The sequence below is a fragment of the Benincasa hispida genome, chromosome 10 (assembly GCF_027475165.1).
Source record: "Benincasa hispida cultivar pf3 chromosome 10, pf3_genome.v1.1, whole genome shotgun sequence".
Taxonomy (NCBI): Eukaryota; Viridiplantae; Streptophyta; class Magnoliopsida; order Cucurbitales; family Cucurbitaceae; genus Benincasa; species Benincasa hispida.
Window position 1 is genome coordinate 9188241 of NC_143487.1, and position 59498 is coordinate 9247738.

The 59498-nt window shown below is 35.6% G+C and overlaps 4 protein-coding genes across 48 annotated transcripts; 3 read left to right on the plus strand and 1 right to left on the minus strand.

The window, feature by feature from the left end:
* Nucleotides 1-25495: 25495 nt before the first annotated feature.
* Nucleotides 25496-37391, plus strand: CIPK3 (CBL-interacting protein kinase 3). Of its 39 annotated transcripts, XM_090305662.1 has the most exons (19): nucleotides 25699-25958; nucleotides 26294-26417; nucleotides 26630-26712; nucleotides 26907-27024; nucleotides 28748-28959; nucleotides 29981-30043; nucleotides 30271-30342; nucleotides 30509-30616; nucleotides 30714-30794; nucleotides 34622-34675; nucleotides 34758-34883; nucleotides 34979-35068; nucleotides 35435-35557; nucleotides 35651-35761; nucleotides 35941-36054; nucleotides 36169-36225; nucleotides 36304-36378; nucleotides 36653-36764; nucleotides 37026-37391. In XM_090305662.1, exons 5-18 carry the CDS (start codon nucleotides 28774-28776, stop codon nucleotides 36725-36727), a joined length of 1335 nt encoding a protein of 444 aa, XP_090161788.1. In that variant the 5' UTR covers nucleotides 25699-25958; nucleotides 26294-26417; nucleotides 26630-26712; nucleotides 26907-27024; nucleotides 28748-28773; the 3' UTR covers nucleotides 36728-36764; nucleotides 37026-37391. The 39 variants fall into 39 exon arrangements, with proteins under 39 accessions (XP_090161780.1, XP_090161797.1, XP_090161792.1 ...); XM_090305650.1 differs by lacking the exons at nucleotides 26630-26712; nucleotides 37026-37391 and adding an exon at nucleotides 26115-26227 and having other exon boundaries at nucleotides 25569-25958; nucleotides 26334-26417; nucleotides 36653-36956; XM_090305670.1 differs by lacking the exon at nucleotides 26630-26712 and having other exon boundaries at nucleotides 25632-25958; nucleotides 28752-28959.
* Nucleotides 37392-38498: 1107 nt separating this feature from the next.
* Nucleotides 38499-43396, plus strand: LOC120087684 (putative serine/threonine-protein kinase PBL3). 2 transcript variants are annotated; one of them, XM_090305677.1, is made up of 6 exons: nucleotides 38499-39028; nucleotides 39396-39721; nucleotides 39810-39945; nucleotides 41150-41286; nucleotides 41362-41485; nucleotides 42767-43396. In XM_090305677.1, the coding sequence occupies exons 1-6, from the start codon at nucleotides 38968-38970 to the stop codon at nucleotides 42826-42828; spliced, it is 846 nt and encodes a 281-aa protein (XP_090161803.1). In that variant the 5' UTR covers nucleotides 38499-38967; the 3' UTR covers nucleotides 42829-43396. The 2 variants fall into 2 exon arrangements, with proteins under 2 accessions (XP_090161803.1, XP_038900470.2); XM_039044542.2 differs by having other exon boundaries at nucleotides 42842-43396.
* A 354-nt stretch (nucleotides 43397-43750) lies between these two features.
* On the minus strand, nucleotides 43751-51130 carry LOC120087682 (cyclin-dependent kinase C-1-like). Of its 5 annotated transcripts, none has more exons than XM_039044538.2 (13): nucleotides 50675-51130; nucleotides 50386-50535; nucleotides 49336-49417; nucleotides 48940-49030; nucleotides 48827-48856; nucleotides 48565-48674; nucleotides 48403-48475; nucleotides 48198-48318; nucleotides 47898-48015; nucleotides 45536-45675; nucleotides 45384-45441; nucleotides 44696-44766; nucleotides 43751-44617 (listed from the first exon to the last, which is right to left on the minus strand). In XM_039044538.2, exons 2-13 carry the CDS (start codon nucleotides 50493-50495, stop codon nucleotides 44071-44073), a joined length of 1551 nt encoding a protein of 516 aa, XP_038900466.1. In that variant the 5' UTR covers nucleotides 50496-50535; nucleotides 50675-51130; the 3' UTR covers nucleotides 43751-44070. The 5 variants fall into 5 exon arrangements, with proteins under 5 accessions (XP_038900466.1, XP_038900467.1, XP_038900468.1 ...); XM_039044539.2 differs by having other exon boundaries at nucleotides 50386-50538; nucleotides 50675-51115; XM_039044540.2 differs by having other exon boundaries at nucleotides 50386-50526; nucleotides 50675-51020.
* A 3101-nt stretch (nucleotides 51131-54231) lies between these two features.
* On the plus strand, nucleotides 54232-58510 carry EMB1379 (embryo defective 1379). 2 transcript variants are annotated; one of them, XM_039044671.2, is made up of 7 exons: nucleotides 54232-54369; nucleotides 54484-54606; nucleotides 55155-55351; nucleotides 56302-56382; nucleotides 57187-57411; nucleotides 57835-57912; nucleotides 57999-58510. In XM_039044671.2, exons 2-7 carry the CDS (start codon nucleotides 54492-54494, stop codon nucleotides 58236-58238), a joined length of 936 nt encoding a protein of 311 aa, XP_038900599.1. In that variant the 5' UTR covers nucleotides 54232-54369; nucleotides 54484-54491; the 3' UTR covers nucleotides 58239-58510. The 2 variants fall into 2 exon arrangements, with proteins under 2 accessions (XP_038900599.1, XP_038900598.1); XM_039044670.2 differs by lacking the exon at nucleotides 54232-54369 and having other exon boundaries at nucleotides 54376-54606.
* Nucleotides 58511-59498: the final 988 nt, after the last annotated feature.

Below are 59498 nucleotides of genomic sequence, written 5' to 3' on the forward strand. Positions count from 1 at the left end.
AATCCAATTCCTTATTTCAAAACAACAGATGTGATGGGCTCTCTACAAAACAAATCATGCAAAATTAAATATATTAATTATTTGAGCATAATACATGTTAGATATGTACAATAAATAGGTTAGATATGTACAATAAAAAATTCATTTAATTTGTAACGACCCGACCCCCTAGGACTTAGGTTAGACCGTTACCAAAATAAATACATGCATAGAATTTAAAACGACGCTCAGTTATGTTGAAATAAATGCTAATTAAACAAGAGAAGTTCAAAAGACATTTATTAAATGCAATTGTTAAAACAATAATAGGGTACTCAAAATTCGTAAAGACTAATAAAAGTATATAAAAGAAATAATCCTTAGTAATAAATTTCAAACAGTAAAACTAAATATTAAGGAAAAATAAAGACTCTAAATTTCATGATGCGGAAGCGAAAAAAAAAACTAGTCCCAGTGACGCGATCATGAATTCCACTGCACCATCGCCAGTACATCTTTACCTTTACCTAAAACATCAACACAAGAAAGAATGAGTATGAAATACTCAGTAAGTAACCCCACCACTAGGGTCAGGCTAGGCATCTATGTCCTCTAGATACCCACCTATGGCACATAAACACATGAAACAGATAAGACACTGAGTCCTATCCTACTATAGTTAAGTATGCCCACAAAACTGGTGAATCCCGAAAGAAACACAAAACTGGTGAATCCCGAAGGAAACACAAAACTGGTGAGCATCTAACTAATCAGTGAGGATATTCACACAGTCTCAACGTTCAAAAATCAACACCGTACGAATCTATGACATACATGTAATCCTTGATACCATGGCTCTACCACATACACATAATCCTCAACAACATATTCTACAACATTCATGTATACCTTAACATCATAGTTCCACAACATACAAGTGTGCCACAACATCAGCAAACCATATATCAACATATGAAAACACATACCACCTCATACTAACGATCAAGTGCCTAGGTGTATATTTAAACAAAACAGAACTTGTGCCAAAATATACTTGATTCAGCTCATACTATCAGTCAACATGCTAACATTTACCATAACATTGGTACTATAACATTGGTACTCATCACGCTAGCATACAAATAAAGGCTGGCTCGTGGGCAGTTCCAGTGATAAGGTTACTTACCTTAATCGAAATTCCCTAGATAAACTTAGACAACCAAACGATGACCACGGTTTGAAGAAACGACCCTAACATACGAATACAACTATTAAGTTTCAGTCCAAAAACAATTGCGACAACTCAGATTCAAAACCACAATACCTACTAGCTTACCCAAGGGACTCGATTAACAACCACTCCAAAATCTCCTTCCAACATATTTTAACTCCCAATGGATGACAACTTGGAACCTTAAAGATACAAGGGTTAAGTCAAACTTAGTTCAGAAATCAGAAAGTGCCTACAAACCAACAATAAGGACTATATCTCTTACCAAACTCTTGTCGAACGATCTCAAACCCACTGAACAGCCACTCCAACAGTTTCCTCTATTCAAATCGAAGAACAAAAATAATTTGAACAAGCAACCTTCATTCCAAACTTAATGGGGGCCCAATCTTCCACCCAAAACTTCACAAAAGGCTTACCTAAAACTGCCAGATCCGACGAACCCAAAGATGACGGCAGTGGTGGACGGCGAGCAGAGGGCTAGGAGGCGCTGTGAGGGCGATTGGAGTGGCGGTCGGTGTGAAGACAGCAAGGAAGGTGCGGCTTGAGAGTTAGGCGACTGGCGAAAACAGTGCGACCGATGACGCGCAGGTCCCGTGGTCGTGCGGCGAAGGGAGGAAGTGAGGGAAGCGTGGTGGTCGAATGATTATGAAGGGCGGCAGATAAGGCAGAAAAAAAACATGGAGGGGGGGCTCGAACAAGAAAGATGGCGTGAGGGAGAAGGGGGGCACTCCTTTTTATTGTTTTTTTAAAATAATAATAATAATAATAATAAAAGGAAAATAGTATAACTCTAATTAAATCATTTCCTTAATCCACTTTATACCATTTAATTTCTTTCCTTTTCCAAAGAAAATAAATTCTTGCCATAAATTTTCAAATTGAGTTTGAAAATTGAATTATTTGAATAATTTCCATGCCAACACTTAAATCCTCACGCTTATACTTTAAATTTAAAATTCCAAACATGCCCTTCAACTAAGGACAATTACCGAAAAAGAAAAATTACATTATTAATAAAAATAAAAAGGTGCGGGATGTTACATAATTACCTGACTCAATATTTTCACAAGCCTCTAACTCTTCAAGTTTGTGGATAGAGATCTAATAATACTGAGCCGCCACGAATCCAATTTTGTATACATATCAAGGCCTCCACTGTTTTTGGAGTCAAAGAACTTCAAAAGAAATCAATAATCCTCCCTCCTATACTAAATGCAGATTTATCGAAACTGGTAAAACATCTCAAACAATTTTTGATAAAATGGGATATTTGTAGCCATTCATTTTCCATCAGTACAAGATCTCAAAATCATCTTTATCTTCTATAAATAAGAATTCAAATCATTCTCCATTTCCAATCAATTGTCTTCTTCTCTCAATCTCTTAAAATTTATCCACGGATCATCTATTTCTTTGTCCACCCCATGATCATCTTCATTTATAGTGACAATCTTTGGTTGTTGAGAATCATTGGTACTATGACTACCTCGAGGCGAAGTGTTATGTGATTTGTAAAAGTCATATAGACGATACAAATATAATTTTACACTCTCAACCTTATCCTTAACCACATCACTGTTATAGACATTGGAAAGACAATAATTCAAGTACTTTAACTCGTACCGAGGATCAATCATCATAGCCACAGACATAAATTTATTCATTTTTTTCAAGAGAACCTTAATACTTATCAAACTTTGTCTTCGTATTCATAGCCATCATACTTAGAACTGAGTTGGTATTGTTATTCCATTTGTTTAAAGCAAACTGAATTTTATTAATTTTTTTATAACCAACATTAGAAGTCACATACGAAGATCCACTTATCATTGTGTGGTTTCATAAAACTTTTTTAAAAACTTAATAAACATTCCTACAGTTAACCAATCAGATATACTTGGGGGTCCCAATCTTTTATTTCCATGGTCATCTTCCTCGAAGTAATCAACAAAATCTGAGTCCTCTTTCTTCTCCTCTAAAGTTCTAAAAGCTTTCTCAAATTTAATTGCATGTTCAAGAATTAAATAAGTAGAATTCCACCTAGTTGCCACATCTAAACAAACAAGAGTCTTACATTGAATTTTTTCTTGTTTCACACAAGCTTTAAATTTTTCCATTCTCCTAGGTGATGATCGAACATATCTCACAGCATTACGAACACTGGCAATAGAATCATGCATATTTTTCAGTCCATCATTCACAATAAGATTAATAATGTGGGCACAACACCTCATGTGTAATAGTTCACCATCTAAAACAACCGATTTTCAGCTTTTGAGTCTTCTCTTAACATAAGAAATAGCCACATCATTAGAACTTGCATTATCAACGGTGATGGAAAATAAATTTTCAATCCCCCATTCCAACAACAATTCTCAATCACCTTCTCAATAGTCTCCTCCTTATGATTAGCAACTTCACAACTCAAAATATTCTTATGCAAAACCTATTCAGAATCAATAAAATGTGCAGTGATGACCATGTAGTTCATATTTGTAGCGAAGTCCATGTGTCGGTAGTAAGACAAACTCTTTGAGAGCTTTTAACTAGAAATTATTTCAACTTTTTTTTCTCCTCAAGATAAAGTTGATATATGTCTCTAGAGATTGTGACTCTCGATGGAACATCAAACTTAGGACAGAAACACTATAAAAGTGTCTAAAATCCTCTGTCTCAACAAATTTGAACGATAACTCATTCAGAATTATCATCTTAGCGCATGCTAGTCTACACACTTGTTGGCTAAACAATGTTGTCACAAAATTACTAGCATTGACTCCTTTTCCATCATTTGAAGGTACGAGAGTTAGGGTGGTTTGTCCTTTTTCTTCTTCTTTATATGGATACTTTTTACATTGATTTCTTAAATGCTTCCATAAAGTACTAGTTCCACAAGTATTACTATCACATGGCGTAATCATTACCACAATAGTTACACTTGCACCTAGCTCCATCATTATCACTCGCTTCCATTTTTGTGAAATGATCCCACACAGACGAAGTTGGTTTATTAGGTCTCTTTCGATTGGACTTGGGAGGTAAGGGTGGTATATTTTCAGAAGTTTGGCTAACATTAGGAGGGGGAGGAGGCATTTAATTATTACCGATTCCATTTGCATTACCACTAATACTGTCCATCTATAAAATAAATGAAACTAGTAAACAACTAATTTCACCTACCTATACAATTACAAAAAAAAAAACAAAAAAAAAAAAAAAAGAAAAGAAAAAGAAAAACAAACATTAGCTTCTCAATTAACTCAAAACAACTCATGTATAAAGATCAATCATCAATCACACATAAACAGTATATGTACACAATAAAAATTAAATTATTTTACTCACAATGAAGTTTAAAAATTGTGATTTGGCTGTGTCTGATTCCGTGTCCGTTGTGACGACTTTAAAGAATCCAAATGTTCTCTAGACACTGAGAGGTTGAACAAAAATTAATTTATTAATCAATCTACGTTTGAATGGAATAACGATTTGTTCGATTAAAGCAAACTGCTAAAATGCTAACACGTGCGAAATGTTAGTCCCTTAGCAATAGCATGTTCAAAAAAACTTCATAACACCTCAAAAAAAAAAAAAAAAAAAAAAAAAAAAAAAAAAAAAACTTGGACAACAAAAAAAATGAAACCTCAAATAATTTAGAATTTAAAACTCTCAACAGTTTGTGGACAGCACAACACAATGATATGTACAAATGTCTAAGAAAGCAGAAGTTTAACATTGCCAAAAGTTTTCCAAATCTTGTCACAGCATAATAATCTGTACTCCAAATTAAGTGATATTGTGAAGTTAATTTTTTAATTCAAAAGTACCAAAAAGAGAAGAAGTAAATGGAAAGCAAAAACTCCATACCAAGGGGAGGTCGGAAATTTTTTATTTCACGTTTGCATCTAAGCCATAAATTTTTTATTTTACATTTGCGTCTCGTCTAAGCCGAAAGCGTGAGGCATGACTCGTGAGGCCAGATCGACAAGAGGACTAAGGGGAGGCTGGACCAGAAGTGTGAGATATGGGCTAGATCGATGAGGGGACTAAGGAGAGGTCGGACCAGAAGCGTGAGGAGAGGGTTCGGACGACAAGGTTTAGGCGGCGCGTGGGTCGGATCGACGAGGGTTTAGCAGTGGAGGGACGAGTGCGAGGATAGTTTTCGTTCGGAGTCTTGGACGACAGGACGAGCGGCGCTGAGAGTTTCTTTATTTTTTTTAATATATATATATACATACATACATACATATAACTAATTGGATTATAACTAATTATTTTAGGGCTTGAACAATGTGACGCCACACCCTCTCCTCGCCAAAAAGGGGTTCGGTTATAGTTGGATTATAACTAATTATTCATTAGAGGGATCCGTGTTACTTAAGAAGTTAGATGTAACTACAGGGGTTTAGTAATTTGTGAAGGGTCAACACACTATTAATTGGTTATATCCAATAGATACAAAAATACATCTAGTGCCAATAGTGTAGTTGTCAGTCTTTAGTGGAATGACGGATAGTTAATTAAGATTGATTAATTTAATTAAAGAGTTTAATTAATTAATCGAGTATCATTGGAGCTTCAATCTATAGGTCTATAAGGTCCCCTTATTAGTTCAATAAGGATTAATGAGAATCAAATTAATTTTGGACTAATTTGAATTGTTCAAATTATCTAAAGGGAATTAATTCTATAAGATATAATTAATATAATGTATGTGATACAAATATAATATAAAGTTTTTAATGAGAGAAACAAATGTTTGAATATGATTCAAATATTAATTATATTAATGTGATTCATATAAAAACTATAGGTTAAAATTAATATGAATATGATTCATATCCATATTATAGGTTATATTAGAGAGTAATAAACTATGGGTTATATTATACGTGATATAATATATACTATAAGTTATATATGTCATATGTGATATAACATATAGGGGTTGTTTGTGGAGCAGAATTGAGATATGATGTCCAAAATTCATATATCTTTGTTTGGGTGCAGAGTTCATATATTTGGGTATCTTTTGCAGTTTTTTAAAACTTTTTTTATTCAATAATATGTTTTTATGATTACTATTTTTGTTTTGAAACTTTTTTATTCAATAATTCTACCTATCTTTGTTTAAATAAAATATGGATTGCAATTTTTTTAAAAAAAAAATTAAAAATTTTCTTTTTTCTTTCTTTTTTGGGCAATGAACAACAATTAACTCCTTAAATTTCTTCTAGAAATATGTTTAAATAAAATGAGAAACCAAAGCAAAATTAAAATTTTTTATTCTAGCTAATTTTTCTCCATGAATTTCATTATCATCTTCTTCTTTTTCTTCTTCTTCCTATCGTTGCTTTATATTTTTACCATGTCATGATTTTTTTTTTAAAATTAAATCTCCCCCATCATCATAACAATCAATGGAATGTCACCATATTTCTTCAACAATTTTAATTTAATTTCCTCTAAATTTGGAGGATCATCATAGAAAAAATCTCTATTTTTCACTAGTTTTTGCTAGAAAATGTTCCAAGATTTTTTTTTTTCATTTTATGGTTATTTTTGTTATATGTTGCATACTTTTCAACTACATACATACTTTTTGTCTAAATATTCTTCATATTCATTTGATATGTGAATTCAATTAAATAAAAATATTTTTTTACAAATTTTTATGTATAAATATTGCACTTAATGTAGACAAAATAATATCTTTTATATAATCAACAACCCTACAACATACTTTAATAGTCATCAGCCTTATAGTAGCCGGAAGTGGTTGTTGAAGTTGATTATCGAAGATGATTGTTGCTGGAGTTTGTAGTCGGAGGATATTGTTGGAGCCTAAAGTTGGTTGCATGAAGGTGTATTGGAGTTGGTTGTCGAAGTTTGTCATCGGAGGTGGCTTTCAAATCTCAGAGTTGGTCAAGCGAAAGTTGTAACAACCCAAATTTATACGCATACACTACAATAAATTAAATGTCAAATGTTAAGTAGGACGAAATTTTATTTAAAGGGGTGGTAAATGTAATACTCTAACCTTAATTTAGAAAGTAGGAAAACAAATAAAATATATAATCAGGGAGGATTAATTAGAAGTTGGACGCTAGCTAATTCAGGAGACAAAGGGCAGTAGATAACTTTTTGGTTGGGCACTACTCATTGGAAGAATTGGAGGTGAATTAATTGCCCATATACTCTTAAAATTTGAAAGAGATAAAAGGGGTAAGTAGAATCCACAAGCAGTGAAGGCAACCTACGCGTGAAAACTAACGAGATTAGAGAGAGTGAGATTCTCAGCGAGACAGTGGGCGAGAGCGAGAGCGGGAGCAAGAGCGGGAGCGAGAGTCACGAGAGCAAACCAGCGAGAAAGCTGGAGAGAGAGAGATTCTCAGAACAAAAAGAGCGAGATTTGGACAGAAGCATGGATTATGCGTTGAATTTGGCCACGATCTTATAGATTATACATGGAAAAACCCTAAAATTGAATACAAACAAAGAATGATGATGCAAAGGCAAACGTTAGCCAAGATTAGGTGTCTTATTGAGAGGAATCCTTAAATCCTAAGTAATTTTAAAGAAGCCACCTGTAGGATGATTTGTCACACTGAGAAGAGCTGAAAATTACTATAAATAGGACCCTTTGCCTGAAGATTTAACCCATTCTCAAACAAATCTCAGTAACAAAGAATCGTGTGAAAGAGTAAGTGTGAGTGAGGAAGTTCTGTGAGGCTAAAAGAGAAAATCTCGAGTAAGGTGCTGCCCAAATTTCTACCCAAATTTCCTTCTAGTTTAAAAGGGGAAAGCTCTACTGATCAAATCATAAAGAATAATAAGGAAATACTAGATCACAGTAAGTAGTTTATCTCACTCTCTCTTTAAATGTTCTATGGTAGTGTACCTTTATTATGTTGCATGATTATGTTAATTGTTATATTACATTACATGTTTATAACACGTTTCTCTACAAGGAACCCCATGCATTATGTTTGTTCACGACTACGTTAAAATAAAGTTTTAATTAGGTGTAAGTTATGCTTCCAGTCTAATCTTACGTTTATGTTAATGGTTGATGTTGGATGCGACTTTGGCCCTACTGACTGCATGACCCGCTAATCATCAGATGAGTTAGTTTCCGCTTAAGTCCTCATCTTCCTATCAGGGCGGAGGAATTTATGCTTCCAGAGCTGGCAGGGCATGTATGGTTGCACCCCTCCTGGCCTAATCTTACGTTATGTTTACGCTAGGAACTAGCAGGGTATGTATGGTTGCACCCCTCTAGTCCAATATTATGTTTATGCTAATGGTTGATGTTGGATGCGACTCTGACCTTACTGACTGCATGACCCGCTAATCATCAGATGGGTTAGTTTTCGCTTAGGTCCTCATCTTTCTATCAGGGCAGAGACATTTATGTTGGAAGCATAACCGACCACCACATGTTATTATACGTTTTCGGTCCCAACCATATGTTTTCATGACATGTTGCTTGTGATTGTGCATTTGGTCACTACCCTACATGAGAACTACTTACTAGGTATATTATATACTCATCCTATATTTTTACAGACTTTGTAGGTAAAGACACAGCGTAGATGGCAGAATTGGACGTCGCTCAAATGGCCAACCATTAAACTCACTATTATAGGCACATGCATTTTGTACCACCACACTAATGTTTTATGGATCCTGGTGTTTTGATAAATAAACTTTTTATATAGCTTTTCTATCTAATTAATAAAATTTAGATGTGTTCTTTGAAATTTTCACCAAAACTCATCTCATGATAGAAAAATCTAAGTATGCATGTCGTAGCGGTCGGATCATAATGTGTAAGAATCCGGTCGTTACAGTTTGGTATCAGAGAGTTTGGGCCAAATAGGCTCTATTGCATTAGAAGAGTCGTGGTGTTTGATGGTTCGGCCTGTTAAATGATGCCCATAGCTATGCCAAATATGCTGGTAAGTGGAATTTTCGAACAAGTAATTTAGTAAATAATTTAGTAAACATAGGTATGAGTTAAAAAAAATGATATGAGAATACAGGACGTTCCATCCTTCAATATTTGACGAATCATCCGTGCATCCAATTATAACATTGAATTGGATAGACATAGAACTATTTTCCACCACATGAACATCCTAAAAGAACAGAAAGTAAATTGTGTCACCTTCATGTTAAAATACGATATAAAATTCTGGTGGGAAAACTTTAGGTTGTTAGTATCAGGACATAAACTAAGGGTGACCCTTATCATCTTAGACATAAGTGATTTTGATATAATATTAGGTATGGACTGGTTAGCAACAAACTATGCAAGCATAGATTGCCATAATAAAGAGGCCATATTCACCTTTCCAACAGGAACCAAGTTTCAGTTTAAGAGTTCTAATACACCATCGGCCCCAAGAATAATTTCAGCCTTAAAAACTAAACATATGCTCAACCATGGGGCTTGGTCATATTTAGCAAGCGTAGTAGATTTACGAAACCAAAAGGATGAAATTAAGATCATTCTTGTAATAAGAGAATTTAAAGATGTATTCCCACAAGAGCTACGGGTTTACCACCGAATCGAGAAATAGAATTTTGTATAAATCTAATTCCCGGAGCTGAACCAATATCTAAAGCATCATATAGAATGGCATCTGCGGAATTAAAAGAACTCAAAATACAGTTACAAGAATTTCTAGATAAGGGATTTATACGCCCTAGCGTGTCTCCATGGGGAGCACTTATTTTATGTTAGGAAGAAGGATGGATCAATGCGTTTATGTATAGATTATCGGGAGTTGAATAAGTTGACAATAAAGAATAAGTATCCACTCCCACGCATTGATGACCTATTTGATCAATTACAAGAAGCCCCAGTATTCTCCAAAATAGACTTACGATCTGGATATCATCAACTACGAATCAAGGAGTCGGATATACCCAAGACTGCTTTTCGAACAAGATATGGGCATTATCAATTCGTTGTGATGCCCTTTGGATTAACGAATGCCCCAGTAGCCTTCATGGAGTTGATGAATAGAATTTTTAAGGACTATCTTGATAACTTCGTGATCGTATTTATAGATGATATTTTGGTCTATTCCAAGTCTGAGGCAGAACATTAAAAACATCTTAGGGACGTCCTTTCCATATTAAGAAATGAAAAGTTATATGCCAAATTCTCCAAGTGTGAGTTTTGGCCGCGACAAGTCACCTACCTAGGGCATATTGTAAAGCAAGAAGGAATCTCAGTGGATCCTGCTAAGACTGAAATAGTTAGCACGTGGCCTCGCCCAACAACAGTCAGCGAAGTGCGCAGCTTCCTTGGATTAGCAGGATATTATAGACGATTTGTGAAGAATTTCTCAAGTATAGCATTACCCTTAACCAACCTCACCAAGAAGAATAATATAGATGACCTATTATATATATATATATATATATATATATATATATATATATATATATACAAATCCACAAAAATATTCTGAGAAAATCTAAATCTCATCACTTCCTCTCATCTCTTTAGAAACAATCCCACTCTTCCAAAATAGTCAGAACCCACAAAACTCTCGAATTCTCACCTGGAGAATATTGAGGCAATCAAGTGGTGCTGTTTATTGTGGGGTTTCAAGTTCTTTTTTTTTTTTTTTTTTAGAAGAGGATACACAAAAAAGAGCGTTCTTCAAGGGTTAATTCTCTCATCCTAATTCTTTCGTTTCCTTTTTGTTTGCATGCTGTAATTTTTTTATCATGCATAACTTTTGTACTCTATAATTTTGATTCTGTGAAAATAAAATTTGGATCGATCTTCACACTTCCGCTCAAGGACCTTCAAAGGTTCCTTCATTATTTATATTAGTTATTTAACGCATTACCCAATTAAACAACCAATCAATTTAGACAAATTTTAATGTACCCTATGTGACATCTATTTTGCAATGATGCTTTAGTGGGACAGGGTAAAAGCCGACGTAGGATGATCAGTTGCTTCTTCACTGAATTAAGACAATCTCAGTTAATAATTACACCAAAATAACTCTTATTTCCATAATTATTAGTCATCATTGTTTGGTCTAGAAAATGTTATGTTAACTTGCTCAACATTCTTTTTATGAGTGTAATCTCTTATTTTAGATTATAGAGTATCACCCCAATGAGCCAACCGTAGGGAATAACCAATCGAGAAAAATCTAAAGCAATCCTATCCATTTCTTGAGTTTGAGTAAAAATTCGGGCAAATGTCATCCGGGGGATACAAGCAAAGATGTCTTGAGACCGAGCATGAAAGTTTATTTCAAACTAATGAAGGGGATTGTGGGATGTGTTGACACGCTTCCATTTCCCACTTACTATAAACACTCTCTCCATTCACCTTGTTATTGACCTATGCAAGCACCACCCGTAGGGGACACAAGTAAAGGTGTCTCGAGGTTGAGCATAAATCTCACGGTGTGAACTTTTAGGGAGAAATGTGAAAGAAAAAATGAAGTATCGTATACCGCATTTTCCACCCACTGAGTATTTTACCTAGGGTTGATAACTTAGAAAACTTGGCTAATAATTTTACTAAGTGTTCGTTAAATTTTTCCAAAATAACATTCACATTGGATAGTTTAATAATGTTGATTTATGTTCATTAAACATTTTAACAAATATACACTCATTGCATGCTTGTAACAAATCTATCTGATTCACCTTCTAGGTCAGTTCTTAGGTAGCAGTATTTCATTTCTGTCAGCTTAAATACCCCAACCTAGACAGAGTTGTCCTTAGACAAAAGTTCCTTATAGATACATTTGTTACAAATTTATATTTGAAATCAATTTAATCCTATTAAATTGAATTAAAAGATTAAACTTATTTCTAATCAAATTATAAAAATATTAAACATAGGTCTAATATGAAATCAATTTTAAACTATTTTAAAACGACTTAACCTATGTTAGAGTGCAATTCTTTTTTTTGTTACATTACATACATAACAATTATATATAAAAGTAATGAAAAATATATATATATCCATACATCTAAACTATATATTATAACAATTATAATATAAATGATGCATGAACATGCTTAATATATCATGCAATTTTATAATATAATATTTATATTAAAAAATGATGCATGAACATATGTATATCCTATGATGGGATTTTTTTTATATGACATATATTAAAATAAAATAATCATACATCAAATGCATAAAAAAAAAAGCGTCAATTTGGACCAAGATTGGCTTCATAATCCTTTAATTAAATTAATATAACAATTATATTAATTAAATGAAAAATAATTAAAAATTAAATTATTATTAAAAAAAACCAACTACTTGAACCGAACCGTCGAGGAGCCAAACCATCAAACTGGAAGTTGAACAGTTGAAATGTTCATGCCTTTTCAAATTCAGAGCGTCGCAACGCTTTTCACCAGCATTGCGACACTTTCTGCAACGTTATAATTCTGCATGTAACAATCCAACCCCCTAGGACTTAAGTTAGGTCGTTACTAAATACAAGCATGCATGGAACTTAAAATGACACTCTTTTATGATGAAATAAATGCTAAATAAATAAGGTAAGTGCAAAAGGCTTTCATTAAATTCAAATATTAAAAATAACAATAGAGTACCCATAAATCATAAATGATAATAAATAAGTCTGAAAACAAATCTTAATAGTAAGTTTCAAATATCAAAACTGAAAGTTAAGCAAAACATGAAAAGAAATCTAAATCTCATGAGCGGAAGCATAAAACTAGTCCTAGTGGCTCGATCACGAATTCCGTTTGTCCATCGCCGGTGCATCTCTACCCTTACCTGAAACAACAACATGAGAAAGAATGTGTATAAAATACTTAGTAAGTAACCCCACTACTGGGGTCAGGTTAGACATTTATGTTCTCTAGCTGCCTACCTCTGGTGGAACATATAAACTGTCCTAGTCCTCACGGGACACATATATACATGAAAAATTGAGTTCTATCCTACTGTAGCTAAATATGCCCACTACCTCTGGTGAATCCTGAAGGAAACACGATCTGGTGAATCCCGAAGGAAACACAAACTAGTGAATCCCGAAGGAAACACAAATGGTGAATCCCGAAGGAAACAAAATATCTAGTGAATCCCGAATGAAACAAAAACTGGTGAATCCCGAAGGAAATACAATATCTGGTAAATCTCAAAGGAAACACAAACTGGTGAATCCTGAAGGAAACACAATATCTGGTGAATCCCGAAGGAAACACAAACTGGAGGGCATTCAAACTAATCCGTAAAATCACCATCACAATCTCGACACCACGATCTTAACATAGTTCTATAACATACATATACATCTCATCATCATGATTCTACAATATACATATAAATTTCTTCATCATAGCTTTACAACATATGTATGCATCTCATCCTCCTCAGATTCAGCAGGATCTCCAATCAAAATAATATACTCAAATTATACTAGTATTCAAATATCTCTATGCGCAACTAGCCTTTTAAACTCTCATATCAGCAAGGCATACATAAACATCAAACTATCAATATATCTTCAGAAAATCATATTTGTCAATTCCTGACTCCAGTCATTTCAAACTCAGTCAATGAAGGCAGACATAAATATCATGCTAACTTGCAACCTGGGAGCAGTTTAATGAGCGCTTTTATGATAAGTACTTTTCTGCCAACACCCGATACAACAAACAGGCAAAATTCTTGAACTTGAGCAGGGAGTTATGTCGGTGCAAGAGTATGTGTAAGAATTTGATAAGTTGTCTCGCTTTGCTTCTAAACACGTAGCCACCGAGGCAGCAAGGACATAGAGATTCATCCAGGGCCTGAGGAGCGGACTGTGGGGGATGGTGCATGCCTTGAACCTCAAGGCGTATGTTGTGGCACTATGGGTCGCCGTGAGCATTGATGTTGACTCCCAGGTGGGAGAGGAATACAGAAGGTCGCTCGGGATTGGGACCTCCGCAGGTCAGAAAAGGAAGGCTAAGCTTAGGGCTCCTGAGCATCAGCAAAGGAACCAGAACACAGTGAATGCTCCACGTCAGTGGGGACAGCAGGGTTCCCAGGTTGTGACTGGCAGGGAGGATGGGCCGATATGTACCACTTGTGGTAAGCGACACTGGGGGCGTTGTCTAGCTGGCTCTGGGATCTGTTTTCGATGTGGCCAAAAAGGGCATATGTCAGAGAGATGCCCAAGGAAGAACGTGCCTTAATACAGGGGCCAGCTCGTAAGCTTGTTTCAGGAAGGCTCGAGTCGTCAGCAGCAACAGGGTAAGGTGTTCTCTACCACTCGGCGTAAGGCCGAGAAGTCAGGCGCCGTGGTGACAGGTACACCTCCCATTTTGGGGCACTATGCTTTAGTTTTGTTTGACTTTGCCTCTTTGCATTCGTTTATATATGCTGTATTTGTGAGGCATGCCATGTTAGACTCAGAGCCTTTGCCATTTGCATTATCCATTTCCACTTCATCAGGAGAGATCATGTTAGCTACAGAAAAGATAAAAGTATGTTAGGTAGAGATAGCAAATCACACATTAGATGTGCGCGATTTTGATGTGATATTGAGCATGGATTGGTTAGCTACAAATCATGCCAGCATAGATTGCTCCCGTAAGGAGGTCATCTTTAATCCTTCTACGGGAACCAGTTTTAAGTTTAAATGGGTTGGGACTGTAGTCCTACCCAAAGTGGTTTCAACATGGAAGGCCAGTAGACTATTTGACCAAGGAGCCTGGGGCTTTATGGCCAGTGTGGTGGACACTAGACTGAAGTCACCTTGACTTCGGAGTTAGTAGTGAGGGATTTTCCAGACATTTCTCTAGAGGACCTTCCCGGACTGCCCCCGCAGCGGGAGATAGATTTTGCTACTGAGTTTGAGCTAGGCACAACCTCTATTTCGAAGACTCCATATAGGATGGCCCTGATAGAGTTGAAAGAACTGAAGGTCCAATTGCAGGAGTTGTTGGACAAGGGTTTCATACACCCTAGCGTGTCACCATGCGGTGCACCTGTTTTGTTTGTAAAAAAGAATGATGGATCGTTACGTTTATGCATTGATTACAAAGAGCTGAACAAGGTGACCGTCAAGAACAAGTATCCCCTTCCCAGGATTGATGATTTGTTTGACCAGTTGCAGGGAGCTACAGTATTCTCTAAAATTAATCTCCAGTCAGGATACCACCAATTGAGAATAAAGGACAGTGACATACCTAAGACAGCTTTTCGTTCGAGGTATGGACATTATGAGTTCATAGTGATGTCGTTCGGTCTAACGAATGGACCATTAGTGTTCATGGATTTGATGAATAGGGTTTTCAAGGAATTCCTCGACACCTCTGTGATTTTTTTATTGATGACATCTCGGTTTATTCCAAGACAGAGGCTGAGCATGAGGAGCATTTGAAAATTTTTTTGGAGACGTTGAGGGCCAATAAGCTGTATGCTAAGTTTTCTAAATGTGAATTGTCTTTTCTAAGGCATGTAGTATCGAAGGAAGGTGTCTCTGTGGATCCTGCAAAGGTTGAGGCAGTTACGAGTTGGGCTCGTCCAACCACAGTCAGTGAGATGCGCAGTTTCTTGGGGTTAGCAGGCTACTATAGACGATTTGTAAAGAACTTCTCTCGCATAACCGCCCCATTGACTCAGTTGACCCAGAAGGGAGCATCATTTGTTTGGAATAAGACTTGTGAAAACAGTTTCCAAGACTTCAAGCAGGGGTTGGTTTCAGCCTCAGTTCTTATAGTACTGGATGGATCAGGTGGTTTTGTCATTTACAATGATGCGTCCAAGAAAGGGTTGGGATGTGTATTGATGCAGCAGGGCAGAGTAGTTGCTTACACTTCACGTCAGCTAAAGAAGCATAAACAGAATTATCCCACGCACGACTTGGAGCTAGCAACAATGGTTTTTGCTCTCAAGAACTGGAGGCATTACTTATATGGAGAGAAGATACAGATCTTTACCGATCACAAGAGTTTAAATTACTTTTTTCACTCATAAAGAGTTAAACATGAGGCAAAAAATGTGGTTGGAGCTGGTGAAGGATCATGACTGTGAAATTTTGTACCACCTGGGAAAAGCAAATGTAGTGCCAGATGCTTTAAGCAGAAAGGTGGCTCATTATACAGCCCTCATTACCAGACAGACTCACTTGTGCAGGGAACTAGAGAGGGCAGAGATTGTAGTGGCAGTGGGAAAGGTCACGGCATAGTTAGCACAGCAGGTGAAAGCCCCGAGGTAGAAACCAGCAGGCTTGTTACAATCATTGAGTGTACCAGAATGAAAGTGGGAGCATGTGTCTATGGACTTCATCGTGGAATTGCCACAGAAAGTCAAAGGTTTCACTGTGATATGGGTTGTAGTAGACAGACTTACAAAGTTAGCATATTTCATACCTGGAAGTCCATCTTTTCAGTGAATAAATGGGCACAGTTATACTTGAAGGAGGTGGTGAGGTTGCACGGAGTGCCTATGTCCATCGTGTCAGACAGAGACCCTCGTTTCATGTCTAATTTCTGGAAAATCTTCAGGCAGCTTTAGGAACTCGGTTAGATTTCAGTATAGCTTTCCACCCACAGACTGATGGGCAAACAGAGCGCTTGAATCAGATATTGGAAGACATGTTGCATGCCTGTGTCATAGAGTTTTCAGGAAGCTGGGATGCTTATTTACACTTAATGAAGTTTGCTTATAATAATAGCTACCAGTCCACTATTAGGATGTCACCATTTGAGGCCCTATATGAGAAGAGTTGCAGGTCCCATGTGTGTTGAGGAGATTGTTAGAACCTTAATTAGTTCAGGCCACGAATGAGGCAATATAGAAGATCAGAGCTCGTATGCAAATAGCTCAGAGCAAATAGAAGATCTATGTCGATGTAAGACGTAAAGAACTAAAATTTGAGACTGGTGTGAAAATTCTTAAAAGTGGCACCCATAAAAGGTATTCTGAGGTTTGGCAGGAAGGGGAAGTTGAATTCGAGATTCATTGGACCTTTCTAGGTCTTGGAGCGAATTGGCCCTGTAGCTTGCCGTTTGGCACTGGCCCCAGCACTGTCTTTAGTTCATAATGTCTTCCATGTTTCGATGCTAAGGAAGTATGTGACAAACCCATCCCATGTAGTTGACTACGAGCCCTTGCAGTTGAATGACAACTTGAGGAGAAACCTGTAGAGATCCTCGCCAGAGAGGTAAAGACATTGCGCCGCAGAAAGATTGCTTTTGTGAAAGTCCTGTGGCAGAATCACCAATTCAAAGAGGCTACCTGGGAGCGAGAGGATGAGATGAAGGCTCAGTACCCGGAGCTTTTTCAAGAATGAACTTTCGAGGACGAAAGTTCTTTAAGGAGGGAAGGATGTAACACTCCATATTTTTTTTAGTAGTATTAATGTAATTTCAGTAATTTTTTACTAATTGAGGACATTTTTTTTTTGGAATTTTTGGACATTTAAGTGCAATTGTTGGAATTTAAATCATTTAAATGGAAATTAATATCGGAAATTAATTCCAGAGTTTACTGTTGGAAATCAAGGGCAAGAATTGTTGTGGAATATATTTTATTTTATTCCTTTTCTTTTTTCTTTTTCCTTTTTTTCTTTCCCCTTCCCTCTTCTTCCTCATGCAGACCTAGTAGCCGCTCACTCCCGCTGCCAACCTCGACCAGCAGTTCTGATCTCCTCGCTGCTGACCATTCGCACCACCCAGATTTGATTCCAGCTGCCGTCGCGAGCCACCTGAGCGCTGAAGTCGATCGCACTGGATCAGATGCCAAGAGCCTCCATCCAGCCGAACGCTCGTCCAGACTGCCATCACCCCAGCCCAAATCGGTCTCCACCGCCGCTCGCCGTGGAAGCTTCTGCCCTAGCCGACTCCTTTGCCACACGTCCGCCGCTCTCAACCCGACCAGATTCGAGCCGCTAACGTCCTCCTTCACCCAGATCCAAGCCCGAGTCTTCCCTCCCCCTAAACCACTAGACTTGTATTTTGAATAAGCGATTGATTTTTTTTTTTTTTGGCAAGATTTTGGTTGATCTGGTTTGATTACCCATTTGGATTTTGGGTTAAAATTTTTTTATCTCTATATTTGGAATCCAAATCTAAGATTGGAGTACTTTGGAGTGCGCAACATGCTGTTTAGCAGATTCGAGTTTGTTCGGCAAGTATTTTTGGTAAGCGTTGTGACCCTTGTTGTTGATTGTTGAGCACCTTTTGATTGTTGGACTGATGGAGAGTTTGGTTTTAGTATCTCGAAGGTTCCAAGTCGTCGTCCTTTGGGTTGATCAAGTTTCGTTGAGTAAGTTCATTGGTGATCCATAAATTTAATTTATATGTATGAATCTTGGAACTAAATTTAATTTGTATGTATGAATCTTGGTTCCAAGAATTTAAAATTTGTGTTATGTTCTGTATTAGGGACTTAGTTCAGGGGTTTTTGGTTGGAGATCATTAGCTTGGATTAAAATCAGAATTTGATTTCGAGGTAAGTAATCTTACTACTGGAACTGCCCACGGGCTAGACATTAGATGTATGCTAGCATGATAAATGAATGTTATGGCAGAATGACAGCATGATAGACTGATAGTATAATATGACTAAAGTATGTTCTGGTACGAGATCTAAAATATTTAGTTGTGCACATAAACACTTGAATGCTAGTATGATATGGTATGTGATTCCATATGGTTTTATTTGATCTGATGATGTTGAGGTATATGTGTATGTTGTAGAGCCATGATGTTGAGATATATATATATATGTCATAGATTCATATAGTGATAATTATAATGTTGAGACTGTGCAAGTATCCTTACTGATTAGTTAGATGCCCATTAGATTTTGTGTTTCCTTCGGGATTCATCAGTTTGTGTTTCCTTCAGGATTCACCAGCTTGTGTTTCATTCGGGATTCACCAGTTTGTGTTTCTTTCGGGATTCACCAGATTGTGTTTCCTTCGGGATTCACCAGAGATAGTGGGCATACTTAACTACAGTAGGATAGAACTCAGTCTCTTTTTTGTTTCATGTGTATATGTGTACCATGAAAACTAGAGTAGTTTATCTGTTTCATCAGAGGTAGGTATCTAAAGGACATAGATGCCTAGCCTGATCCCAGTAGTGGGGTTACTTACTGAGTATTTTATACTCATTCTTTCTCATGTTGTTGTTTCAGGTAAGGGTAGAGATGCACTGGCGATGGACAAGCAGAATTCGTGATCGAGCCACTAGGACTAGTTTTTACGCTTCCGCTCATGAGATTTAGAGTTCTTTCCATGTTTCTTTTAACTTTTAGTTTTGATGTTTAAAACTTACTTTTAAGAATCGTCTTTCAGACTTATTTATTATCGTTTATGATTTATGGGTACCCTACTATTGTTTTAATATTTGAATTTAATGAAAGTCTTTTGAACTTACCTTATTTAATTAGCATTTATTTTGCCATAATCGAGTGTCGTTTTGAGTTCCATGCATGCATATATTTAGTAACGGCCTAACTTAAGTCCTAGGGGGTCGGGTCATTACACTGCAGATGGAACATTGCGATGCTAAAGCTTCTGCCTTATAGCGTGATGCCAGCGTTACAACGTTGAAGCCCAACGCAGTAGGCAGAATGCTTGCAGTTCTTCGCCCGTTCATCCGTAATTCTCCATTTTTGCTTTGTTTTTCACCAAATTGAAGCCGAAACTTGATCATGATCAATACGGACATCAAATACAGACTCGATAGCAAATAAAATGCCCAAAACAACAAGCTCTTTACATATAGAATCAAAATTAAACTATAGAAATTCTAAAACCAACCCCGAAAGTATCCAAACAAACAAACCACATTCAACATACATCTATGCATAATCAAAATCTCACCATCATTTTGTATTTCATTCAAAAATTAAAATTAGGATGGAAATACTTGCTCTGATACCAATTGAAAGCACGAGTACTCGTAGCGGAAATAATCGTGTCCTAATTCTAATTTTACAGAACATACAAAAATGTAGAGGACGAAAACAAGGTAAACATAATATAATGAGCATGCTTTTGTATAGAAATTAAAGGGGGAAAAAGATCCAAAGATCGCATACCTTTGAAGACTAATCTCTTAACAATTTCTCTCTGAATCTCGAACACAACGAACACTTCGATAGTAAAATCTCAACAAAAAAATTCAAAACAATCAAACACCACTACGGAGACCTCGTTATTCTCGGGGTAGAGAATCATTGAAAGTTTGTGGGTTTAAAAATTAATTTTGAAAAAGAATTAGAAGAATGATTTGAGAGAGTATAGAGCACACCAAGAACCACCAACCCAACACCTTGTGTTTTAATATGTGTTTTTATAAATGCAAGAAGAAGATCCATCTTCGCCATTTTTTGTACTTCCACTTCCACATATTAAAAATGAGAAAATAATAGGAGGACTTATTCAAAATAACTCTCTCCCTAATAGTTGAATAATTAAAAAAACTTATTTCTCAATTTTCAATTTTCAATTAATTAAAATAATATATATATATATATATATATATATATTAAAACCATATATTATATCTAATATAACATATAGCCTATAGTTTATAATAATTCACATATCATAACCTATAGTTTAATATTTTCTCACTTAACTTATAGCAATTAATATGAATCAAATTCAAATAATTATTTTCTCTCAAATAAAACTTTATATTATAATGTATCATTTATATTATATCATAACTAATTCATTTTATTAATTTGAATAATTCAAATTAATCCAAAATTAATTTGATTTTCATTAATCCCAATCGACTAACGAGGGGACCTTATGAACCTATAGATTGAAGCTCTAATGGTACTTGATTAATAAATTGAACTCTTTAATTGAATTAATCAACTTCCATTAACTGTCGGTCACTCCATTAAAGATCGACAGCTGCACTTTTCGCACTATAGATGTATTTTTTAGTCCATTAGATATAACTCGTCAATAGTGCATCGACCCTTCACAATTTTTCGTAAGTACAACTATGTCAAAATTACCATTTTGCCCTTGTAGTTACATCTAACTTCTTAAGTACCACTGATCCCTCTAATGAATAATAAGTTATAGTCAAACTATAACCAAACCCCTCTCGGGCTAGGAGAGGGTATGGCGTCATATTATTCAAGCCTTGGAATCAGCCCTTAAAGAAGCAATTTCTCTACTTTCTCTAACTATAAAGAACAAGTGAATTCCTTATTGTGTAGCTATGTTCCCAACTCCCCAATCAGACGAATCCTCAAAATAGTAGGCATATTAATGAAGGAACTCTTATTCAAGAGTACCTACGAGTGGAAGCGGATATTTTCAATTCATTGTGACAGAATTACCACATATACATTCAACACATACTAATATGCATTCATAATGCTAAAGAGATCAAGAAATCATATCAGTTGAAGACTTCTTCTTCACAGCGAATCTAAAACCCAATCGTCTACCTCAAACAATCACCACACGAAACAAAAGGAAACGAAGATGACACCACCACTCAGAGCCCTCAGTATTATTGGAGTGAGAATCCAAAGTGTGGGCTTTGTTCGGATTTGGTAGAGGGGAGGAGGAAGAGAGACCGTACACAATGATCAAGCAAGTGGGAGATGAGCTCGTCTATTACATAAACAAGATGCTTGATCATTTAGGTGAAGTATACGATCATATAGGAAAAAGTAAGCGGTCATCTAAACGATCGTGTAGGAAAAAGGGTAAGCAATCGTCTAAACGGTCGTGTAGGGAAAAAATGGTAAGAGATCGTTTAAACGATCGTGTAGGAAAAACTAAGCGATCGTTTATTAAATATCGACAACTAAACGATCGCTTAGGAAAAGATAAAGATCGTTCAGTAGAAGCGCACGAGGGTGTAATCAATAAGCGATCGCTTAGCAATATCAAATAGGTAAACGATCATGCAGACACTATCGTATAGGTACTGATTTTCTAAGCGATGACACACTCTTTAACACAATGTCCGCGCATCTCATGCTTAACACACCGTGAGCTATTTATGCGTCTCAAAATGATCTTTCAACTCACTCATCCGTTATTAAAACATAAGAGACATCGTCCCATTTCCCTTTTAACCGTCCAATAAATGTGACCTCATCATATTCATAACATATAAATTAATATCATATATTAATTATAGTACTTTTATCCACTAGATAGAAATCATATTTATATCCAATTTCCTCCAAATTAATGTATTTCATACATAAAGTTAATTATATCATATATAATTAACTAGTTCAATTATATCATATGCAATCGAACTCCCTCTTGTCAATTTGAACATTTCAAACCGACTAAAAACTGACTTTCAACTTATATCCAAGCTACCAAGGAGACTTTATGGACCTAAGGCTCGAAGTTCCAACGGTACGTGAATAGCTGACTAAACTCTTTAGTCACGATATCCATCATCCGTTAACTGTCAGACATTCCACTAAAGACCGACAGTTGAACTCTTCTTGCCATAGATATACGTCTATATCAATCATCAGTATGATGACCCTTCACAGATGCTCGTAATTACAACAGGCCAATTTACCGTTTTGCCCCTATAATTACATCTTCCTCCTTAAGTACCACTGATCCCTCTAATGAACAATACAATATAGTCCTACTATGTATGAACACCTCTCAGGCCATGAGAAGATACATGACGCCACATCGTTCAAGCCCCGGGATCAGTCCTTAAGAGAGCAATCTATCTACTTACCCCTGTTTTGAGGAAGGGGTGAACTCCATCTTGTGAAGCTGAGTTCCCAACTCCCAAATCAGACGAATCCCTAAAATAGTAGGTTTGAGTCGATGCTCAGGCCACTCACACCCATGCAAATCAAAGGATCGCCTTCAATGGTAGGAGTTCCCAACTCACTCAGGATTGAGGTCATTACCTATGGTCATCCTAGTGAAGTGAAATCTCAGTCATGAACGGAGTTATATGACAAGACATTAACACTTTGAGGTCAGATCTTATATAAACTCTTTGTATAGGACACCCTCGCTCAAATGTCCACTACACGAATGATCAGGATCAGACCATCTGTGACAAGTCACAACATTTGTAATAGTTCTACAAAGCGGGTCGCGTCCGTGGTGTTACCAAGATAAGGTTTCCCTCATATATCCATATACTACAAACTATTTTGGTTGTCACGCCACTGGTATGTCACTACATACATGCTTAAGTTACATAAAGACAATAAGGGATATTAAGTTTATTGGTTTGTGGTAAAATAAAAAAAAAAATCTAAATGTGCAAAGTCAATAAGTGAAGTAAATATCATATATATTATACATCACAAGTGTTCTTACAAAGTTGTTTACAAACTACATGACAGGGACTTTAGGCACAAACCCCAACAATTAAACTGGCAAAACAGGTCATCTCACACATGTAGATCAAAGGATTGCTTTCACAAGCAGGAGTTCACAACTCACTCAAGATTCAAGTCAAGTCACTTATGATCATCCTGGTGAAATGTAAGTATCTTCTAGCAACGGTGTTATATAGAGAGACTATTCATTTCGTGGTCTGGTCTTATATAAACTCTTTGTATAAAATACCCCTGCTCACATGTCTCTACATGAAATTATTTGGATCAAGTCATTTGTAGCAGTTTACAACAATTGTAACAACTACAAAGCGGGTCATATTCATAGTGTCACCAGGATAAGGTACTCAACCTTATCTATTTACTACTGATTGTTTAGGATATCATTTAAACACAATCCACCGATATGTCTCTACATACATGTTTAAGTTACAAAAGATAACCCTAGATCTTAGTTTATTGATTTATGTGGGTTAATGCAACTAAATGTCAAATAAAATAAATCTTATTTTATTAGATAAATAAAGTGTTCCTGATAAACAAATAATTGACAATAATTAGGAGTTAAAACATTAAAAGGTTTACTTCCAAGTTAAGCTTGCAAATATGAAGAGTTGCAACCCTTCAAGAATCAAAGCCGCCAAGAGACACAATAAATCTAGAATTTTATATTCATCCACATAATTAATCTTACATGTATTTATTTAATCTTATGTATTTACATTTATGAGAGTATTTGAAAGGGTATCAGATGAATGTAGCTAATATAGGTGAAAGATTGCATCCTTTCATGGTGTCCTTTCAATTAGTTTAAATAGGACTATACAAGTTCAAGGTTGCATCCTTTTATGGTATTTGATAAAAGTACAAGTTCAATAATGTTTATTATAGAAGTTAGGTTGTTTACACTAACTTAATAAGTTGGTGGGCCAAACGGTCCTTTAGTGTCTAAACTGGTGTTCAATTTGATGTAGACTTATAAATGAGATAGGAATACCAATAGCTAAATATCGGTTAATTTAAAGAAAATTTATAATACAATTATAGTGCATAGTCTATAATTTAATATTTGGCACGTCATTAAATAATATATTACATCATTTCATAGACTTTATTTTATTCTTAAATGATCTTTATGACAATCAATAAATGGAAATAATTTTTTTTTCACATTACCATAATACTAAGACAGTTTTATTTGGTCAGCATAACTAGAAAGTATTACAAAAGGCTAAAGTTAGGGTTGGCAACAGGGCCGGGCCGGGGGGGCTGGGGCGGGGGAGGGTCCCCTGTCCCCGGCCCTGTGGGGAAAATTTCCCCCCATCCCCAGGCGAGGGCGGGGGCGGGGATTCCCCGGGGAAACGGGTCCCCATTCCCCATTTTCCCACGGGGATTCCCCTACTAATTCCCCGCAGGGAATCCCCTAATAGATCCCCGCGAAGATTTTCCATTTTTTTCTTTTAATTTTTTAAGTTTGGGCTTAAATTTAGAATTTATATATTCAACATTGGGCTTACAACACTATAAGTCTATAGTATACATCATAAACATACATATAAGTTATTTTATATATTATAAATATATATTTATAAAATATTAAAAATATAACTATATAAAATCAGGGTCGGGATCGAGGTTAGGCCGGGGATACCATCCCCGTCCCTGTCCCGTCCCCGGACGGGGCCCTGAAAAAATTCTCCAGTTTGACCCCATCCCGGTCAAACCGGAGAATCGGGGTGAGCCCCATAGAGAATTTTGCCAACCCTAACTAAAATAGAAGCAAGGATGTTAGCCAAAAGAACCATACAAAATTGCATGGAATGCACAACTTATTTAAAATGTAAACTACAAATATCTAAAGGGGCAACAATGGTAAATAAGTGTTTTGTTTGGATAAAAAATGTAAATTCGATGAAGTCACAAATGAGTAAGGTCAGGTCAGGTCTAAGTCAGAGAGACATGGTGATGTCGCCTTTTGGCTGCTGAGTTTCCCAATTTAAACAGCATGTGGAAAAAGGAAACTCTTCTTCTTATTAATTTATTTTCTACGGTCACGCATATTCTCATCTAATTTCTACTAATTCGCCGTTTCCAATTTTGATTGTGGGAATTTTTATACTTTCAATTCATTCCCCTCGTTTTCCATGCAATTTCTTCCTTATCTCCACTAACTCGAGTTATTTTCAATGGAGAATGTCCAAGCTTAAACAATGGCTATAACTCTTGAGATAGAGACTGAAATAGCATATACCCAATTCAGAGAAATGTGTGTAGCAAGTTAAATCGACGGTGTAGGACCCAATTTTCAGCTAATAAATCTTGTACTAAGAAAAGTTTCTGTAGGAGGAACACCGCCAAGGACGAGTTCCCGAGAGGCATCCCATCCAGGTTCTCTTTTCTCTGTTTTTTTTTTCCTCTTGTACAGTGTTCCTTAGAAGGTGGTCCAATCAAAGGGACCATGTGGTTTGGACGGTTGTTTTTACAGTCTAGAGTGAAATGTGTTATCGTTTTCATTAATTTGATTTGGGTTTCTGAGGAATTAAGGTTTACTTACTGGATGATGATGATGATGATTTGGAGTGGATAGATATGAAGAAATGATGTAAAGGTGAAATGGGTAAAAGGGATAATAACGATCATGTTCATGTTAGGAGAAGGTGCTTTGTCTTCTTCCAATAATCTATCTATCAATCTATTGCCTAATAAGTCCAGTGGTTGAGCAGGTGAGCTCAAGCTTCTCTGTCTTCTGCTTCTGTTCTCCAGAATTTGGCCTTTCAGCAATCTCAGGGGTCGTTAATTTCTTTTCTCAAGCGGCTACATAATTTCTCTTCCTCATCCTCACTGTCTGTATGTTAATCTCTAACTCTCTAAACTCTCTCTGCCTGTCAGCTTGTTGTCTCGCTTTCCTTTCTCTTTCATACCACATATGACGCTCTTAGATTTCTCTCAAAATTCTTTTCTCGATTCCTCTGCTGCTGTACATACATATTTATAACTTGATTCTTTGATAACCCAATTACCCATTTTTTTTCCCTTTGCTTATTCTTTTATTCTTGTAGGCTTTCAAAATTTCCCTGATTCGTTTTAGCTTTTTTGAGGATCTTGAGGTGCTTTGGGGATTTCCTCGGACCTTGCTTTTCTGGTACTGGGGAGTCGTGATTTTAGCATCTTTGGTGAATTTCTAAGTTTTTAGGAAGTGGGTAGATAACTACATGTTTGGTTGTACTAATCATTAGTTTTAACATTTTTTCCCCTCTCTTTGGTGATAGTCTTAGACTTTAGTTGCCAGAAAATAAAATAATCCTTCTCTTTTCATTTTTTTCTCTTTTCTTTCAGGAGAGAGTTTATACTTCAAATTTGTATTCGTTTTTCCAATTTGCTCCACATTTGAACCTGCATAAGCTGTTGGTTCGCAAAGTTTAAGGACTGCTGCGCACTTTTTGTTGAGTTGAAGGTGAGTAGATATTTAGTTTCTATCTTATTTTATTGTTTCTTGACCTCACCGTCTGTGGGAGATATTCCTCATTGCAGAAACTGATCTCGACTATCGGGATTACCATATTTAACTTCGTTAGTTTTTAGTCTGCTTCTCATTCTTACAGCTTCCACTTATGACTAGGAATTGATGCAGGAACTCTGGAATGGGTAGTTGTTTAGTTATTTTAACCGATATGTAGTTGTTTAACTAGTGTGATGATCACAACTGTTGTCAAGAGTAAATTTGTCCATTTAGCTTCCAAGCACTTTATTGAGAAGTTGGATTGGTTAATGTGGTAGTTTTAGCAGTAGTGAAGTATCTGCCTCACATTTAGAATATATTTTCTTCGCCAAGAATGGCAATTTAAATTGTGTTTCTCACTTGCTCTAACAGTGTTCTTTTTATCCGAGGGAATGTACATGCAGACAAGACTAGGAACCTAGACCCTTTTGCCTTCTCGCTAGAATTGTTTTAGGATTAACTGATCTGGCAGAAGTGGTAACAGAGCTTTAGTTAGAATCCTAGGACTGGCTGAAGGATACAGAAGCATCTTCTAACAATCATCGATGAACAAAGTGTGAGGGCCTTATGGTTCTTGGTTGGAACTTTTTATAGAGAATAAATGCTCTATTGTCTAAGATAGACAATAGATGTTGACAATCTTGAAGGCCTTCTCCTTACGAATAAGGAAGTTCTGCTGGCTTCACGTGAAAAGGGATTTGTCAAACTAACGTAAAAATAAGGCATTTGTCAAACCTCCCAGAGGAATGCACAGAACACAGTCTTGTTTGCCCCTTGCCCATTTCTGCTGATATTAGGAGTTTTCTCTTTGGACTTCTTGGAATAGAACATTACAAGAGGGAGATTTCTTTATGGTAGAGATTGATGCACTTTTCTAAAACTGGCTGGCTATCCATTGTAAGAAGACATCAGATGTGTGCAGCTGCAGAACTTTTCCTTGAGGATTTAGTTAGACTTTGTAGTCTTTCCCCAAGTACCATTTTTGACAGGCCCACGGAGTTTCTTAGCCATTTTCAGAGGAAGCTTTGGAATGGATTGCTAGAATATTACTGGGATAGAGTAATAATACTATTAGGATATTGGTAGTGACATAGTGGTAATTAGTTAGTGGCTTATTGGATTATGAATGGTGTGTCATGTTGTTGATTTGAGCATGGTAATATGTGTGCAAATCAAGAACGAGGATCCTCTCCCATGGTGATATATGTGCAAAGCAAAAATGCACAAGTATTCATAGGCCGTTGTACAGCATTTTGTTTTACAATTAATTTTAAACGAATCTTCTTTCCAGTAGAAAGTAAGTTCGGCTCTTTCTGGCCAAGAATTTGTTTACTGCTTATATTTTTGTGCACTGAACACCTTGCATGATGCAACATTTGGCTGAACATCACGGTTTTGAAAAACATTACCTGTAGTTGCTCATATTTTTGTAGTTTGCTAAATTTAGTTGACTTCACACAGCCGTTCCTGTTAGTCTATTTTTCTGCCGTGTCAATCATAGGAATATTAAAGGCATGAGTTCAAATTACACAGCTATATTCTCTTAGCTTCTCTTCATTCATTTATTAGTTAAACAAAGATACATGTTCAAATTATTAGTAAAAATTTGTATACACCTTGAGCAACTTAGTTCTTTTAAGAAATATAGAATACTTATATCCGATATGCATTGACTTAGAAAGAGCATTAGAAGATTTTACATCCATGAGAAGATCAGGTGTAAACCAACCGAAAGTCAAGCGTCTTGTTGGAAAATATGAAATTGGTCGAACAATTGGCGAAGGTACATTTGCAAAAGTGAAATTTGCCAAAAATTCGGAGACTGGGGAACATGTAGCAATAAAGATCCTTGACAAAGAGAAAGTTCTGAAGCACAAGATGGCTGAACAGGTTTTCTTATAATTCTTTACGGTTGTAAATTGTTCTGTATTTTCCTTCTGGGTGTTTATATAATAATTAAAATCCTAATTGTACCTGAAAATTGTTGATGTTAATTAAGAAGATAAAATTAATCAGTTTAGGCTTTCAAGTTCAATGGTAGCTTGTCGATATTGAAGTAGGAGGTGAGCATGGTCTCCTTACGTCATTTTATTCTTAATTTATATTTTTCTAATAAGAAATGGAGTTTTCATTAATAAATATAGAAGAATGTACTAAGACATACGAAAAACAAGCCCACTAAAAGAAGTCTCAACACTTGCTATGAGAACCGACCCCAATCCAAAAGAATGGAACTAAACTAATAATTATCAAAAGCCCGATTAACGGGTGCCTATAAAGAAGAATGAAATCTAACCATCTCCCCTATCTCCTCCCCGATCTCTTTGCCCCTTTAAAGATTATACTGTTCCTCTCAAGTCAAATACTTCACAGAATGGTGAAACAGCAGACTCTAGAAGTAATTTTTTTCCCTAAAAAATTGGCATGAATTTGTTTAAAATGCAATTTTAGCCTGCCACAAAACTCTTCCTTTATCGTAAAAAGGAGTTTATTGCAAAAACGTGAGTTCTGGAGCACTGTTGCCCATTGAACCACAACCTTTGTTGTACCGAGTCCAAAGGAAGATTGAAAATGGACAATTGATATTGACAGTCACTTCTTGTGCTTTGTGCTAATGGCTACCACTGAATCGGTGAGCTCTTAATATGTTGGTTGATTGACCTACAGATCACAAACTTCCTTTCTTCTAATTCTAGATCTTCGGTTTCAACCTCTACTGCCACCCCTAAACCCACCTTCTCCCAACAAAAGGAAAATCCCACATCCAGAAAGGGAAAAAGAGAGTAGAAAAGTAAAGAAGAAAATAAGAAAAAGGGGTGTGGCATCTGATTACTTATCGAAAGTCTCTTTAGATAGAGGAACATGTTTCAATTCTAAACAAAGTTAAAGGTTCTTGTTAATACTTTTACAGATCAAGCGGGAAATTGCCACAATGAAACTAATAAAGCATCCACATGTTGTCCAATTGTTTGAGGTATCTCTCTTTCTCTCTCCTTCAACAAAGTTTCGTTTTATTTCTTGTTTTGCATCTCCTAAAAGGCTATAGTCTAGGAGGTAGTTTTTGCAATTTGAAAATGGAGAGTGCTCTATTTTCTTCCGAAGCCTTTTTCTTATAACAGTTCTCAGAAGTGTTCTCAGCAGTTAATGTCTGATACATATTCTTGTGAAGCTATTTTCCTTAACAGTTCTCTTTATTTTCAGGTGATGGGGAGCAAAACAAAGATATTTATTGTTTTGGAGTTTGTTACTGGAGGAGAACTTTTTGATAAAATTGTTAGTACTCCATTTCTGAAGAAAAAAGTGAGAAAGGAAGAAAAATGTAAAATGTTGTTGTGCAATTTGGAAAACTGATCCAGACGGATTCACCATTCTTTGGGCCTTGGTATTCTGTTGACTTTTATTTAAATTCAATATTGAACCGTCTACGTTATTCTTGAAGGTAAATCATGGACGGATGAGTGAAAATGAGGCACGGAGATATTTCCAGCAACTTATAAATGCTGTTGATTATTGTCATAGCAGAGGTGTTTACCACAGGGATCTTAAGGTATCGTCCATTTCATGTTTTACTTTCTTGAAATTAAATACAGAAAAATGTCAAATACTCTGTATTTTATTACCTCTATGACGGTTCCTATTTGCAGCCAGAAAATCTATTGTTAGATGCCTACGGTAATCTTAAAGTGTCTGATTTTGGATTGAGTGCACTTTCTCAACAAGTGAAGGTAAGATACATTTCGACACTCCATTATTTTGTCATTTAAATTTCATCTCTTTCCTGCTGTTTACTGTGGTGGTCTGGGCATTGATTTAAGACTAAAAAGAAAATGCTGAAAAGAAGTTGGAGCGAGGGAAAAAAGCAATAAATTGATGATGTGGACCTTCCTGCTTTACTGGCAGACATTGTGGTTACAAGTTAGTTCATGGTTAAAGTAGTGATATAATTGAATTTAGCGTTATCTATTAGCTTAAGTTATTGGATTACTGGGTGATTTAACATGGTATTAGGAGGTTCTATATTTGAATTCCTATAATATCATTTCCTCAAGACTAATATTGATTTTTTCCTTGGTGGACCTACAAATTTACAACCCTAAAGTGAGGAATGTTAAAGTATTGATATAATTAAATTAACTGTAACCTATTAACTTAGCTATTGGGTCGATTGGTGATTTCAATTACTGGTCACGTTTCTTTAGGCATCTGCACTGGTACATAACTTGTATTTTAATGATTTTATAGCTCAAAAACTGATCCTATATAAAAATCAATTTGTTTGGTTATCAACAGTGGTTGTAAATAGGTCTCAAATCATATTATTTTCGTCTTTACTGTTTTTCTTATAATGTGGATTAGCAAGTTATCAGATTTATAGATTTATTTGTCTTGTCAATGCTGCTTTAGAAAATAGGCTTGTTGAATGAAACTTCTTTGAATGAAAAGCTCTCTAGTCAATTTGTTGGTCCTAACGCGGTAGTGATGTCAAATTTGTCAATTGGTGTTTTTGATTTGTAGACTTTCTTTACTTTGGGTTGGAATGTCTTATAGCTCCTCTTTTGTGGGTTTTGTCTGGGAGATATATTATTTCAGTTTCTTATATTGACCACATGCGCACACACGATAAAAAAAAGGCACTTGAGTTGTAATTATTGAGTGTGTGCCTAGGTGCAAGAAATGGGGAAGCATGGACAAAATGTCGCTGCCAAGTGAAGCATTTAATTTGCTATTATTGAAAAGAAGGTAGAAGAGAGAAAAGACACAGAGTTACGTGGAAACCCTAGATCAGGGAGAAAAACCACAATGAGAGATTTTATTCTTATTTTTCTGATTCACAGTACTCAACACATGACAGGTATAAATAACCAAACTGAGAGAAACCCTAGACAGTGGACGCTAAGTAAAAGACTAAAATGTCCTTAGGGCTAAATAACAATTTCAACACTCCCCCTCAAGTTGGGGCGTAAATATCAATGAGGCCCAACTTGCTAATACAAATGTCGAACGTCTGTCTAGGTAACCCTTTGGTCAGGACATCCGCAATCTGTTGACTGGACGGGACATAGGGGATGGGTGGACAAAAAAACTGCTCAAACCGAACCGATTTATAAGCAAAACCGAATTTTTCAGTTCGATGCGGTTCGTTGAGCTGTTGAAACCGAATTTAAACGGTTTGGTTCGGTTCAAAGCTTGAAAACCGATTTCTAAATCGAACCGAACCGTTTATATATAAATATATATAAAATTATAAATATACATATATATATATATATATATATATATATATATATAAATTTAATAATAAATAACCTAATTTAAACTCAGCGACTCGAGCGCCGCTCTGCCTCCACCCTCCTCACGCATTCGCATTTCCATTTCGCAATCGCCTTCGCCAATCAGATCTGTACCAACTAGGGTTTCTGCCGCCATTCTTCTTCGTCGACCAGACCGCCGCCGTTCTTCTTCGTTACCAGACCGCCATACGAAATCATATATGTACCTCACAGACGCCATTCACTTCTTCTTTCGTGAACCAAAGTTCTTCTTCGTCGACCAGACCGTCTGGTTCTTCTTCGTCAACCAGGCCGTTCACTTCTTCTTTCGTAGCATTGCCGTGAACACTGAACACGAACAGAGGTAAATAACTAAATAAAACTCAAACCGATTCTTGAAACCGAATTGAACCGGTTCGGTTCGGTTCGATTCGAGCCGCACAAATGGTGCGGTTCGGTTTCATATATAAACAAAAGCGGTTTGGTTCGGTTTGGCCATCAAACCGAACCGATTCCACCCCTAATAGGGGATACAAATGTTATCGTTGTCTTGTTTCTTTTTGATGAAATGTCGGTCTATCTCAACATGTTTGATTTTGTCATGCTGAACAGGGTTATTGGCAATATTAATGGTAGCCTTGTTGTCACAGTAGAGTCTCATCGGGTCATGACTCTCTTGATGAAGATCTACCAATACCTTCTTCAACCAAATTTCCTCATAAATGCCCAAGCTCATAGCTCTGTATTCAGCTTCGGCACTACTTCTAGCCACGACACCCTGTTTCTTACTCCTCTATGTGACTAGATTTCCCCATACGAAGGTACAATACCCCAAGGTTGACTTCCTATCAGTAACGGAACTGGCCCAGTCTGAGTCTGTATAGGCTTCGATGCATCTTTTATCATTCTTCCTGAACACGAAGCCCTTTCCAGGTGTCGACTTTTGATATCTCAGAATCTGGGTCATCCACGTGGCGGAGGATCGGTCCGGCAGAAGGGCTAGGGCTGGCGGCTGATTCGTGAACAGGGGTTGTAGATCGGAGATTGGCAGCTGGGTCGTGAACACGAGCTACGAGGAAACATCCATGGCTGGCAGCTACATCGTGATCGACGGCTCCGTGATGGAGTTTCCCTACGCCGGTTGGATCTAAGGAGAACGGACGCGCGAGGGATCAGCTGGGTCGGCTGAGGATGCTCAACAGCTGGAGCTCGGATCTGACACTGATTGGATGATTTGAGGCAGTGCGGCATGGAGATAATGCTCAACGGCTTCTCGTATGGCTGTGGCAACTTCGGCGTTCATGGCTCCACCCATTCTAACGGAGGTTGCTGTCGGAGTCTCTGGTTCGTTCTCATCGATGACGGCCAAGGTTTTGTTGTCATGCTCTGATACCATATGGAAAAGAAGGTAGAAGAGAGAAAAGACACAAAGTTACGTGGAAACCCTAGATCAGGGAGAAAAACCACAATGAGAGATTTTTATTCTTATTTTTCTGATTCACATTACTCAACACAGGACAGGTATAAATAACCAAACGGAGAGAAACCCTAGACAGTAGACGCTAAATAAAAGACTAAAATGCCCTTGGGGCTAAATAACAATTTCAACAGCTATCATTATTGCTTGCACAGCAGAGTCACTTTTCATTTGCAGATGCTTGGTATCCGTATTGCAGTGTTCACAAAGAATATGGTTCATGGCCCATTAAGTGCAAAAGTAATAGCATTGATTATATATATTACTGCAAAATTTAAAAAAAAAAAAAAAATACAGAATTTAATGCCTCCCATTTGAGGAGACATCTCTCTTACACAATCTAATTCCAGAATTTGCCCACGTCAAAATCTCTTAACCTTCCCTATTATGACATTCCAGCTCACAAGAACGAGTTTACTTTCAAACTAACATATATTGATAACCTTGGTATCTAACAGATAATTATCACAGATTTCAATTTTACCAAATATCCTTCAACTCAGTAAAGGGGTTTACAAAAACTTGTTATGACTTCAGCATCCTGACTCATGTTTCAGTAATTTTTTTTCTTGTTTGCAACTTGGAAACTCTGTAACATAATTCTTCACAACCATTCAGGAATATGTGTATAAGTACGGGACTTCTTATCAAATGATGTCACATATCATTGTTTCCCTTCCCTTTTCATGGAATATTTGTATTCTATGATGAAATGGGAAGAAAAACTCCAATTTTTCTATGTTGAGATGTTTTTGATGCTCTAAAAGAATCTTTTAATTCATTTCTTGAAACATTTGATTGGCAGGATGATGGCCTGCTTCACACTACTTGTGGAACTCCAAACTATGTTGCTCCTGAGGTGCAGATTCTTCATGAACTTTATATATGTACACGGCATTCCTACAAGTGTTATAACTTATAACGAACGTTTTGATATGTAGGTTCTTAATGATAGAGGCTACGACGGTGCAACTGCAGACTTATGGTCTTGTGGAGTTATACTCTTTGTACTGCTTGCAGGTTACTTGCCGTTTGATGATTCTAATCTCATCAACCTTTATAAAAAGGCAAGCATTTCTTTTTTACCTTGTCATCTTTTCTTTTTTTAAATTAAATTCTACTGCTCTTTGCATTTTTCAGTTCTCACTTCTATTATATGCAGATCTCGTCTGCTGAATTTACTTGTCCTCCGTGGCTTTCTTTAGATGCCATGAAATTGATAGCTCGAATTTTGGATCCCAACCCAATGACTGTAAGTACCATGCTATTGGTGTTCTGTTGCCTTTTCTTAAAGCAAACATAACTTTTCATTGGTAAAATGAAAAGAGACTAATGCTCAAAATACAGTCCTTCAAGAAAATATGAAACCGTGAAAAACAAAAGAAGAGGTGTTATGTTGTCATTGTCACTTTCTTTTGTACTGCTCCTGCATGTTCCACCTTAGGAAGGTTAGTGATGAAATTACTGTAGTTGAACATTGTAGTTAAACTGTTCACACTTGGAATAATAAGCAAACTTTACCTGTGTGTGTACATTCAATTGTTTGACTACTATGTTTTTTGTACTTTATCATAGATCATAGTTATTTGGATTACACTTTGATTTTCTTCTACTGCAGCGCATCACTATACCAGAAATTTTGGAAGATGAATGGTTTAAGAAAGATTATAAGCCTCCTGTTTTTGAGGAGCAGAAGATTGCAAACTTGGATGATGTAGAAGCTGTCTTTAAAGATTCGGAAGTATGTCAAATTTGATTTCGTTATGAGCATTTCTGACTTCTGAGTATTGTAATGTCGCTTATAATTTCTCAATGTTTATGAACTTTTTCCCAGGAGCACCATGTGACAGAGAAGAAGGAAGAACACCCAGCAGCTATGAATGCCTTCGAGTTAATTTCAATGTCGAAGGGGCTCAACTTGGCAAATTTGTTTGGTACAGAACAGGTTTGCACTTGCCATAATTGTGAACGTCCCATATTGTTTGTTCAGTTACAACGGTTGTGTCCCCGCGTAAATTGATTATGAACGGACTTTTTCCCATACCCTTGATAGAACCAACAGCATCTTATAGACTGGATTTGTGTATTTTGACCATGAGTTGCACTTGTCTTGTTGTTGGGCAGGAATTCAAGAGAGAAACAAGGTTCACCTCTAAATGCACAGCTAATGAAATTGTAAATAAGATTGAAGAAGCTGCCAAACCTCTTGGTTTTGATGTACAAAAGAAAAATTACAAGGTGAGCTAACTCTACACAATAGACTGACTTCTGAATGGTTTTGAATTACGAGTTGCATATTTTTCTGCTAATTGATATTTTGTATTAAGAATGATCATGCTATTTCTCTATCAGATGAGGCTTGAAAATGTGAAAGCTGGTCGGAAGGGAAATCTTAATGTTGCCACAGAGGTACTGAATGATGAAGCATTGTGTTATAGAGAGGGAATTTTAAACAAAATCTAACACTTTTTTCTCATTCTTGAATAGATTTTGCAAGTAGCACCTTCTGTCCATGTGGTTGAGATGCGAAAAGCAAAGGGAGACACTTTAGAGTTTCACAAGGTACTTCCTCTGCTAGTGTGAAAAATCGTTCTCATCCATATACGATATGGATAATACAGGTAGTATCATAATTTACATAACTTGACGCTACACGCGTGCAAATACTAATCCTTTGGCAAACTTGGTTAAAAGAAGTTATTTTTAAGGTTTTCATTGAAGGGAAAGATTAAATGATACAACTCGTGTGGGTTTTGTTATGGATGAGAAAGAGCTCTATTTCTTATAGTTTTGTGATTCTATACTTGTTCTTTGAAACTGTGTATTATCTTTGCAGTTCTACAAAAACCTCTCCACCTCCTTGGAGGATGTTGTTTGGAAGACTGAGGAAGACATGCAAGAAACAAAGTGAAACTCAACGCAGTTCGAATTACGAAGAACAAATTCTTGTAAATGCTTCATGACTGCTGTTTCCTTAACCCTCAATTCTCATGTGTTCAATCGATTGTTTTCCATTTTATTGTAGGAAAGCATGTAAAAAGCTCCCAGAAAATGAGCTATGATAGATGTTTTTGATCTTACACTTAAAACTTGGATTCTCAGTGATAGCCAGGAATATTTGCAATTCTTTTTAGGTATTATATGCTTCCATTAGTATTTCAAACACAAAATAGCTTTCTTAATGCTCAGTTGTTTTAAAAATGTTGCAGTTTGGAAACTATGGACTGAAAGCAACTTTTGTTCTGCTGTCAACAAAAGAAAGAAGTTTGAAATATGTTGGGACAGTATAGAAGCAAATGGGACTTCCAAAAATGTACTGTTTCTTAACAAAATAATGGTAACATGAAAGCAATGATTTAAGGGTTGGGAAGTTTGACTAATTAAACTGCCCTGGCTTTGATTGAGTGAGTAAAAAATTGTTCTCTTGCTCTTCAGGTGATTGGGAAAGTCAAATGATGATTAAAATAAGTTTGTTAGTCAATTTATGATTGATTAATTGAAAGGCTGGCTGGATTGTATTTTTGAATTGCTTGTTGAGAAAAGTATACATTAGAAAAGAAACTTCATTTTTAAAATCATCTTTTGGGAGTGTGAAAGCAAAAAGACTATTTATTCTGCCCTACTCGGAAGGATTTGCATTAATTCAAACCAAAATAGAAATGATCATAATGATGATTGTTTTCAAAAGGTCAAGAATTTAAGTTAATATTTTAGAAGTTCAAATTTAAAAGTCTGAAAATAAAAAATTAATATTAAAAAAATAAGTTTTTATTAATTCGGGTTGGGTGGGTTGTAAATCCAAAAGATCTAAATAAAGTCTCTAGCCAAACCCTTAAAATTTGGGTTGAGTTAGGTTAGATTGTCAGTTTATAACTCCTTTTTTCTTTTTAATTTAAAATATGTAAATTTATATACAACACGTGGCTAATAATTAAAATTTCGTAAAATTTAATGTTAAATATCAAATATCTATAATATTTATTACAAACTTTAAACAGAAACAAATATCATAACAATTTTAAAAGTTTAAACAAAGATATATATATATATATATATATATATATATATATTATTTGAGTCGGATTGGATCAACCAAAATTTTTTAACCAATCAGTGATCCAATTCAACCCAATAAAAAATAGAAAAAGTTTAATCCAATCCAAAAACAAAACTAACCCAACTTAACTCTTACATTTTGGGTTGGATAGTCAGGGTTCTTCGAGTTATCAAGTCATCTTAATAGTCCTATTTATTATGTTGTTTTTTTACAAAAAAATATTCTCCTTAATTTCTTATTAGGTTATTTTTATGTGAAAAATATTGTCTGGCTTGAATACCATTCTTATTTGGCTACTAAATTTCAAAATGTTGCATTTTTCTCTTAAGTTGAGTTTAATTTTTTATTTAGTCCATAAATTTCAAAGTGTTATTTTTTCCATTGAGTTTTTAGCTTCATTTCCATTTGTTCTTTATTACACTTTTACTACTCACTTTTGGTCTTTGATATTAGTTTTCATCTAATCAAGTAGATTTTTTTAAAATTATTTTAAATAATAAAACTGTTAAAAATATTTATAATTAAGAATAACATATCACTGTAATCTGTAATAGATGGTGATTTATTTTTCAATATTTGAAAACATACGCTTTTATTTATTTTTAAAATATTTCTTTGCTTTTGTAATTCTAGATGATTGCATGAAAATGAGAGGAAGACAGTGAAACAAAATAACATTTGAAACTTTTGGGGAAAAAAAAGAATCAGAAAGAAGAAATCAGCGTGAATATTGTGAAAAGGGATTTGATAAGGGCGGGAGAGTAAGAGTAGAAAAATGGAGAAGTTTGTGCCGTGAGCGAACCGTTGCCGCTATTTCTAGGGTTTGAAATTTCAACGCAGATTTTTTTGTTGGATTTTTTAATGATCATTATCTGACGCAAAAGGAAAGATGGAGTTTATAGCCTTTGAGTGATTCAAACGTTGAATTCTTTCGTTGACTGATAATACCCAATGAAGCAAAGCTGGAGGAGAGAGAGGTTGATGATGGAAGTGGATCACTCTGTTCTTCCTGAAATATTTATTGTGTCAGTTGACCTTCCTGTTTTCCCCCAATTTTTTCTCTTTCGTTCATCTTCCCTGTCCCTATTATCGTCATGGGAATCTGCTGCGCAAAACCTGCCAAGCTTGCTCATGCTTCTTCAAGCATTGTTTCTGGTGAATTGCATCTCTTCTTCTTTTTCTTTTAATTACTTCTACTTTTGTCCGCGATCAGTGGATCATTCTGTTGTTCGTGATTTAATTACTGAATATTAGCTTAAGACAGAAACGATTATTATGAATTACCATAGCAATGCGACTATGCGAAAGGAAAGGAAGCGATTCTCTTGTCAATTTTCTGATCATGGCATTGTGTAATTCGGTCCTCATATTAATTTGTATAGCCTGCTGCTGTTTAGTTACTTCCTGGCTGCGCATACATTGCCATTTCTAACGTTCTAGCATATATTGTGTTATTAGATTGTGAATTTATTGTCTTCTTTGTGTTTGGATTTGCTCCTCAATTGTCTCATTTTCCTGGCAGGAACGGATAAACCAAATAGCAAGCCCAACGTGGAATCAGCCGATTCTAGTTTGAAAACTGTAAGTCTTAACTCTAGTATGCCTGTCATCAAACCGAAATTCGACGTGTCTGGCACCTCGGCTCTCAAATCTTTTAGCTTCATTGATCTCAAGAATGCCACCAAGAACTTCCGTAGTGAAAGTCAAATTGGCGAGGGAGGATTTGGATGTGTCTTTAAAGGATGGATCGATGAGCACTCTTATCTTCCTACCAAACCTGGAACTGGAATTGTAGTGGCTGTCAAGAAACTCAAGCGAGAGAGCCTTCAAGGCTACAAGGAATGGCTTGTACGTAAACTATGAAACCTGCTATTATTAATCATAATATGTTTTCCAACTAATTCACCTTAACTTCATTTGAATCGCATTATTTCAGGCGGAAGTAAATTATCTGGGCCAGCTTCGCCATGAAAACCTTGTCAGGCTCATTGGTTATTGCTCCGAATCCGATAACAGACTCCTGGTTTATGAGTATATGCCAAAGGGAAGTCTGGAAAATCACTTGTTTAGAAGTTAGTATGCAACCCCAACTCTACCTTTGGCTTTTTATTTCAGCATCTTTCTTCTCTTGCTCAATTTTAAAGCTGTTGCCTTTAACTCATATCTAGATTCTAGATTAGTGTTTTCCCCTTCCAATTTTTAGTACTTTCAGTCTAGCTATTAAAAATTTAAAATGGTTCAAGAAATCCATTATAAGGTACCTTCGGTACAGAAGCATTGTTTATACAGAGAGTACAACTGAAGGAAGAAACTTTTTATTGATCCCAAGTGATCAAGTCATGGAGCTAGGCTTTTTATACTGCCAATCAACTAACAAACATCTAGTATCCCTTTAATAAATTACCATACAAAAGCATTGTTTATACAGAGAGTATAACTGAAGGAAGAAACTTTTTATTGATCCCGAGTGATCAAGTCATGGAGCTAGGCTTTTTATAGTGGCAATCAACTAACAAACATCTAGTATCCCTTTAATCAATTACCAGAGTTACTTCTGTGGTATAATAACTGCCACAGCAATAAACTAAATGCTTATATTGATTCTTTTAATTAATTCATTTATTTATTTGTGTGTGGTGGTGCCAATGTGGGAGCGGGGGGGGGGCGCGGTGGGGGTTGTGGGGGGTAGTTCTAAAACTTTTATGTGGCTGCTCCTGTTATAGGACGACAACACTATGCTGTCTTAATGAAATTGAGCTGGCCAAAAGCAAATGGAGTAAATGGGAACTATTCTCCGAGGCCATTGGATAATGAATTGTGTTACTGAATTACGCAGGTGTTTGGGAACCAAAGCATTTGAGAATGGACGCATTAAAAGGAAGATATTTTCAAAATTACTTCTCAAGGAAAGAGCATATGTACTGGGACGTTCTATTTTAATTGCAAGTTCACATTGTTAACCATAGAAAATGGTGATTTGGTCTGATCTTGTAGATTGTTGTTTTCTTCTTTATTTCCTTCTTTGCATTTAAGCATTAACTAATATAAAACTCACACCCAAGAATGGATACAAGCCCGAGGTAGGTTTACTTGTCACGGAGTCAGAATGATGTTTCTCCATGCCTTTAGTTGCCACCTTGTTCCTCTTGATTGTGATTTATTGCTTTGGAGGACAAGCATTTACATGATTTTTAAATTTTTAAAAGGTTTCATGTGTTGTTGGGGTATTTTTCTCTGGGAATTCGTAATGATACCCACCTTTCTCTGCTTCTACAGAAGGTGTTACACCTATTTCTTGGCGTGTGCGAATGAATATTGCAGTTGACGTGGCACGGGGATTAGCATTCTTACACAGTTCTGAACCTAATGTTATATATCGTGATTTGAAGGCTGCCAACATTTTACTTGATTCAGTGAGTAATTTTTTTCTTATCAACGGAAAGAAAATCCCCTCTGAAGATACTTATTTCTCTCTCTTTCCTTTTAAGGAATTCAATGCAAAACTCTCAGATTTTGGCTTAGCAAGGGAAGGCCCTACGGGAGACAAGACTCATGTTTCGACCCGGGTAATGGGAACTCGAGGCTATGCTGCCCCTGAATATGTAGCAACAGGTTGGTAGAATTCATTTATTTCATCCTTTATTATTTCCTTAATTGATGAAGTAAAAGCAGATATTGAATTTTAGAAAGTATTGAATCTATTTCATTCTTCTTAGCTCATGTATGGAATGGTTGAATTTATTGTTTCTTTCTTGGTAAGAGTTAGGATAGGGCTTTCTACACATATAACCTAATTATATTAAAATTGTCTTAAACTTCTTAATCTTTTCATAGCCTAATAGGATGAACTATTACACAAAAATCTAGCTCAAATGTTTATATCACCCTCCACGAATTTCAAATATTTTGAAAAATGATAATAAGAAAAGACACATATGAAAAAAAAAAATACCATATTCACGCTTCACGATCATTAATAACTTGTACATAGAAGTCACGTTGGTTATAGTATACAATACATGTGAGATTTATTTATATATTTTGTTTTAAATTTCAAATATATATGGGTATATTTTAAATAATCGGGGGACGCCATCTATCCTAGTATAATATACATGTATATATATAACAAAGTATATGGAATATATATATCTCAATAGAAACGAGACTGACGTTAAAATATGAGGTATATATTATATAAAATCTTAAATTTGTATTTGTTCTAAATACATTTGGAATAACCCCATACATATTTGAAATAAATATTGTATAAATATATAAATATCATAGAAGTGAGAATAAAATAATATTCATTAAATAATAATCCAAAACGCAAAAAAAGTTAATAAAAAATATTCCTAAATTGAAGGGATAAATACCATATAAATTAAAGAATAATTTAATATTCATTAAATAATACCCCACATTAATTACAAGATATACCGTATTAATTGATAATACGAATTTTTTAATATTTAATTGAATTTTTTATTGAATTTTTAATTAATATTAAATTGTAAGAGTTTTAAAATTTTAATAAGAGAAAATGAGTATTAAGTTATATTTATCCAAAAATTAGGGCAAGATCTAGATATGAAATATATTACAACTTTAAGATATTTGTGAAATTTTGTTTGTAACTAGGTTAAATGTCTAAAACTTTATTTAGTGTATTGAAAATTAAGAGGCAGAAAAGAAACCAAGATCCAAGATGAGAGAAATAGCTTTACGAAAACACTAGAGAACAACGTAAGGAACAAAAAGAAGTTATCCAATGGATGATATTCTATACTGCATTATGATGACCATGGTTTAATACGTTTGAAATGTAGCCATATTGGCAAAAGTTCTATTTTTTCCTTGTTTGTAGAATAAACATATATTCTTATTTAGGAAATGATGCATTAATACAAGGGTATTGCACTCATCTCGTACTCTGCCTGGCGATGGTTTGACCGTCTAAAACAGGTCACTTGACTCCAAAGAGTGATGTATACAGCTTTGGGGTGGTTTTGCTAGAACTGCTCTCAGGCAAGCGAGCACTAGACCAGGAGAAAGTTGGGAGAGTTGAAGAGAGCCTTGTGGATTGGGGGAAACCACTTCTAAGTGACGGTAAGCGCATGTTAAGGATAATGGATACGAGGATGGGCGGTCAATATTCGAGAAAAGAAGCTCAAGCTGCAGCTTCGCTTGCACTGAATTGCCTCCACACAGATCCCAAAAACAGGCCATCCATGAGTGAAGTTCTTGACGAATTGGAACGACTACACGCCACAAAGGATGTTCCAAGGACCCCGGACGTTCATGCCATCAGACGCACTCCACCTGCTAGATTTCAATCATAATTTGTTTCCTCGAATTGTTTCATTGGCCAACAAACGCACCATGTCTTACCTACTACAGAAGATGTGTGCTGTACAAGTTTTGTGGATATTTCCAAGTAGAATATATACACCACACCTTAAGGAAATGTAATCAACACATTTACATTTATAAAAACAGTCGGCAAGTCTTTTCAAATAATCAGGAAGAAAGACTTGTTATAGTATGTTTGAGAGATTTTAAAACGATTAAAATCACTTCAAAACATGTTTTAGTGAGTAAAAATGTACTAAATCAAATATTAGATTGATTGAAATAAATAAGACTAATCAAAACATGACCTAATAATGAGACTACTCAAAAACTATAAACTAAAAGGAAAACAAAACAGTCCATTAAACAAGAAAGAAAGCTCTCAATGCTCTGGATTCGGGTCCTTTTCCCCGTGTTTGGGTCTGTGTTCGACCCTGGCTCATTTTGCACAGTTTGACTTGTACGGTTTTCAGTCGTCCCAAACACCCTCATAACAAGCTGCCAAAACATGAAGACATCTCATTTCCGGGAAGATTTAACTATCAGGAACAAAGAATATTTTGCAAACTATTTGCTTACACTACCTGTTCACAACTGATGATTTAATCTATAGCACAGAACTAAAAGAACCTAATTTCTCATTTGCTATAAAACATCGCAAGGAAAAATTACAGTAAATGCTGCTCCGCTCGTACATACAATAATTTTACGAAATAGCTACTCAAGTTTAAAAGCGCCCACGACGGCTTTTCTCTAATCATTTGTATGCTAATTGGTGCTGACAAATCATATCTGGCGTTAAATTAAGAGGTGGAGAGGCAAATGCAATTACGATCATATCATTATTGTTGCCACCCATATTGTTGGTTGCGGTTTCCGCCCATCACATTGGAGCCACGGCCAGTACCAGAACTACCAGGATATGGACCATTCTGTTGATAATTTGGAGCTCCCACGCCATAACCACCACCAGCTCCAGCTCCACCTCGAGGACCAGCACCAGACATGTTACCAGACCCATAGGGTGCAGCACCTCGTCCTTGAGCATATTGTGTGTTACCATAACCACCTTGACCACCACGACTTGAGTGGTTGTATCCAGAAGGGGGATTTCCACCGGGATACCTACCAGGACCTGGGGGTCCACGAGGCTTTCCAAAATGATGGCTAGGCCCTGCGGCGACTGGTTGTTGAGACCCATGAATTGGTTGGTTAGGTGGAAGGCGTGCATGTGCATGTGCATGTGCTTGGCCCGACTGCTGAATAGGTGGAAGGCGTGCATGCTGTGGGTGTTGCAACTTCTGTCGTTTTGCAGTTTCTTCATGTTGCCGTTGCTGTTGGCGCTTCTTCTTTGTCTGGAACTCGTGTGATGATTCATACTTAGGCAAACTGGATATGAAGAAAACATTTAGATATACACTGAAGATTAAACGAAAATGATATGGCATCCAATAAATAACTACTTACCTTTTAGGATCGCAAGGTAATGGATCTGTCCAAAAATACTCCGCATCTAGGGCATCCTTGGCAGATATTCTCTATATTTATTGTGAATAAAAAAAAGGTATAAGATTCGGAACATATTAAGAAACCCAGAATATGGATCAAATGGTAATAGATGAGAGTATATTGAATAGCTTCTTGTAGTCTCTGGATTCTCACCGAAATATATATTTACATCCCCATGAAAGTAAAAAGTTATTGGGTACATATGTTAAAATATTACCAGTAATATAAACATTGATGTCTTCAGTAAACCGTACCACTAATAAAAGCATTGATAATCATAGTCACTCACGCATCCGTCTTATCGTGCATTCAATCTAAAAATGCATATTCCTACCACGGGGTTCAAGAATTATTCAAATATATACCACCATTTCTTTCTCAGACATCAGCACCACAAAAAAACTCAACTTCTTATCATAGTTTTTCTTTTTTTTCCGTTCTTTCTTAACCAAGGGCCTAAATAGCCCCTACACGAGCATTAGTTCCACCCATGCATGTGACCCACTGGGGGACGGTGCAGGACATGATACTAACTTGTAAGAGCAAGTTTTGCATTTATGATTTGTCCAAAATTACATTGGGCTAGAAGTGGTCAATATCTAGACCAAAAAGATCTGAAAATAAAAAAGATAGACCAAAGTGATACCTGAGAAGGATCAAGCGTAAGCATCTTCTCCAACAGTTCTAAAGCATGACGATCAAAACTACAAACAAAATTATCAAAGCCATAAATGAAAATATTGGGTTGATGATATGAACTGCAATGCACAAAATAGGTAAAGCACCAGCTGAACTTACTGCCGGAAAACTTCTCTAATACGTCTCTTCATCGGCCTTGTGGGCTTGAAATTATTGTACCAAGGGATTTTAGAAACCCCAGGCCAATTGACTTCATCTGGAGCACCACACAGCTCGAAGATCTTATTTAATTGCTCCGGCTGCAATAAACAAAAAGGCATGAGGATGCCTGTTTTAACAAACTCACAAGAACTCAACAATTTGAGGCTTTTTTAACTTTTGAAGCTTTGGGTGCAAAAAAAGGTGTGGGCCCATTTAAAAGGCGCACCATATTTAAAAACATATATATATATATAGATAGATAGATAGATAGATAGATATGTCGATGTATATGCACATAAAAATTAACATTCATGATATTCATGTGAAACTTGTAGGCAAACAAGGTTCAAACTTTCTATACTTGATAGAAACATTGGGGGAGACAGAATGATAAAATGGCAGGAAGCAAGATCTGAATTAGGAATGTGGGGAAATAAAACATCAAACTTATCATAAGGATTTTCCATTTAGGGTTAGTAATTCTTTTAGAAGCCCTAGGAGCACGCCTCAAGGGCATTTAAAAACAACTATAGTATTTGTTTGAGCCGCATTATACTTCTATATGCACTGATAAACAAGTTTAAGTACCAGAAGTTTTTTTCACCCTTTTGGATAAATAATTGGTCACCAGTTCAAATACTCCAAACTGATTTAGAATTCTTATGTTGTATCTTTATTTCTAAACTTTTCACATTTCAAACCTGAGAAAAAAGGATTGCAATGCAAAGTTGCTAGGTATCACGGTCATGCTTGTCCAGGGCCTGTTGCCCATGGTTGCATGCCCATCTCAACCCCTTTTAATCATGCTTTCATCTTATGTATTTCATTCTGTAAGTTAGTTTGCTTTGTTAGCTCATCTTGTTGTAAGTGATTGCTCGCCTACGTCTATATGCAAGGGTGACAGTCACAAAATTGCTTAGAATGCACCGGGGATAAGACTAACTATCATATCCTCATACCCGAAGTGGTATGCTACAAAGCTGTTAGTGTTGCTTATTGCTTTCTAGCTTGCCTACTATAATCTTTCTTCTCTCAACTCATACTTTCAAACACTTGCAAAAACCTTTTCCTCTGAACCCGTTTTCTAAAACTGTTTTCTCCAAAACGGGGGTAAAGATAGTGAGAAGCACCCGGTATGCCATCAGTGATCTGAATTCGAATTGATTGACTTGTTCGTAAGCATGAACAAGCACCGCACAATCGCTAAGTGAAGCTTCCGGAAGTGCGATTGTGACACTAGGCACATTACACACTAGCCCCAAAAACCCGGGGGTGGAGGTAATGCATGGGATGCTGTCCCTTAACTTGAGAATCATATTACACTAATGCTCCTTCAAATGCATAAACCCTATTTTGAGAAGTGGTAAAGACTTCAAGTCTTCAAAAACAGTAGCTTCATAATCATTTCCTCTAAACATGTACTTATTCTCCGGGCCACACAATAACCAAATTTACTCTGCCATTAGAAAACTGCCTTGCTAATTACTAACTCATTCATGTGGCCACAAAAGGTTCCAAACCATTTATAACCTCGAGTAAGGTGGTTCCAACACAACATAACAGTTAACATGCCTCACATCAATCAACGGACACAAAACCAAGAAACAAATTACTTTTGACTATAATAAAATTGAAGGTCCTAAATAATTCTAAATAATTAATTATGTTTGATAATTCAGGTATCCGCAATTTGATTAAACATTACTTGAAGCATACTGGGAATCAAATGCACTAGTAAAAATGAACTCGTAAATATTTTTTTAGTTCAGCAATTGTGGAGTTGGGATTAAACTATTGACCTTTCAGAATGGCAACAAGTGTCTCATTCACTAAATTTTGCTTGGATTGGCAAATGACTTCATAAATATTGTTCAGGTGAGGGGTTGATTAAATTTGAGACATGCAGATTGGAAAAATGGTTCCTACCTTGTTTCAGTTGGAGTCCAACATTCAAGAATAGGAATACAATCATGAGAAAAATACAAATTTATTAGGAAATTGCAACTCAGGGATATGATTCAAACACCACATATATTAATGAAAACAGAGAACCACAAATATATCAAAATTTAAAGAACAGACTAAAATAGATTGCAAATCTAGTCAGTTCAAATTTACTTTCGCCAAAACAAAATGAAAATGGACAATTCAAGACAAGGGACTAGTGCAATATGGCCGTTTGAGCCTGGTCGAAATCATTTCCCTAACAATAAAAATCTATCATTTGCCTAACAATAAAAATAAATGATAAAAATGGCATATTACGACAATATTGAGTTTCTTTTCTTTAACCATAAAAATTGCACAGAAAAGCCCCTACCTCATCCTTCCCAGGGAATATTGGCTTCCCATGTAGAAGTTCTGCAAAGATACAACCAACAGACCACATATCTACAGCTGGACCATATTTGGTCGACCCAAGCAGCAATTCAGGAGGTCTGTAAGTTAATGATAGTCAAAACTACGTGCAACCAACATCCTTTTATTTCAAGGTCATACTTCTGATGATTGAAAGAAGAGTTATGTACATAAGAAAAATGCAGAGAACTGTAGATGATATGACAAGAACAAGTTTTTGCAAAGTAAAGTCAAACTTTTTATGATTAACAGAGCTATATACCTGTACCATAAGGTAATGACACGATTTGTTAAATTTGCATTGTGATCATTAGAAAATGATCGGGCAAGCCCAAAATCTGCAAGCTTCAGATTTCCTTCATTGTCGATAAGAAGATTTGAGCCTGCAGCACAAACATTATAACAATAAACTAGACAGTAAAAAAGAATAAGAAGGGGATATCCATGAATAGTGACTTTTAAATTACCTTTTATATCTCTATGGAGTACTTGATTTACATGACAATAGTGAAGCCCTGTGAGAAGCTGCCTCATGTAACACTGTCCAAAAAAAAAACTCAACCGCCATAATACTCATACCATAATAGCTATTGAACAAGGAAAAGGACATGCATCTTTTTAGCTAATACCTTGATTTGAGGAACTGAAAATCTCATCCCTGGACGATCAGCAAGACCAGTCAAATCATGGTCCATGTACTCAAAGACCATGTAGATTCCACCTTTGTACTTGTTACCATCTGCACATCGAGATAAGCTATACGATAAGAACTCATCCCAAGTATTTTACACTACAATTTAGAGAAGATAGGTTGCACTGATGCAACCAAATTCCATTAAAATGAAACATATGGCACTGAAGGCATGCTGCAAATGATGATGGAGCACGTGCCTGGCTTCCCTTGTTCATCCTTCTCAGGACCTGGAACACATGCCAAAACTTAAAAAATTGTAAAAAGAATGTATATTAAGTCATAACAAAGCAGGTGAAGTGCTAAATGATACCTGGAGATGTCACGATCTCTTTCAACTTGATTACATTTTCATGATGAAGCTTCTTTAAAATTTTGATTTCTCGTATGGCAGTAATGGGGAACTACATGGAGAAATTAACTGAACATTACATGACAGAACAAGCTTCTAGCTTAGATAGAAGTTCAACACTGATGGAATATTTTCCATGGCAGGAAAAGTTATGTCGTAATGGAGCATCTTGAGGCTACAACTTAAACAAGAGTGATCATACATTTTTAGAGTTTCAATTTTCAAGTCTATAATAACCAGCTCTGGAAACTTTAGTATTCTCGTATAATGGTAGGGCTAACAACTATGCTTACTAACAAAATATGAACCACCTACGTAAGCCAGAGGGTAAAGAGATAAAGTGACTAAGAAGCATACCCCCTCCCTTTCATTATCCATCCGTATTTTCTTCAGTGCAACAATTTCACCTGTTTTTAATTCTCTGGCCATGTAAACTTGACTGCAAGCACAGAAGAGTGGCGGCAGTAATTACTCCAAACATTTTTTTTATAGAAACGACTGCTTTAACTACCAACAAAAAATAAATGATCAACTTTGAGCAGAAAAGTTATTAAAGTATTTAATTCAGTGTGAGGGGAAGTTCTCATATTGCCATGGACACTGTAGTCAGAAGCATGCATATAAATCATATCAAAGTGAGGAATCCACCTTGGAGAAAATTGCTGCACGCCCAAAACATGAGCCATGTCTAAAGTAATATGGACGTAGACGTAATTAAAGAACTACAGGAACATTGTTACCCTTGGTTGATAAGTCCATTGATCTCGGTTTGATGGAAAGAAACTTTTATTAAGTAGTCTGACCACACTTTTAGTGATCAATAAAGGTGCAATGCAGTTTGGTGTTTGTTGAAAGATCCTTAATATTCTTAGTCCACTGCCACTTGTCTGTGTTTTAACATGGTATGGTTTTCAATCTAAGAAATAGAGGTCAACAAGACACCAGAATATGTAGACAGAAAGATGTTATAGTATTAGTTCACATTTGTAACGGAGTCTTTTCCAAATTGCATTCTTATCATCTTCTTCGACCAGAAGCATTAATTCAATGAAAATGCAATTCAAAATAATGCCCACATGTGGAAAGCCGACAATTTGACATGAGACACAGGGAAAAAAAAAGAAACAAGTTTGAGTTCGGTTCCATTTTCATTTCATAACTCAAATTCTGGTACACGAATTGTTTCCTAAGCACGAAAAAAACATAGATGAATAGTCAGTAAATACATAAAGAAAAAAAGAACAAGGAAAATAACGAGAAAAGGAAAAAGAAACGATCAATTAGGGATGTTGTATGACATGACACAAAAGTAAGAGCAAATAAAGATTTCCAAATCCCAACAAATAATAACTACCGCAGCGGATAAATAAAATAAGGCGAAGAAGGGTATATGCACGAATAGCAGACCCATAAGTGCCTTCACCAATCTGCTCCAGTTTTTCAAAGCAGTCTACACTTCTAGATCCCCACGAAGGAGACTCGTTAACATTGAGCTGCCCTGGGGCTGTTACAGCCATGGTCTTCCCTTGGACGCGTACTCTCCCCTCCCTGAAGACCCTACTGCCGGATCAAATAATCAGCCATCCGAATGTGGCATTAAGCGTATAAAAAGAACGATAACACGAATATTTTCAACTTGCGATTAGTGGGAGGAACTTCATACCAAAATTTACAAAGAAAGGAAAGTAGAAATCACCTGAACTGGGAATTGAGGTTGGGAGTGAAAGGTGTAGCCGGAGAGAAAGAGATTAAAGACGGTATTGAGCACCTCCGTACGCAGCAGAGGCGAAAATTACAGATGAGCGAGGAGAGTCGAGCCCTATGGCAGCCTTGGCACCAAAGATTCACCCTCTGTTTGGAACCCTCGGAGCGGCGGCGTGAGGATGCGGCAGAGAGGGGTATAGAAAGAGAAGAAAGGAAAATGTCGGAGGAGGCGTGGAGGCGACGGCAGCGGCGAAGAGGGCAATCGGAGACGAGAAAGAAATCAGCGCGGCGTGCCCGGAAATATCGGAGAAGAATAAAAGGCTAGGGAAATATCAGATGGAGGGTTTTACCTTTTTCTTTCGTGTTTTCATTCTACGACTACTTTTTTTTTTTTTTTTTTTTTACCATTACGTGGGATTTGATTCCTCGTTTGGATAGGGAATTGGCTAAGTTATAAAAACTGTTCTTAAACTAATATAAAAAATTAAAGAAAAAAAATGGGGAAAAGTACATTTTTAGTTACCATGTTTTGAGTCGAGTTTTTATTTGGTTACTAAATTTCAAAATGTTAGACATTTAGTCCTTTAAGTTTCAAGTTTTATTTCAATTTAGTCTACGAGTTTCAAAATATTACAATTTTATCTGGATATTTGGGTTTTGTTTAAATTTGGTTTTAAAATTTTATAATTTACATTTTAAATCTTGATTTTTAACTAAATAGTCATTTTTTATCTATAATGTTAATTTATGTTAATAAATTCGAAATAATTAAAATCGATGTTAAAATGTAAAGTCTTAAAATCTAATGATCAAATAGAATCAAATCTCAAATCTCAATAGTAAATTTGTTGTATTTTGAAATTTAAACTAAATTGAAACTGAAATCAATATTTATGGACTAAATATATAATATTTTGAAACTTAAAAATCAATTGACTCGACCCTTAATGACCAAGAAGATGTGTTTCAAGAATAAATGTTCTTAATCTGACTCTATCTTCTTCTTCTTCTTTTTTTCTTTCTTCTAATAGGCCCTCCTACTCTCTCATGCCCTCTACTCTTTCATTTGTGTTTGCTTCTCTAGCGGTGAATCCATGAATTTTGTTAATGAAGGACTTTATATAATCTGATAAAAATAATTGTAATAAGCATGGCTTTAACCTATATCTAGAGGGCTTAGAAAATAGATTTACCACTAGGCTAGCTAATGGTTTTTATATTATGTTAGTTTCTTTTATATATATATATATTATATAAAGAGTATAGAGTTGAGGGGGAGTTTGAGCCCCCTAGACCTATATTAAATCCGTCCCCGATATTCTCACACGCGACCTCACTCCCTCGTGCTTCTCGTGGCTCTCTCATTCGCATTCTTCCTTCACTCCATCCCTTGTGCTTTTCTTAGTTATCTCACTTGCATTTTTTCTTCACTTTCTCGCCTATGCTCCTCTACGATCTCTCACTTCACTCCTCACTCTTTCTTTGGTGCCCACTCCCTTAATCGTGCTAATGATCTTCCTAGCTCTCTTAGTCACACTTGGCGCTCTAACATGTTCATCAATAGTGCAAGAGGAACATTGTGGATAATTCAAATGTTCTTGGTATGTTTTTACAATGTCACATGGTCATCCTTCACTAGTTAAAAAAATAAATAAATTGGGGCAAACAACATTAATCATCCAGATTTGAGGTCACTCATATTGAGTTTCTTTTTCAATCGTCGAGTTGTATCAATTATAATATTTAACTTTCATTTTAATAAAATTGCCCCTAAAATCCATATAAGTATACTACAATCTCGACCTTTAAACTTCAAGGGGTCGTTTGAATTGTATATACCATTTCATGGGTTTGGATGTTAAATGTTTGAGATAATTAATGTCTATATTTAGATTTGCGGAATAATTAATGTTTGGAAGTTAGATGAATGTCTTGATCTACTAATCTTGTGTATGGAAACTAAATTTAAATAATTATTTAACCAAGTGTAATAGAACAAGTAATATAGTCCTAATAAAATTGAATTATTTAATATATTGTTATATTGATTAATTATTGGGTTGTCTTTAAATATAGAAAAACGAACCAAAATATAGCAAAATCTTACAATCTATTAAGCTATTATTTATAAATACTTTCAACAATTTCACCATTTAAAATAATTTTTCTTAATTATTTAACCACTTTAAATAACGATAAATGTTTTTTTAAATTAAACATTATTTAAATCATTTCATTTATTCAATAAGAAGAGTTAAATAAACATTGATTAATTAAAATATTAATAATTAATTATAACATTTTTATATTAAATAGTTAAGATAATAATGTTCATGGAAATTCTTGCTCCCCATTGGACCATTTGATAAATGTATTAGTTGAAATTTATTAGGTATAAATAATATATTTATATCCCATGATTAATTACATTTAATAGCAAAAAAATAATTGATATTAATTTATTAAGTAATCAGACTTTATTCATCTCTCAAGTATAAAAATCCCACAAGTATAACGAGTATTAAAAAAACTATGTCATATGAGTTTTAAATTTGTTTGGATAATAATATTATGAGTTTTAAAAAATGAAATCACGTGAAACAAATACAGTTATGAAATGTCTATTGAAAACCGCATTGCAATATCCGTAAACAAACAGACTTTAATACTCATTCTATTGTCTTTTGAACTAATCTTGTTTCTCTTGGTTTACCAACAGGGAAAAAAACACGTTGAGACTATTTACCTAAAGGTTAAATTACAAAGTTAGCCTGCGAATTTGTGTTTATTTAATTCGTGAACTTTCAAAAGTGTCAAATACATCATTGACTTACAATGATATGCGATCATCATCCTTTTCAAAACTTTAAAAAATTCGCGAGTCTACATAATACAAAATTTAAAGTTTAGAATTTTATCTGACATGGAATTCAAAAATTTATATACAATGGATCAATTAATTTTACAATACGTTTTGGACCACAAAATTCAAAGTTCAAGTGTATTAGATATTTTTCAAGTTCACATACTTAATAATAATAATAATAAAAATAATAAAAAAACAGATATATATAGTATAACAAAGATGACAAAAACAAAACAACTTAAGAAACCAACAAATCACCAAGCAAAAAAGAATTCACCCATGTAGATGGTCTTCAAGCCAGATCATCGAAAAACGAAATCTTTGAGCGTGGTAAGATAGGTAATGATCAAAAGAAACTCTTTAACCGATCATGAAAGATAGAGATATAGACGGAGTCAACAAAAGCTGAATTTCATTTGCCACGTTTTGTCACTAAAGAGATTCTAAACCATAAGGGAATCAATTTCATCATATGGAGAAGATAAATCGGTTTCAAAAGTTTTAAAGATATCTCATAAAGGACAAAAGCCTCGACAAGTTCAACTATCATCAAAATTAGATAATAATATTCTATAATATCACCATTAGAATCACGAACAATGACACCGATACCCACGTCACAAACATAAAAGCACATAACTCAAAATAAAATTTAACCAAAAGTAAAATAAAAAATTCATGTAGTGAAAAAGAAACAAAAAAAAAAATTATTTATTTTTGAAAGGTTGGACATTGGGTATCCCGATTTGAGACTCGAGAGGGAAGGGGCGATATTTCCCGCGTTTTGAAAGCGGATATCCTTCGCGAAACTCCACTGCCGAGTAAGTCTCACAAAGTTTCTTCTTCCCCACAATCTCTTATCTTCTCTTCCATATTTATGGTCTATAGAATCATCAGTGTCTCAATTTTTGAAGCATCTGTTGTCTCTGAATTAGGGTTCAGAATGCCGGAGCTGAGTTGGAGACATCACACTCTCATTCAAGCGCTACTCGCACGCGGCCCACTCAGAGAGGATCACTTCCATCTGCTGTTTACGCGGATCACTGGAAAGACTCCAGGTTCCATTTTTTTTTTTCTTCTTCTTCTTCTTCTTCTTCTTCTTCTTCTTCTTCTTCTTCTTTGCCTTTTCTCTTATTGCTTTGTTTGGTATCCAAGTTGGAAAGTTACGATTTAAGGGTATGGATTCCTGCTCCATTTTGTCTAACAAACGATGTAGTACGTGTTTCCTAGATCATCTGTAAGAGATGAACTTGAATTCCAATAAATTTCTGTGCAAATACTGCATAATAGTTGCAATGGAATGGTAATACCAATGGAACCACTTATTGGAAGAAATTTTATCTGGGTTCATATCCGTGTACATGTTGGAATTGTTTATCATATTCGGAGGTTGCTCGTTTTGGCTCTCGAAAGGTTATGATCAGTACTTCAATAGACCGCATACACCTCTCGACCATCATGGCTTTCTCCATGTCCGTCCTTAATCGATAGCAGTAACAATTGAAAAGGAAGAGCATTTTTAATTGATAATTTTTCTGGGAAGCAATATACTCATATTGGATGATCCTTGAAAACTTATATATGTTAAATGTTTATTTCGGTGCAGATAATGACCAGCAGCTTTTTAATAGTTACCTCCTGACAATAAATAAAGCACTTTCTTTTGCTCAGTTTGAGTTGAGAGGCTGCAGAAACCAATATGATGGTCGTGTTTACTATGGCTTGGTCAATAATGTTTCTGACGAGCAATCCAAACTGGGAACAAAGTATTCAGTTCCACAGATTGCCTTTTATAAAGCCATTGTGAGGTTCTTCAATCTTTTCTTTCTTATTTACTGTTCAGAGTTTGGATACCGATCGGATAGCTGTTACATAAAGATCTTGAAGTCGTCATCCATGTCATTCTTATTGGATTGGTTGTGAATGTATGTTAGTAGAACAAACGTGAGATTCCAAAAGACGTGGAAAAGTGAAACTCCCTATTAGTCAAAGAGTTGCAAAAGTTCTCTATTGATTGTTTGACTGTCAAAAGAAGAATGGCTATAAAGCAGTTAAAGAGAGTAAACGATCTAAAAACTGGATAGATAATTCTATCAATAGTCTGTTTCAGAGTATAGGAGGCTTCCTCATATGTTCATCGTTCATTCACCACCTAATAGCCAAGAAGATTGCACCCGCTAAGAGCCTTCGAAATATAATCATCTTACCAATGAATGCACTCCAAATGAGCAGTGGAAAGATGCCCTCTAAATTCTGATCATCTTGGGGTTATATTGTTTGAAATATGTTATGAGTTTCTTGTCTCTTATAATGATGTTTTATTGTAATCTCAAGTACTTGTTGATTTCCACACTCGGTTATAAGCTGTTCTAAACATTCCCACTCAACTGAGAAGTGATTTGCCAACTCTCTGAGAATTCTGAGAGAGCAATGGGGGTTAGCATCTTTAGAAATTTGATTGTTAACCACACAAGATTTGGTAATGGTGGCTTTGATGGCTTAGGTTTATACTGCATCATTTATTGAATTATCAACAATGGGAAGTATGGGAGTCCATGAAAAACCGGCCCTAAAGCTAATTTGCTTAACAGTCAAACTATGGGAACTTAATATTTACGTTACATGCATCCTTTTGTTTTTTGTTTTGTATTTTGTTTTGCTTTGTTTTGTTTTGTGTTTTATTATGATTATTTATTTGTTTATTTTTTGTCATCGTGTAGTATTTGTTAAAACAAAAGGAATTCCTTTGGCAGGTTGAAGCAATTGCACAAGATCCATCTGCTCAAGGTGGAATATCCAACATTTCTGCTCTTAATCTGCAGTTGGAAAATCAGGTTTCTCTCGTTTATCTTTGACCAATACTACCGCTTTGTCTAGCCCATTCTACTGAAGTGTGATGCCAGAATTCTTTCGAGTTCATTATTGTCAATGTCGGTTCCATATTTAACTGAAGTTGGCTTCTCTGGTCTTTTGCCTTATAAATATGAGTATATGACTAGTTTCAGTCACCATGTGATATAACGTACTGTGGACAGGAACATTTTTCACAATTGTCATGTTTCTTGGTGGAGAGATTTCTTTGGAATGAGTTCCACAAGAGTATCAATTCATATTTAGATTATATCATTTATAGATTCTTGAATTATGATCTTATGTTAGCGGCATTTTTCTTAAATTTAGATTTTAAGAATGAAGTTTCAAGAGTTTTCTGCATGGTAAAGTCTTGTATCTTATTGAAAAAAATTGGATATTGGAACTGTTAGTCTGACGGTGGTATGAATGGCTTTAGTAATTATTGATGCATTCAATTCTTTGCTGCCACTTGAATTAATTTTGCAATGGAGTCACTATCAAATTTGTTGTTTTTACTTCTTTGTTTTCCAATACCTGAATTTTTATAACTGTTAAATTTCAAACCAAGAGTTTAAGACACTCTTAAATTCTACGCGATTTGGTGCAAGGCTTTTGATTTGCCAAATGTCACTATTGTGGGTAAAGTTGAAAAGAGAAGTGACAAATGTTTCCAGCTCCTCATAATTGTATCAATGTATGCATTTATCTGCTTCTTCACTTATTTAAGGATCCTATTGTATAATATTCGTGTGCATTGTTTGACTATCACTGTTTTTAACTGCCAGATGGGGGATACAGGGTCCCAGTCCCAAGTCATACCAGCTGCTTTCAAGAATTTCTCAATCTCTCTCAAGGAAAAAACAATTGCCGAGCTTGCTCAGGATAAGTGGCTTAGTTGCAGCCCTGATGGTTTTGTAAATTTGGGTGTCAGATCGTTTCTTGATTTGCGAAGTTGGTTTCGCAGTAATGATGTACCTTCATGTGAAGTGTGCAATGAAGCTGGTGTGAAGGTTCTCTTCTTGATTGTTCCTTTTTTTTTTTGGGCTCTATTTTTAGCCTTTGTATTCCCTCATTTCTTATCGATAAAAGTTCGATTTCACATAAACAAAATGAAGTGAAAATTCTCTTGTTTTATGTCATTTTTATGATTTACAAAGCCAATTATATCTCAAATTTGTATGCTGCATTATTTTACCCAATGCCCACACTGATGATTTTTTTTATTTATTAATTATTTATGTCGGTAATGCAATTGGATTTAGGTTACAGAGTCGATTATCATTTACCTCAAATTTGTATGCTGCATTATTTTACTCAATGCCCCCATTGATAGAAGAACATATATATGCTCCATATACTTTTGTACTGTAGAGAACTGTAATAACACTTATCTCTTTGATTTTTAATATCTTCACTGGACTTGTCATTCACAGGCAGAGTTGTGTAATACTGAAGATTGCACTGTCCGTGTACATCGGTATTGCCTTAAGAAAATGTTATCCAATAAAAAGGTAATTTGATGTGGTACCCTCCCATTTTAAAATTTTAATCAGTAAAATCTCATGTGCCTAACAGTTCTTTAATTGACTATTATTAGAGTAAAAGGGCTTGCCCAGGTTGTGGCATTCAATGGCGATCTACAGCATCCAATATAGAGTCCAGGGAGGAAGAGGATGAGCCAGATACACACACTCAAGACCAACCATCATCACATAAGAGGAAGAAATCCAGGTTGAACATAGATATTGATTTAGGATCAAACGAAGACTGTATGGCAGAAGCTTTCCAACCTCCAGCTTCAAGGAGAGCAACACGAAGATCTGCACGCCCGCGTTAGGTCTTGGAATGAGGTACTGTTATTTTAATATGGTTTCATGGATCCTATTATTAATTTAGGAGTTGTAAAGTGTGCAGCAACTACACTTTTTGATGTCGTGTCAAAATTGTCACCCTATTTAGATTTAGTTGAAGGGTCTTTTTGAAGTTTTTATACCCAGAATTGGAATGTAAAGTGCATTACTCTATGTAAGCCAGATGTAAAAGTTTCTTTTACCTCTCTTAGACTGTAGTTAAATGCAAGGAACCTGCTGTTCCATTGTAAGTATTCAATTTTTTTGTGCCTAAGCTAGTTTGATTGTGTTCAGCTGAGCAGAATTACTATCGGATTGTTCCTTCAAAGAATAGAGTATAAATAGGTATCATCCCAAACAACCTAAACTGTAGCCACGTTATTTAACAGTTGTCACGCTTTTCAATGACGTTATGTGGAATAGTGAAAAAAATATCGTGGATTCTGGATTGTGTAAAGATATGCAGTTCAAAGCTGGATTATGTATGCCTAATTATAATCAAACGCTTCAAAATTAAGCTGTCTAAAACAGTGAAAACAAATTAAGCACTCAGCAGAAGTCACAATGGCAGTGATGTGAAAGGCAAAGTGGTGTCTTTTAACTTTGTAGAATAGAATTGATGTTTCGCTAATGTAAATCATTATGTTTTTAGAAGTCATAATTGAAAATGACGCATTAGAGGGTGAGAAAGTGTAAACAGAAGGAAAAGAATATAGTTACAAACTTACACGATGGGGTTTATTGTGATCAAACTTTTCTGTTGTGTTTTCCCTTTTTTTTCTTTCGCCGTTTGTCTCATTTTTTAATGAGAAAATAGAGATGGTGATAGAGACGATTATCGTGTTAGGGTCACACATGGTCATCCCAAATTATAAAATGCGTAAGTTTGTTATGTTTTCTCCAAACTTCTCACAGTTTGTTGTGACATTTTTTATATTTTTATATTTTTTTATTTTTATCGTGATAGGGATGACCATCGTGATAGAGATACGATAGATTTGGCCCTTCCTAACATGATATATTATAAAATGCTGTCGTGGATATGACGTAAGCAAAATGTTAGATTTCATGTTTGTGAGGGGCCGGTCAAAAAACATAAAGGCACTCGTGGGAAGGTCATCCATACAAAAACCTCAACTTACATGTTTATCTTTTAATATAATAATAATGTTATCAAGACTCACTTAAACATTTTTTTATGTCAAAACGAGCATAACTCAACTGACATACAACATGTGTTGTGATAA

What these genes read in the sequence shown, in the direction of transcription:
- LOC120087682 (XM_039044538.2), bottom strand. Translation starts at nt 50,495, where the DNA reads ATGGCTGTAACAGCCCCAGGGCAGCTCAATGTTAACGAGTCTCCTTCG. An exon ending in ATTGGTGAAGGCACTTATGG is followed by an intron (nt 49,418 to 50,385) that starts GTCTGCTATTCG and finishes CTGTGCTTGCAG; the next exon opens with TCAAGTTTACATGGCCAGAG. An exon ending in TTACGCTTGATCCTTCTCAG is followed by an intron (nt 44,767 to 45,383) that starts GTATCACTTTGG and finishes CAATAAATATAG; the next exon opens with AGAATATCTGCCAAGGATGC.
- CIPK3 (XM_090305643.1), top strand. Translation starts at nt 28,774, where the DNA reads ATGAGAAGATCAGGTGTAAACCAACCGAAAGTCAAGCGTCTTGTTGGA. An exon ending in CTCCATTTCTGAAGAAAAAA is followed by an intron (nt 30,370 to 30,508) that starts GTGAGAAAGGAA and finishes TTATTCTTGAAG; the next exon opens with GTAAATCATGGACGGATGAG. An exon ending in CTGTCTTTAAAGATTCGGAA is followed by an intron (nt 35,558 to 35,650) that starts GTATGTCAAATT and finishes ACTTTTTCCCAG; the next exon opens with GAGCACCATGTGACAGAGAA.
- LOC120087684 (XM_039044542.2), top strand. Translation starts at nt 38,968, where the DNA reads ATGGGAATCTGCTGCGCAAAACCTGCCAAGCTTGCTCATGCTTCTTCA. An exon ending in TTCTTCAAGCATTGTTTCTG is followed by an intron (nt 39,029 to 39,395) that starts GTGAATTGCATC and finishes TTTTCCTGGCAG; the next exon opens with GAACGGATAAACCAAATAGC. An exon ending in AAGGCTACAAGGAATGGCTT is followed by an intron (nt 39,722 to 39,809) that starts GTACGTAAACTA and finishes GCATTATTTCAG; the next exon opens with GCGGAAGTAAATTATCTGGG.
- EMB1379 (XM_039044670.2), top strand. Translation starts at nt 54,426, where the DNA reads ATGGTCTATAGAATCATCAGTGTCTCAATTTTTGAAGCATCTGTTGTC. An exon ending in GATCACTGGAAAGACTCCAG is followed by an intron (nt 54,607 to 55,154) that starts GTTCCATTTTTT and finishes ATTTCGGTGCAG; the next exon opens with ATAATGACCAGCAGCTTTTT. An exon ending in TTGCCTTTTATAAAGCCATT is followed by an intron (nt 55,352 to 56,301) that starts GTGAGGTTCTTC and finishes TTCCTTTGGCAG; the next exon opens with GTTGAAGCAATTGCACAAGA.